General features: G+C 41.9%; 1 long non-coding RNA gene across 1 annotated transcript; it reads left to right on the forward strand.

Moving 5' to 3' along the window:
* Positions 1–40,169: 40,169 nt before the first annotated feature.
* LOC138112951 (uncharacterized) lies at positions 40,170–42,022 on the forward strand. Its single transcript, XR_011151935.1, has 3 exons — positions 40,170–40,263; positions 41,130–41,228; positions 41,746–42,022. It is a non-coding gene; the product is annotated as an uncharacterized lncRNA (long non-coding RNA).
* The last annotated feature ends 30,067 nt before the right edge of the window (positions 42,023–72,089 follow it).

A 72,089-nucleotide genomic window follows, 5' to 3' on the forward strand; every position in this document is an offset into this window, starting at 1 on the left:
ACCAGTCAGTTTTATTCAGCATAGTTTCTGGGAAGGAAAAAAAGAATGAAGGCGGGGGGGAAAGATCCACACACTTCTAATCATATTCAAGTAGGCACTGTACAAAACCTGCTGGAAGCCAGCAGTGGTGATGACTGGCTCATTACCATTATATAAATAGTATTTAAAGTGCAGCTGGGCCCTCACATGAGCAGAGACCTAATTGATGCCGAAATATGTTCATTTCAAGTCCTGTGACTTCATGTGGAAAATATTACACTGGCTAATTAATGGCAATGAGAAGAGATGATGCATTGCCTTATAAAACAAGCAACTGAAATGTTGAGCCTCCATTCAAAAGGAAGAAGGGGAGGGGGGAAGAACTCTGGAAGTTTAGAGCATAAAAAGCCCCAACAAAATAAAATGCATGCTCAGAGACTCGCAATGACACACACACATAATCAAGAATTAGAGACATTCAAGAGGAAATGACTTGCTATTTATCTAAGGGCTTTCAAGCCAAATCTGAGTTTATTGTATGTCCTTGACAGAAAGATAGCACCAAGCTCAGTGTTTATACAGAAGAGTTCATGAAAATATGAATGCCTTAATTCTGGCAGTCTACCTGATATCCTTTTCAGGCACTTAGCAACGTTACATCTACCTTGTCATTATTTAATACATACAAAGAAGAGTTGGCTCAAGCTGGGAATGCAGGCTTGAATTAATGGGAGAAATGAATTGAACACTGTTGTACAGCACAGCAGACAGATTATTAACACGGTCTCTCCCAGCCAGAAACTGTATAAATGTGTGAACTGAAACTTAAATGAAAGCTTTTAGTCCAATACGTGGTTCATCATACAAGGTGTGGTGACAAAAGTGTGGCCAAAATATTAGAAATGTGGACAAGTCATTTTTTAGATAAGACTAGCAGGACTAGATCTGTCACTGGTTAGTTAGATGAGTGTGAATACCAGGTTGTCCCTACCATGCCCCTATCACATCTTGATGCGGTCCTTCTTTACTCTAGAACACAACGAGAAGGAAGTATCTCCTGCAAGTTGTTCAAATGTTGAGATGGGGGATGCTCCATCAAATACGAAGTCACAAGAGTTGGAAAACCAGCACTGGATGTCTGGCAGATTTCTTGCCTTCAGAAGACTGTTTGGCACATAGGTATCATGCATGCTTTTTCTCAGGATGGGATCTGACAGCCCTAAATCCTGGGTTTCCCAAAGCACCCGTTGAAGATTTCATGATAGTGCCACAGGTCTCACCGTCAGGAAAAAAACTGGCTCCAAATTTCTACTTTGTTTATGTTTTCTTACATTATTCATAGCAAATCTCTTCCCACTTTCTGAAGTCTGGATGATTATCTCTCTTCCCTGCTTACTCAATGCCTGGTTTTCAGGTTTTTTCTTTTTTTTTTTCATCTTCAGATCTTTATCCTTTCTGCATATATCATGCTTTCCAGTTCTTTCATCATTTAAAGATGTTTTTTTGAATTTCATATTGTCATTGTCTTCCTTTCAAGAAGCAAATTAATTGTTCTGGGTTTTGATCTTTCTAGATTTTGTGGCTCAGAGACTTGATCCCTTCACACAATTCCCACTGACCCATCTTGTTGCCAGTTTATGCACCCAAAAATTGTGCCATAAATCCCCAGCTCTTTTTTCTTTATCTGCCTCCTATATCTTACTTTCCCATTAGTTCTTTGTGGAGTTTTCTTTTCTTATGGCACCAATGAATACAATTAGACTGCAACCTTCCTTTATGCTATTTACTCCCAAATTATGCTCCCCAAAGTGCCTTTCTTCTACTTTTCTGCTGGAGTTGTTTTCCAATCCTCCCAAATTATTGCTGTTTGTAAATTTCATCAAGCGCCTGATTATTTCCATTTCCAGAGATTAACGAAGATGTTAAATGAGACTCTTGCAGAATCCAAGTAGGCACATCTGTCTCCATGAAACAATGTTTACAGCTAAGCCAGCCACAATGATTTTTGGAGTAGAATCTCAGGAAATTATTTCGGAAAAGCCAAAAATGTATCATCCCCTCAGATTTATTTCTCAGTGATATTGTGGTACTAGCAAGTGCTGTTATTGTGGAGTGTCAAAGGCCACAGCTAGGACTGTTTCTCTTCCCCTGCTTCAGTTTTGTGCCACACAATTAGGTGTTACTTGGTTTGTGAATAGCTGAAGGAGCCACTTACAGCCGGGACATCTCAAAAGGAAATTTAGCCCCAAGGGTGGATTGCATTGACAATTAGGAACTTTCTTTGATTAAATTATCTGAGCTCTGTCTATCCACCCTTCCTTCAGGATGGCTACTTGTGACCTTCACTGTCCAAACAAGGAGGGTGAGAAGAGTTGGACAACCTTTCTACCACCTCCCCCCAAAAAACAAACCCAGAGCTAAACAGACCGACCCCAAACAAAGATTTTTTCTCTTTGTGCATCTCCCCTAGGGGAAAGGATAAGGCACAAAAAACACTAGGCAGATGGCAGCTGTGCTGTTTTCTGCCCTACTGGCAGGGGCTCAAAAACAATGGCATTGAAAATGCATAAGATTCAAGAAAGAAAAAAATCAAATGGTTTCTCATAATTTCCTTTCCAGCAGTTCAAAGCTTCATTTCAGCAAATGAAGATGTCATCATGATGGCCACAGTCATAAAAATTCATAGTTTCTCTTTCTGAAACAAGCTCTCCCAGAAAGACTTGCCTATAGCTATCTACGAGCATGAATATTGTGTGCCCATTTATCTTTACTCTTGGAGCAAGTGGGGCTAGTATGGGGCACCTGAGAGCTACAGGGGAAAGTGAACTTTATCCAGAACTCCCTTCATACAATCTTCAAGCCTCCCTTGTATTTGTTGTCATGCAGTTGTACTTCCCAAATTCGTGCCAGCAGTTCCTTTAATCACACCCACACATGTTTGTGTTTGTTTATTAAGCGCTGACTGCATGGCCTAGGGCGGGTAATGCAACTGAGACTTGCCACATTTCAGACTCACACCTGCATCTGGGGTGTAAGTGTGATCTTCCAAGTGTGGTGTGTCTTGGTTACTGACTGTTCAATAAGCAATAATGGAGGGGAGGGGGCTGGGTCTAGGCCACCTCATATAGGTATATATCTGAAACTCCACACTTGTCTGTGTCCAGTGACTTTGTCTGTCAGTCTTGGGGTCCCTTGTCCACTCCTCTGTTCAATGCATACACCGTTTGCAGCCACCTGATCTTGCCATAATCTCTGTGGTGTAGAGGCTGGATGGAGTCCAAAGTGTTCTGCCTGAGGTTGTGAGGAAGATCACCAAAGAAAGCTGTGATTTGAAGCATTATCTCCCAAATCCTAATTAATTTCCCTACTGGCAGGGACCTTTCTCTCTCCTCTTGTGGTTTAATTTGCACACCTGAAATAATGAATGAAAACAGAGCAGGAGTGAAGGAAGCGTTGGACGGGTGCAGGCTTTGAACAGGCCCTGGGAGGGAAGCTCGAGCATGGAGCCTGGCTTGCTCGCTCTGGGGAGGAGACCTTTTCCAAACTCAACTTCACCTAGGAGCCCAGATTAGAAATCTTCTCAGGCCTTAAAGGTCTGAGATCTCCTCAAGAGCTCATGCCCCCTTGCCCCCTGCCAAGCAAAAAGGATTCCATTGGGAGGTCTGTAGATGAGGAGCCCATGTTGCAGCTGCATGCACAGGCCGGCTACACGAGCATGCAAGGAACATGCACCCTTTGGGGACTCTGTAAAGACTGAGACAGAGGGATGACAGAGGACTTCAGGAATGGTCCTCTAACTTGAAAGTGTTTAATAACACAGGCGATTATGGAAAATTTGTGATGACCAAGGGACTAACAGTTTTCTTGCAGGACAGAGTCTGGCAAGAACTTCCTCCTGTCTCTTGTCTGTTGAAGCATTGACACAGATGCCCTTTATCTGTCACTGTTATGAAAACTGTTCTCCAACAATTTCTGGTTTCACATTGCCTTTTATTGTACTAACAAATATTAACTCAGCCAAAACAGCAGACTCTCATGCTCTACCATTTTGGTGAGCTGGGCATAAACCACCTATTTTAGCAAAAATATGGTAGACAAGGAGTAAAACACAATTCAGGAAGAGTTTTTACAGTCCCCTCTGTTGTTTTTATTCCTCCATTTTAAAAAAGATATTTGGATTAATAGTTTTTAAAATAACTGCTGGTCAGAGATGTTTCAGACCTGAACTGTATCCTGTAAAATGCTTTGAATGTGTGATCTCAGAGGAGAAGAGAAAAAGTGGCTGAAACCACCAACAATCTCCAGCTGCATCTATGGCTTTGGACAAGTTTGATCCGAACCCAAATGCTGACAGATCAGGGCCTGTGCTGTGCAGTTTTTCATTTGATACTCTCCAGCTTTGATTTCTGGGGAGGGGAAAGGAAAGGGTGGGTTGGGGATCAAAGGCGGCAGCTATATCCACACCCTCATGTTAAATCCAAACCCACTTGCTTTAGGATGTTAAAGAAGACATAGAGGAAAAATAGAAAGTATTATAGGAGAAAAAGTAGAAGAAAAAAATTTTGCAGAGAGAGAGAGGGAAAAGGGGATTTGAAGCTCATATTCCATTGAAAGTTCAGCTGTGCAAATGTAAACCTTACAGAAAAACATTCTTTTTTTTTTTTTTTTTTAAAGTTTTGACATATATGCCTCCTGTTGTGCTGCTGTCCAGAATGAAACAGGAACGTTGGTTTTGCCCAATCCCTCTTGCACCACTCTGGCAGAGTCATAGTGGATCATCTGTCAGCATGGTGCCTTCTCAGCTGGCAAAGAGCAGACACAAAATAGAGGAGGGTAGCAAGATGTGACTGGAAGAGGTGAAGTTGCATGAACACTTTCTTCAGGGAGACTAAGCCAAGGAGTGGGTTGAGTTCTGGTGCTCTCCTCTGATACATGTCTAGATATCCATCCTCTGGCTGATAGATAGCCTGTGACTGTAGAAGTGTAGTCTGGGCTTACCCAGCCCGCAAATCCCATCTGCCCCTGGGGCACATGATCTCAAGCCTCTTCTAAAGTGGATTCTGGGGTGGGCTTATTTGTCCAACACTGGTTGCCAAAAGAGCAGCTGGGAAATGCGGAGGCAGCTGGGCCGGGCATGGTGAATGTCCTTAAAGATTGATGTAGTAGAAGAGTGTAGCTCCAGACAGGAATCCAGACTGGAGGGATTTCAGGCCATTTGGTTGGCGTCAGGGTGGTTGTCTGACCTGGAGGGCATAGCTGGGAGAGGTGCCATGAGAATAGGCTTAAATAAGCCAGTACCCAAAAGTATGGGACTGGCTGAGGGAGAAGGGCTGGAGTACAGCCTGTGAACCCTGAGAAGCTCTATCTAGATCAGCAAGAAATATCTGCTGCATCAGAGTAGCTTTGTAAAACAAAATTAAGTTCCTTTGCGGCAGCCGCTCATAAGGGCATAAGGAACTTTTCATGAGGACAGAAAGCATTTATGGGATAAATGACAGTTTGGAATAATGGCATATATTTATATTTTTATATGTGTATACTAGGGATCACAGACCACTGTGCTATAATGTGGGTGAGTATGTCACTCTTGTAAAGGGCTCTGAGACACTTCTTGCCACTAAACTTGGATTTGTTTTGCCCAGACATTATTGCAACAGCTGTTACTGGGGACCATCCTGCTTTTAATGGAAGGGAGCCAGGAGATGGTCTGGCCAAGAAGGAGTCAGCTGGGGGTCTCCATCACTGTGTCAGGAGGAGTAGAAAATGAAGCAGGTGGTGTACCATGCTCCAAAGCTCTGAAAGAGCAACCAAAGCACTTTGGAAAGGACCTATAAGGGTGTTGAAGTTAACCTGGTAGTGATGAACTATCATGAAGAAACTTTGAGGACGTTCTTTAAGGGTCTGGTTTAATGGGCTGCACTATTGTCTCTTTGCTGTGTAGCTAGAAGTTCTGTCCACCAATGAACTACCAACAAAATAGTACCTGCCTTAGGAAGCCAAAACATTCTTCTTGAGTGAAGCCTTTTCATCAAAAGCTGGCCAACCCAGACTCCTTTTTAGAGAGGGCAACTTCTGTTGAGATAGAAAGAGTGCCAATTCCCTGAAAACTTTGGGTCCATGAGAGAAAAATATTAAGAGAAACTGGTGCTGGACGGGTTTCCTGCAAAGACAGGGGAAGTTCTGAAGATGTGATTCAAACTCTGCCCAAATGTTTCTCTCCTATTGCTGTACTCTCTGGTACTCTCTCCCTTAATCAGCCAGCTTACTTCACTGGATTGTCCTCCAGGAGGATCATGTTCACAGTGCCCCCAGCACAAGCCCTCCCTTTTGCAGCTGAAGATACAAAAGCAAAACTGGTCCAGACTCCTTCCCTGGAGTGCTATCAATAGTTACACTTCACATGAACTTAGTCTAGTAAGCCGCTTTCCTTCAACAATCATTGTCCAATGCTAAATTAGATAGGTTATGGAGAGTAATTCCTGGCAGAGCCTTCCTTAAGAAGTTCTCCCAGTAGGAAGATGGAACGATTGGTATTTTTTTATCTGTCTTAATATTTGATGTTGTCTTTGAGTTGATGCTGGTATGGGGCGTGGAGGGTGCTATTTGTCCTCATAGCTAGAACAGTAACCTAGTGAAACACACACACACACAGCCACTTACAAATGTACTTCTGCTCCAGCCTGGAGGAATCTGCCAGTTCATTCTGAATGGCATTGTTCATTCTTTGATCTCACTGATAGCACCAGCAAAGGAGGCCCCACTAGGGAAGCTACTGCAGAAGCCTTATCTGATAGCATTTATTAATAAACTAGGCTGGATTTGAATGATTCATCTAGGAGGGAATGCATCCCACCGAATAATCCACACACCAAAACATGCAACCCTTGCTTTCATGAGGTGAACTGTTCCAAAAGGTGTAGGAGAAACAGCGTGGAGAAGGGAGGATGGAGTTTGGAAACAATACACTAGCTGATGTTCAAGCATAACTGATAAGAGAGTAACAGCTGCTAAAATACCAGCAAGCACAGCAAAGGATGACCCATCTCGTACAGAGCCATGAGACGTTTTGCACAGAGGAAACCCGGCCTGGAACCCAGACATGACTGCCTGGCATTGAGGTACTGGCATAAAGCCATTGGGTGTTAAGACCATGTGGGTTTAAAAGAACTTGCCCAGATGGCTTCTGCCCTATAACCAGTACAGTCATAAACAACATGTGCTATTTCCTCATCATCTATCACAGAGGCTTCCCTTGGCCAGAGAGAGCACAAGACTGATTATTCTTGGCTCATCTTTTCTTACTGGACAGGAGCTCCCTGGTTCACTTTCATATTTAGTAGAATTGGTCTTGTCAGTCCCAGATTACTAGTTTAACTGCTCCATTAGGGGAACATCCAGGAACGGATGGGAAGAGGTTCCAAAACTTGAGACTGAAAATTCTGAGTGCAACCTTTTTTTTTTTTTTTTTTTTTTTTTTTGTCTCAGTAAAGGTTTGAACCATATTTAATACAATGTTAGCTTCATGAGGTCATTGGGTCTGAAGCCCAATTCCCAAACCAAAGTTTCCTTTGGTAATGTGAAGCATTGTGCATTGCCTCTCCCATTTGTTGTGCTGTTTGCATCTGTAACAAAAACCAGTAAGTTAAAGAAAAACACACAAGAAAAATGAAGCATGTTCAGTCAGGGAAAACACATGGCACAACTGTTCCCTTAGTTGTCAGCATTACGAGTATGTGAGACTTACAAAGCCAAAATCTTGCGTCGACCTTGATAATTACATCAACAGCAGGGAAGTACCTCCAGCAGTAAAGGAGATCACGTTCTTGATTGCTGGAATTCTAATCATTTGTTTTTAATTTTGTAGGTATTTAAGCAGATAAAAAGAAACAAAGATTCTTTGCTGGATCTTTGCCTTGGAACAACTATTCGTCTCACTCTGTTTACCTGAGGCTAAAAAGTTCCTTCCTTCGCCTCTGTCTAGGTGGTATCTCTAAAGACAGAGCTCCTTGAACTAATACAAGTGAGCAAAAGGACTTCATTCAAAATGCAGGCAAGCAGTATCTATTCATGGATTTCCAGATGCTGTCTGTTAGATCAAAGTGCTGCTTTACAGTTCCAGTACTGCAGCGCTGCTCATCTTTGCCTGCAAAAGCAGGGACCTAAAAAAGCCTCAAAGGTTTTTCCTCTCCAGAAAATGCAGTCTTAAATAGACACACATGTCCCCAAAGCCTCTTTATAATGTGACTGAAAAAATACATTCTACTGCACCAGTTTGTTATTTATTCTTTGAGATAGAAAGAGTGCTAATTCCCTGAAAATTTTGTCTCCATGAGAGAAAAATATTAAGAGAAACTGGTGCTGGATGGGTTTCCTGCAAGGACAGGGGACTCATTCTATGTCACAGCCACATTTGTTCAAAGACGTTTTTTTGAATAGTCAGAGCAAGAAATGGAACCTGATTTGGAATGACCATTTCAAACCTAACTTCAAGTACAAATAACAAAAATACAGCCACACTAAATTCAGGCTATCTCTATGATCAAAGAACACTTACAATTGCATAGGTTAGAAGTAGATGCAATGTTAGACATTTTAAATTAGGATAAATTTGTTATCATTTCATTGACAGATTTGAACCTGACAAAATTATCTACCTACATATTTTCCACTAGTGGCTACCTTCCAGAATAGATAATGGATAGGAAACATCAAGCCAGAAGTTGATGCTACGGTAAGCTGTAAGCAAAAGGGAGTTCTAATTGAAAGCATTTCCATACTGTGGGCACTGCTGAGTGGCTGCCATGTTAATTATATGATCCCTTCTTCTAAAGCAATCTTCCACTTGGATACCAAGTTTAACTCCTGCCGAGAGGTCTCTGAAATGCCATCAACAATTGTGTTTTCTGACAAAAAGATAAAGTTAACTAATTGTAAGCACCCTTTGCTGATGAACTTAAAAAAACCCCACTGGCTTCTCTTCCTGGAGACACGGCAAATAACGTGGGTCATGTGCATTAATATTTTTGCACTGACATAACTTTGGCACAGGCCTTGGGCTCTTGCCAAGGTGCCACCTGGAACCGACAGTATACATTTAACACAACACAGAGCAACAGTCATACAAAATTAAATCACAACCCAGCCCAGTGCCTTCCCTCTGGGAAAGGGACACAGGAGATATGTGGGTGAGAAGTATAGAAAACAAGGCAGATATAGCATGATCCTTCTCTTAGCAGTCCTGCCATGGCATCTGCGTGATTTAAGCTCACCCTGTACTAAACGTCCCATCCCCAAGTGCCTTGCTTTGCATTTATCAAAACTGTGTTATGGAATTGAAATCCCTGATCACTTGGTTTCATTAGTAACTTAGCAGAGAAGCAGCTTATCTGGTATCAGAGAGCCACTGTAACCATAGCCAGGATTGTTGTCACCCAAACAGATTAGTGGTTAATAATAGATCGATATAGCAATCTACAACTTCATTTTACAGGTATGACTAAGGTCATTTTTCACCTCTGCTTTCATTTGAATCAGGCATTTATTTTCCAGGCATGTGGTAGCATAACGTAGATGGTTTATGATTGAACCAAGGCAAATTTCACATCCAGATGGTAGCAGCAGAGCCTGGGCAATGTGGGCAGTCTCCTCAAAAAAAGCAAAGGATCAAAATTGCCAGGAGAATCTGTCTTCCATTCTTTTTCCCAGCAGCAGTGGACATCTCCAGACTTAGAAATTTGAGCAGGTCATTGCAGTTGCCAATACATCTTTAGTCTCGTCCCTTTTTTATGCCTGTTTTAAACATGCAGCCAACATTCATGGAATCACCAGTTCCTCTAAACCTTCTTCTGAAAATCTAGATCACTGACTGTGTGTCTGCAAAGCATTCCTCTGTAGGAATGGGTATTAAAACAAGTACAAACTGTTCTGATTGCCCTTTGTTGAGTTGCTTCCTCATACGGACATACTTTCTGCAGACATTGAAATTCTTCATAAGGGACTGCCCCATTTGGTGTTGGTTTGCACAGGCACTTGATTTTAAAATATGAGGAAAGGATGTTGTACAGGATAATGTTGCAGATGTCATGAAAAGAGCTAGCCTAGTGTATTTTAGGAGAAGGGATAAAAGAAAGAAGGGGCAGTTGCATTACTTTTCTGTGATAGCAATGCCCTTGCCATTATGCCTCTTATCAACTTTCAGCCTTTCCCCACAAACTGTTAAACCACTTATAGCTACAAGAATGCTTTTTTCCCACTAATCATGCCTCATTTTCAGTAATTTTCCTATAATCATTCAGGGCTAGAAATGACTAATGTGACACTGTGCCGTCCTGGCTAGCTCAGCCTTCAAAAGTTGTCATTTTATTCCTATCTCTGACAGCAGACTGGTGATATTGTGCCAAGCTGTTTCCTCCTCTGGAAAATAAATGAAATTGTTTTGGAATCTCCTTTGCAAGTCTGTTGTAAGGTCTGCTGACACAATGCACTGTATAGGAGCTGGACAATATTATGATTATTGTTATTATTCTTAACAATGTTTGAGAGCTGATTTGCAATCCCTCTACCTTTTCCTTTTCATGGAAGAGGGAGAAATCAGCAGGTGATGGGATCTGCAGGATTTATTTTTTATTATTGACCTTTTCCAAACATCGGCAATTTTTTATTTCTCTTTCTAAAATACATATGCATCTGTAAGGACAAATCAAAATCTTCGGCACTATTTTTGAAAGGGTTTCTACACTTATTTTTATTTTATTCCTTTTACTGTCTTTCTACCACCTCCTTAACAAAGACAGAAATGAATGGAATTCCATTTTGGAAAGGCATGAGAAACAGATGCAAACATGTGCGAATTAGGGAAGGCATTCTCTGAAAACTCTTCAATTGGAAGAGCAAATTTAGGAAGATATTTGATGCTGGTAGCCTGTTGAATTGCTACCAAAGGCACAGCAGAATCACTATCCATCTAGCTATACGAATGAACAAATAAGTATCACACACAAGTAAATATATGCATATAAAAGTATGTATATATGTTCCTTGGAGCAGAATTGCAAAGCTGGAATTAGAAAAAGCAGTTTCTTTATGTCCCCTTTTCAGCTGTATTTCCTGATTTAATAAGCTTGATGCTATTTACAGAGTTCATTTAGAACAGTTCTCTGTCTCAGCACCTCCTTTCTCTGCATTTTCATATGATCTCAGTCCAGACTTAGATGAGGATAATGTAGGACTTCAGTTAAGCCTGTAGAACTCACAGGATTGGTGAGATTCCTGGAGGGTTTTCCTGTTCTCTGGTTTCCAAATGTCAGCAAGAAATTCACAACATGCTGCCTACCCCTAGAGTTCCAGCATCTGAAAGAAGCTTACTTTGTACCTGGGGGATGTTTGTGCAGGGATTGCCCATGGAGGCAAAACATGCACAGAATAACAGTCCAGACCTCTGAGAACTCTTTTGTTGGGCACAGCATATCTGGTCTCTGGTGGATCCCAAATCCTGCAGATTTGGCTGATTTTATCTGCAGAACAAAACAATGGGAATTGTCTTAATGTTTTAGGCTAAAACCTAGAGGAATCATCTTTCTTAGCCTGACAGCCTAGGGGATGGCTGAGACGATGAATTTTTGTACTCTCAGAACCAGGCTGTGATTCCAGTTCATTTGTGTTTCAGTTGTGAGAAATTTGACTCACTCTGGCCCAGAAAGGAGCTGAACTGGTGTCCTAGCAATAAACAATACTTTCCAGAAAATCCAACCAGTGGAGCAGTCTCCACATGAAGGATTGTTAATGCAGCATGGTAGAGGGGCCCCTCTGGAGACCCTTCTGACTTCTCGTACTGAAGAGGAAGTGGTTGAGGTGATGGGTGCTATAAACTCTGCAGGATCTGATGTTTTACATGCAGCCCTGTTGGATCGTGGTCATCACAAGCAAAGAGGAGACATTTCTGGGGGCTCCTCTTGCTTGGCTGTTGTGTAGTTTACTGCAGTCACTAGTTTACTGTAATATGATAAGGCACCATGATGTTGCAGTTCAACTCCATGCCCACTTCTGTACATACAACTTGGTGAGGCCCAGTTTCCCAGGATGTTGCTCAGCTCATCCTTTCCTGGCAAAAAACATCCCTCCAACAGGATTTGGTGCACTGAGTGTTGGAGATTTAGTCCTCACAGGACTGATGACTCCTGCTTAGGCAGGTTGCACAAAATTCAGAGAAAAGTAAGATCAGGCAGTAAGATCAGACATGAACAGCTGAACCCTTTTCATTCTATTTGGACAGCTTATGGAGCTTCTTGACATGACACAAGTTTCAAGGCTGAGCAGGAAAAGGACCTTCCCTTGGGAACAACAGTAAAGGGCAGAGTTAGACAAGCAAAGAATGAAATTACAAAGATTAGAAGGATGAAAGCCCCTTGTCCCTCACAAGCTCAAGTCTGTCCTCTGGGAAGACATATATGTGGGACTCAAATATGTCTTCTTCATCTCTTCCACCACCAGCCCCCACAACAGGCTGAAATGTTCCTCACAGGGAGGTCAGAGAGCTGTTTTCTCCATGGTTTTCCCCAGCACTGTGATGCCTTGTCAATATCAACGTGAGGGCATCATGCTCTGTCTGCTTTGGAATGAGGAGAAAAGCTTTGAACAGCTCTCATCACCTGCTGCTCAGCTTCTACAAGTGCCTGTGCAAGCTGTGAGGAGCCGGACAATCAATCCTGTATTCTGCCTCAGTTTCCTCACCTCAAGACCTTGTACCTCTCCCAGACCTATTGTAATAAAATGATATAATTGTAATCGTTTTCTGTGATGTGACTGCCTCTATTTTTAGAATAGTTCTAATTTTCAGCTGGAGTCTATTTTCTAAGCTCCAAAGAGCAGTCATGGTGTGGCATATGTTTTCTTACCTTGTTTAAATGATCTTATACGAGAACACACCCTAAAAAGCATGATTCTGGTACAGAGGGACAGCACAGATTTTGCATTTAAATCTGATCTTGAGCCATATTGGGAAACACGTTATATGTTCCAATAGACAGCAGCATAACCTTTAGTCCCTTCCCTGGCGCCTCTTCCTGCCTGAACTTAACTTTAAATTATACTGGCTAGCAGTATCCACCAGGAGACGCTAAAGTAATCTGAGATCCTGGGGCACATCGAAGCCCTGATCACACCCTCCGTGTCCTAATCCTGCCCCTCGTTGTAGCTGCAGGCAGGCAGGGAGGTCGACAAGAGGCGACCCTGTACCACGGAGAGCTGGTGAGATCTTCCTGCCTCCAGAGATGCTGGTTCAATTTGTTGGTCCAGTGCAATGCAACCCCCCCCCCCCCCCCCCCCCCCCCCCCCCCCCGTGCCTTTCTGCCCCAGCACAGGATACGGGTGTAGGTGACAATGATGTTACTGTCACTCCTTTGCTTATGTGGACTTTATGGCCGGAGGGCTGTGACAAGGAGGAGTATGTGTGTCTGGCACGCTGAGAGAGGGAGGGAGATCCAGGCACAGGCGTGATGACAATAGATGGTGAAATCATTAGCCCAGAATTACAGTGAGATGGGGCCTGAGCCACAAGAGCAGAATCTGTATCCAAAGCTCAGGGGTGGTGGGGCTGGGCTTGGGCCCGTCTCATATTCAAACTTCAGTGCAGAATTCAGCAAAAAGACACACTAGGCCCAAGGGAGAAAAAACAACTTATTCACACACACAGATTAGCTGTGGAGGGGGATGCAGGGAAATACCTGCCAAGTACACTGTTGAAATATTAATGATCGCTTTTCCTATAATTTCAAATTTTTTTCTCCTTTTTTTTCTTTTTTCCGGTGGGAAAGCCCCTCCCCACTTTTATATCAGATCTGGTGCCTTTATTTCCTTCTCAATGAGATATTCCATCCCTCCCCAGCACATTGAGCAGCATGTGTCTGCCATGCAATAATCACAGTGACCTGGCTCTCCCATCCCTCCCTTGGAGAGCAAATGTCCAGCCTTGGAAAAGACAAACTGTCTGCCAAGGCAAAGGAAGCTGCAAGCTGATTCAGAGCCAGGGCACCCAAATTCAGCCCCCACTGGAGTAAAAGAAAAAAAAATGAAAATAAAGGTCACCTTTAGATTTCAATCAAGATTAGAATTTCCCAGGTTCAGGCTTGTTTTAATAAGGGGGCTGAATCAGATTGCTAAACTGAAACTTCCTGGCCCACTGGGGATATTGCAGCTTTGGAGTAAAATTTTGCTAAAAGCCCCACAGGTTTGAATTCTTTTCCACCTATAGCTCAATTTTTCTGTTGGAACAAACCAGCAGTGAAGGTAGTGGCTGGTTAATATTGTGACTGGTTCTGTGCTTTGTGACAGTATCTCTTGTAGTGTTTAGGGAAGAAGATTTAGAAGACCGGGTAGTCAGGGGTGAGGCTTGAACACTAGTGCAGCTCTGGCAAGACATGAAAAACAAGAACTGCTCTGTCTTGCCTCATTTGCTGAAGATTAATTTTAATTTCTTTTTTTTTTTTTTTTTTTTTTTTAATGCTTGTTAGCTAGGATGCTCCTTGTTTTATGCCTTTGCAGAGATTGTTTCAAGAAGGGTCATTTGAAGACAAGAAAGTTGATAGTAGACAGAATCTGCTGAAAACCATCTATGAGACATGCCCACTTGTAGTACTTCAATACCTTCAATCATTCTCCTGGACAGAAGTCCACTCTCCTGAGGACAATCTATGTGAAAAAAGGAACTTTTCTCCCAGGTCATTAAAATGAAGCTGGACTGCTACAAGGATGCTACAACCTTTTCCACTTTGGTCTTTACCTACTGGGTATAAACTGGTGGAGGATTTGTGCCTTGCAGGATTAGGATTGCTGTTGTTGATGTTCTGATCTCCCACTCAAGGGAATAACCTGTGAACAGAGGAACAATTATTGTCACAACTGTCCCCATCCATAGAAATTATACCTTCCCTGATACCAGGCACCAGTGCATGCCTGGAGAAGGGCATGACAGAACACAATCCTGTAGTAGTCTTTCCTCTGTTCTTGCAGTTTCCAGTCACAAGGATTACTTTTTATGTAATGTCTTTCCATTGACTTCTCCCTCACAGACTGATCCAATCACTTGTTGAATGTGCTGTCCTGAGCCAGGGCATAGCTGAGTACCTGTTATGAGAGAAGCCACCTTTTTTTGTTTTGTTTTGATCCTGCATCCTGCTAGTTTAACTTGATACCTGCCCAACCTCTCCTTCCCAGCATGAGTTGCACATCGACAAAAAAAAATCTTCCCTGGGATTGGGGTCAACTGTGGAGATAACCTCCTTTCATAAACTCCAATGGAAAATTTTCCTCAGGGTGCTTCTAAGCTGTGATGAGTTCACAGAGTCCCATAGGCTTGAACCAGAGACAGGGCTTGGATCACACAGGGGCTGACATGTGTGATAATGTACGGGCAGGGCTGGGCTGGCACAACAACTTGGACACTTACACTGTCTTCTAATAAATCACTTTTGAGCATCACCTCCAGGGCATTTCTATTCTCACAAGGAGGACATATTTGCTGTTGCTGTTTTTATTTTTTTCAGTAAATAAATTGATCCAGCCCAGATTTTGAACTTTTACAGAGTAAAATGTAAACCACCATCCAGAGAACCTAAAAAGGATGAAAGATACGGGAAGACGTCTCTACAAAAGACAAAGACATTTATTTTCTGACTAAGCAGCTAAGCTTTAAGGTTTTGTGGACTATATGACAACACTAATTGGCAAGCACTAATTGGCAAATTTAGAAACTAATCCTGCAACGCAGAAGTAAAATAGCCATTCAGTAATAATCCCTCTTGGAACAAAGACAGGAAATTCAATATCTTTGCAGAATCCAAAGTTAGACCGGGGCCATGGGTTTCATGAACAGCTTCTCCAGGGATTGCATTTGTAAACCATAAACAGATTAAGAAAACCCACTCCTGCAAAATAGCCTCATCACAATGAATTTTCCCCTTACTTAAATCCTATCTGCATTTGTGCTGTAAAATAGCCAAAAATTGTGGTAGAATTGGAATATTCTTGCAATGCAATGTTTTGCTTAATCAAGCAAAGAAGGGAGGAGAAAAAGAAAGGAGCTAAACAGAGATATGTCTTGCAAAACAAAGGAATGGCAATATTTGGTTTGGGTTTGGTTGGGTTTTTTTCTCACCAAAACCCTTTCTACATGTTTCTATGTCTCTTTAAGTCATGGATTGCTTGCATATTCTTCTGTGCTATCAGAAATTTCTCCCCAGCTACTTTATTAGAAAATAAAATGATACTCATAACAGACAAGGACTAACCAGTGATTAGAAACCTAGAGGAGGTAGAAGAAGGAAAAAGAAAGACCTGTGTTGCTCACCTGGGACTGGCCATGCTAGCCAGGTGAATGGCAGATAGAGCAAGGATGACCTGTAACAGACAAACTGCAGACTCACCAGTTGCATCTGTGTCCATATCTTTCAAACACATAAAGATCTGATCTTTGTGAATTTGCCTAATGAAGGTGAAAGATGTAGAACTGGGGAAAATTGCTGTACCCCTGCTATTGAAAACAATTTCTTTAAAGGGAGCCTACAACTGAAAGAAGAAAAAGAAAAGAAGGGAAAAGTAATAAAAGAAGAAAAAAACCAAAAAGAAAATAAGAGGAAAATAGAGAAAAAAGGGAAAAAAGAAGAAAAGTCAACAGACTTGAGGATAAGTGGTGAAGAGTCACAAATATATATGCAGGGTTAGGTAGAACATGATACATGTTATGGATGCAAGAAAAAAGATCTACTGTAAAACAGAACATAACCCTTATCCTGGTTCAGGAGGCTGTACAGAATGCTTCCAGCAGATCAACTTTGTGAATGCCCTTCTCTCCAAAGAGCTGCTTTGATCACCGAGAAGAAGACTAAAGGGAGACTTGTCAGGAATGTTTAAATACTGTTGGTTTTAACCACATGGAGAAAACACTGCTAAAAAACTACAGTCTTTCTATTTGTGATGGAGGGTGAGCAACTTGGAGCTATCTAAAATGTGAGAAAAATCATGGAAGGTCAGACTTGAACTTGCTGTGGGATTAGAGGTGAAAAATTTAAACCTGTTTTCACTATGAAAAAGGAAGGAAAAAAACCAGAAAAAAAAAAAAAGGAGAAAATTCCTTTTTCAGGTCACTTTCTAGCTGCCCTTAAGGTCGTTTTATCCTAATGGTGCTTCTTCTGATGTGGACACCTGCTCAGTGAGAACTGCGCTGAGCTCACTAATTCATTTCACAGCATCACTGGTAGGAAGTTATGTGTAACAAAGTCCAGGCCATGTGCATGCAGATGGGTTTTTTTTTAGTCATTGTTGTGAAAAGACTTTGGGGATGATAAGTTACAATCACATGGAACAGACTTTTTGGTTGGTTTTTTTTTGCTAAAAGCAGTTGTCTCAGCAAGAGTACCTGGTACAAAACCTGCCTGGTTTAGCAGGGGGATGCAGAAATCACACACATGATGACCCAGATTTTTGGAAATATATTTAGGCAGCCAAGCTGTATTAATTTCAGAGGGAGTGAGACATCCTGAACCCTCTAAGGACTGCAATTTTCCCATCATATCTTAGAGCACTATTCGTCATGTTCTTAGCTAAAATCTCTATAGTATCCTCCTTAGTTCCTTACTCCTAGGATTTACTCATTGTATCCTAACTCGGTTGTACCATGACTTTCACTTGAGTTTATTGCTTTTTTATATCCCTGTTCCATCATTCTGACACATTTACTACTTCATTCTGAGCCCAGTATCAAAAAATCCTCTTTAACTTTTCTGATGTGGTTCCATTAGCTGAATACAGACAAATTGTCTGACTTGTTTTTTTCTTTTAGAAAGAAGACTTCAGCCTTTTTTTTTGGCCTTTTTTGAGTGTCTGTATATCTGGCAACAAAGCAAGAAAAAGGCAAGAAAGTGTTATCATGCCCATTTTGGGAAACTGAGGCAGAGCAAGGGAAAGAATGAGATAGCAATTGTCTGTGTGAGTCGCATGAAGATGACAGAGCATCAAGCTCTGACCTGTTAAGTCACAGGATACCCTAAACCTAACCGCTGATATTTCCTTCTATTCAGCAAATCAGGAATGACATATGTCTGGTGCTCCCTTATGCTAAGGTAACTTTTGATGTGATGGTTGAAGACTCCATACCTTATTTTAGCCTTTTGTCTTCTGCAGATTTTTTCTCATGGTTTTAAAGGATTTTACCTATGTGCAATTTTTGAGGTGAAACATGGTGTAGAAAGACGTACATACAGAGATGTCTTTCATGGTCCTAGCTGAATTAATCAGAGTTCTGCTCCAAGTATCAAATCAGCCTTTTGCAAGTATCTGTAAAAAGGTTTTGATGGTGGTGTGACAGAGGAGACCTGAATATCCACCAAAACCAGAGTAATTGTCCTCTCCACAGATATGGGATGCTAGTGGTGAAATGAAGTCAGGGCCAGTGTTAAAGTCCTTGTGCCCTGTGACCCTCACTGCACCAGGAACTCTTTCCATTGTCACAAGCTCACCTAAAACATGAACTGATCTCATATGAAGCTGGCACCAGGTTACCTAGAGGGCATCTGGTTTCCTTTTATGTTTCCTTTTATTAGTCACCTGTGAGGCCACTACAGCTTCACAGTTCCTGCATGCAGGGAGCCAGGAGTTCAGATATTACTTACATTAAAAAGCAACGACACCTATAGAAGATAGAATAAATTCTTGTTCCCATCTCCCCCCTCTCCTCTCATCTACCTGCAGGTGCTTCTGAAATAGAAATCTTTTGGATGCATCCCATGGGAGTCAGTGGGGGTTAAACGTTGACTCCTGTGAGATTCAGGCGCCAGCTCTTTGGGGATGTTCAGATCGTATGTCTAGACAAGATAACATCCTTCTCTGAACCCAGAAGCTAACCCCTGGGGAACACATTATTCATGTATAAAACACCAAGAGAAATTTTCACTGCATGCAGCTTCCTTTTTCTTTCCCTCCTCCCCGTGGGAATTGGCTTAGTTTAACCCTTTCATCCCTATGAAACAGCTACTTCCCTGCTTAAAGCCATGACTGTTTATTCTTCCACCCTTTGGGGCTCAGCACTCTGCACCTGCAAAAACACTGTATCTGGCTGAACAATGCCAGGTGAGCCTTCAGCAGTGGCTTTAATCTGAAGTCCAAACCCAGAGAGACCGCCTCCTCTCCCTATGGAGAATAACAGTTCTTGGATTAAATCTCCAGCCCTGTCTGTAGGGCCCAGGTAGCACAAAACACCTGGCAGTTTGCCCTAAGTAAGCACCTGGAGTTGCTCCTGAGACAGAGGAATACCCTGAGCATACTAGAGTAATAGGGATATGCAAGGCACAGAAGGGATACGTGACACTTTATTCTGATCTACTTTCAGTAACACAAGGCCCCTAGAAAGTCTTATGATCTAGTGTATCTTTGTTAAGGTTGAGGAATGATTTGCATTCTGGGTGACAGTAACAGGGGGTAAAGCATCTCCCAAGAATAAAGAATGTGTAAAATCAGTGAATGCTGTCTGGACATGCAGTTTTCTCTTTATGGGCTGACCAAAGGTTTATATGCACCGTTTTTATGTTTGCTACGGACAGATGCTACTGATTTTATGTGAGCTAGTCTGACTGTGCAAATTCATCAGCAGATCACTTTTAATCTGGTTACATGACTGGGTTATTTTATCTAGTCTCCATCACTGTATTCTTATACCATCAGATTTTTCCAAGGTCCTCAACACATGGAGGCCAGCTTAGTGTCTCTACTTTTTGGTTTTCCTTAGCATATTGTCCTTTTTTCCTAAGGCTTTTGGTTTGGATTATAATGGTCAGAGAGGAAAACACAAATAAACATAGAGCAGTCTCTCTGAGAAGATTTGCTTTGATCTGTATCTTGCAACATGGCAAGAGACATCTGTCCACAAAAACATTTGTCCCAGCAGTTCAGTTGTTGAAAGATAGAAGGGAATTGCATGTCTTTATGAGGTCAAGTTGGCAGAAGAGAGAAGAAATTTGGTCCCTACAGTAACCGCTATATCCAGAAATTATCTGGATCTTGGATATGCCTGATCATGTGTATCTATTTATAAAAGGCACTTGCAGGCAGCAGTAGCACCATATTGCTCTCTGTTATTGCATCTTGGCTGAGTTGAAAAAGTCCCTTCTAGGCAGGTGGTGTGTTTACACTGTGTGGATCCAACAGCTCTCTCCATTTATGAAAGAACAAGTGGCAATGGCGATAAGAAAATGGAATCCAGTAGACATAAATTATGCTTATCGAACAAAACAGCAAACCTTTTTTTTTCTTCTTTTCTCGTGCATTGAGAACTGCAGAGATTTCACAACATCACATCTGATTCATCGCAGTGATAGAGGTCCATGGCTGGATTAGAGCAGTAAAATTCGTGCAATCAACAATGTGGAAAAATCAAACATTTTTTTATAAATGTTTCTACATTTAGAAAGAAGTAGGATGTTGCACTCTTATGACGTGAGAATAGTGAACTCAGATCCCAGTCTATTAGTAACTAAGTATGGTTTTAAACAACTTCAGTAAGGGATAAACATTTTGAAATTAGTAGGCCTGGATAACTTGCACCCAAGAGTCCTAAAAAGGTTCTCTGAAGATCTCTCTAGCCAACTTAATTTAGTTTTGAATAAATCTTGTCCTTCCCAGTAAATTCCAGTAGTTAATTTTGTGCCAATATGCAAAAGGCTAAGAAAGATGACCCAACTAATAGTAAGCTAGTTAGCTTGAGACCAGTCTTAGCAAAAACAAAAACCAAAAGGAAAAATCCAAAACCACAAAACCAGAAATCAAATAATTAAAAATTAGAGAATAATTGTACTTACTGTCAGTGGATATGGTTTAATAGAAGTAGGCCATGTAGAACAAAGACAGTTTCATTCTCTGATGAGGTTACTAACTTTGTTAGCAAATACCATGGGGAAAAGATAACAGACTTTAAAAGACTTTATCTTTCCCAATATCCTCATTTTAAAAGCAAGTTGCTCTGTCTCATTCCAATAAATTCTGCACTAAATTAAACTGCTGTATAAAAAAACTCATGAATTAGGGCACTTTTACAAATGAGGGTTTTCTGGAGAAGTTAGATGAGATGAGGAAATCAGACCTTTTCCCAGTGTTATCTAATAGCTCGATCAAATAAATCTGCAAAGAACTACCAAGAGTATTCACTTACATTTTTAGTTTTAGTTTTTAAAAGCTCAGAATGATCCTCCCACACACAAACATCCCTGCCATGCAAGGAAGCAAAGGAAAAGAGTTAAAAATTCTGAATCTTAGCTTAATGTTAACTTGATTGAGAACAAAACCAGTATTTCAGCCTCCCATGAGTTACTGTGACAACATTTTTCTCTCTTTAGAATGAAGAGAGACATTGATTAAAAAAATCAAGATGCTTGATAAACCAAGCCTATTTAAATGAAGTACATACATGGGAACAAATAATTTTGGAGATACCCTCAATAAAGAGGACTGTTTTCTGAAAAGTGGTGGCTCTGAAAGGGTCATAGTGGGCAAATGACTGAACATGTGGGAAAATTGTACTCAGAGAGTAGTTATCAATGGTGCACTGACAAAATGGAAGGATACTGGAATAAAGTTCTACACAGATATGTTCCTGTTTCCTGTGCTATTAAATATTTTCATTAATGACTGAATGATGGACTTTTGTTATTAAATTTGCAGATGACACCAACCTGGGAGTAACTGGAGATGCTAGAAGGCAGGAGAACTGTTTAGTATGATTATAGCAAATTGGAGAAATAGTCTGAAAAAAATAAGGTGATCTTCAGTGGGAATGATTATAAATACTCATTCCTTAAGCAGCAACTATCATTTTCCCAGATATGGGATGGATAATGCTCTCTGAGTAGTGAGGACCTAGGATTGCACTAGAGCATGAACTGAACATTAATCAACAGTGTTTTAATATTGCAAAAAAGACAAACAGTGTGGGGGATGTATAAACACAAGTGTCGTCTGCAAAATACATGCAGTAATCCTTTCCCGGAGTTCAACGTTGATAAAGCCCTAGCTGGAGGCTCTTTGAAAGTCCTGAGGGCAACTTTAGATCTCTGATGCCCAACAAGATTCAGACCAACTGGAGGAAACTGAGAGGTGAATGATAAGGTCAGAGGTCTAGGAAAGGAGACATTTTTTGTGCTGGACTGTAGATATGTAAAAGGATGCTGCAGAAAGGAAACGGATGCTGGGTTTCTTCATGCTTATGGCAAGCCAAAGTCATGGCTTAAATGACAGGAGAAGAGCCCAGACAGGAATGAGGGTAAAAAGCTTTCTAAGCAGAAGGCAGTGAATCACTCCAGTGCACTGCCTGGGGTGTTGCTCCCCTGGGACGTCTTTAAGAACAAATTAGAGAAATATCTGTAGGGATAAAACAGCTGGAATTGATCCTGAATTTGGGTAGGGAGGAAGGCTGGAAAGTAATCTTAAAGTCACTCTAATTTATGAACATTTTAGTGAAAGAAACAATTCAACACATGCTATAACAGTACAGGAAGGAGTATTAATTAGAAGTTGAGTTGTAACTCTTATACAGGAATGAGCTTTGCATTCAAATAGTGTCACTGCTCTTGCTTTTTTCAGCAGAATGATGTAAATTATGATGCAGAAAACATTTCATTGAGGCTTAAGGTTTGCGGGGACAATGTAAGATATATGTAAATTTGGTTTTCATTTAGGCAATAAATTCAGTCAAAGGAAGTAGAAATATTATTTATATTACCGAAAAAATTTGGTTTGATATTATCAAATAAATATATTTTATTTCTTTGCTTTGAAATTATATTTTATATTGAAGTCAGTATTTTAAAAGATAAGTTTCATAGAAGATTTAAAAGTGTTGAATTACTTCAAAATGAAGCCTAATAATTTTCTTTGAACCAGAATTCATTTTGTGATTTTTTTCTCAAAAACAATATCTCAGTACAAAATAAAGTGGGAGGTTTTCAGCAATATTTTGTTTGGTGATGAAACAGAAAAAGCTTGTTATTCCCTGGTTGTATTTGCAAGTCCTTTGAGACCTCCTTGCTACATAGGAGCTGTGCACCAGCCCATTTCAACTACTTCTCTCAGCAGAGTCTTGATTAAGAAGAATACTGGCTTTCCTTTGGACTTCAGACTTTCTCTCTCATTCAGTAATTTACAGCAGCCAGGGAGGAATCTAATATATTCCTCTATGTTTAATATCATATAGAGGCATAAAAAACAATGAAAAATTGGCAAAAAATGAAGACTAAGATATTGATGGCCCAACAAAAGAGATGGCAAATTAAATGTATCTTTGATACCTAGGAAGCATGCCAGTAATTTCTTTAAATCTCAAGATGACTGATCTATGATTTGCCAACGTGTTCTTTTCTTTCTTTCCTTCTCTTCTGTCATACACTTCTTGTGGATGTTATCTCCTATCAAGTGTACTTAATCTGGCTTGTGTTACTCTAACCTTTCAGTGAAGAGCAAAATAACCCTCAGCCTCACCCAGCTCCCTTCCACATCTTTCTCTTACTGGTGCAATCCACTGGCTCCACAGCCTGCTCTTTACACCTAAATCAGTGAGGCTCATGGAGTTTGTGTGGGAGGGGGTTGAGCCCTTTTCTCCTCTATCCCTCTACTCACCTGTTTACATCTTCCCAACCCCCCTTCTCAGTCAAACATGTCCATGAAGAGATAACAGACTTTTCCTCCCTCAGTAACTTGGGCTGCTGTTGTTCAGGCAAGAACTGCCTTTGAAGTGAGGGTATCAGAAATTGTCCAACAGCAGCAGAGACTCCTGAAGGCCACTTTCTGGTAAGAAACCCTGTGGGGTGTTTGCTTTGTACCTGGGGGCCTATTTTACTTCTACAGTAGCTCACTTTTCCTTTAAACGTGAGCCTTGAATAGGGCTCCTGCTTGAGGCAACTTCATAGCAGCTGATTTATTTATTTTTGGTTTTTTTGAAGTACAGGGTGCCTATATTCTCTCAGGCAACACATGTAAAATCAACAGTCTGAGTTAGGTCCTGCTTGCACCAGGTGTCATTGACATCAGCTGGGAAGCAGTAGGGGTATCAAACCAGTGTAAAGATGCTCAGAACAATACCCTGTGCTTTTCTAGTTATCTTACTGGGCTGAACAGAAAAAGGAGTATTAAAAAAATTCTCTGTACCTCCTTGTTAAGCAAATCTGTCAAGCCTATGTTCTTCCTCCAGTGCTTATTGGACATGTCTTCCCTTCTACAGACAATAGAAATGAAAATAATTATTTTTCTTTGAACTACTCTGCAGTTTTAATTTCATTCTTTGGCCTGTTAATTCAACTACCCCAACTCATTTTAGCCTCAGCAAGTTATGGAAAAGATACAGTTTTGAAGGCTTTTCCCAACAAGCCTACTTTGAGATCCAGCCCAGGGAGCTTTCAAGAGCTGAGTGATACCTCCAAGTTCAGGGCATGGAATTATCCTGTTTCAATGGCCAGTGGGGATGCAGATGACACTCCTCTCCAGATGTGTGCAAGGACCTGTAAACTCAGTGACACTTGTTGCCCTTCATCCCCTCTCCTGACTTCCTCTTGATGCATCTGTTTCCACAGAGTGAGTTTTGTTTCGACTCCCGATTAAGATATTGGTCCCTGAAGCTTCTCTCTATTCCAGACTGCAACTGTGAGCAAATACCTTTGTCTAGAGCAGGAGGGACAGGAGGGACTAGTATCAGATCATCAAGGTTATTTCCTGCTGTCAGCCCTGTCTTGTGTCCCACTCTCAACCACAGAGAATACGGACAATTTTGAATCACTGCAGGAGCACTTCAATCACCTGTCCTCCATCACCTTGTTGAATTGTCAAAGGACTTTACAGGAAAACTGACAATGAAGTAGAACTCTTCTTGAGTAAAGTGGGACATAAATTGTCCTTCAGAAGGTCCTCAAGAGAAAAGAACAAACTCACCCAGGCCAGCAAAAGGATTCCTGAGGATTAATCTGGCACTGTCCAGGGTGTATATATTTCAATATAAAGTCTATGTGAATACAGTAAGTGGCATGGAATATTTCTCCTCAATATAATGAATATCTTCTAAGATATTTTATTCTGTTCCATTTCCTTCTGAATTAAAAAAGCAAGTAATTCAACCCATCTGAGAGCAAAAGCAAGGTGCAAGGAGTCTGTCTTCAAACAGGATGAGTGAGTGCTAATGTGAGTGTGTTACAAAGAAAAACTTTGCCTCTGAAAAGGGTTTTATGTTTCCCTGAAGCAAGGAGTAGCTGCATTTGTACCAGCACCACAGCCTGTCTGATATTGATATGCCTCGAGCTGTCTTGGAAAGCCTGGTTCTTTCTTCTGATAGAAAAATATAACCCCAGATTATTTTCACCCATCTGCAAGAGAAATCATTATGAAATTAACCAGTGATCAACCAAACCACACAGGGAGCTCAGAAAGAGTTTTAAGGCTTTTTCAAATGGCTGGCTGTTCTCTCTCCATCTGGTTGTGTTTAGCTCTGAAATATAATTTTTGGTGCTGATCACTGCTGGGTAGACCATACAATTAAGGTATTTGAAAAACAAACATTTCTAAACCACTAATCATTTGGGAGATGGCTTAGAAACGACAGCCCATTTTCCAAGAAGATGGTTAGGAAAGGGAACCTGAAAGCTTAAGATAACATTGAAAAGGAAACAGAAGAAGTCCAGGGAGGGGAAAGAAAAAACAAAAGAAGAAAAAAGAAACCAACCAAATAAACCCACCCTCACAAGGATTTTAACTACTTCTTTAGTACTTTCAGACTTATATTACTTGAATGCTTCAAGGAATCCGGCCTAGTTTCTGTGGATTTCTGTGGCTTCATGCCTCTACGCTAGAGACGTGTACTGAAAAGAGGAACCTGCGACAGTTAGAAGACAGGAGATGTTTGCAGTGATAGGAGGAATTTCAGCTCTGTAGGTCTTCTTTGGACTTTACAATATCAATTTCAAGCACAAACGAGTGCAGGACTGAAGGCCCAGAGACAAATTTGGACGTGCCTCTCTTTACTGGTACCCTGCTGATTATTTCTTTTTCCCACCTAAACTCAGCTCACTTTGGCTCACCTCCCATTATCCTCGGGCAGCTGCATTTTTTTTCTTAAACAATTCCAAAACTGTTCTTTGCTGAAGATAAGTGCCTGGCTCATTCTCACATGAAAGATGATTTAAAGCCAGGAAGTTTTTTCCTGTTCCATTTTGACTATTTTATCAGTTAACTAAGAAGATAGAGACAGTAAAAAAATAAAGACTGTGTGATTCAGTGGCTGGTGCAGGAACACAAATGTTCAGAAGCGAGCCAGAAATTAACAGTTTTGAACTTTGCGGGATTCAGGTGTTAAGTGTGAATGTTGCTGAGGCACTGCTATGTAATCCATTTAAATCAAAAATCAGGATCTCCATCGGGGGAAGGCTCAACCCAGTCCTCAGATGCAGAAATAAAGCCCATCTCTAGCAATAGTACTGCTATTGCAGTCACCAGTGTTGTGAAGGTATTTGGTTAAGGATAGGACATTTCTGGATTTCCTCAAAGTCCATGGCTGCCTTTGACTGAGGAGAGTAAAGGTTTTGGATCCTGCACAGGAAGGTGATGCAGAGGCCAGTGCAGAAGCCTCCAGAATGTGAGATAAGGTTTGACTAAGCCTTTTAATACTTGGATGCTTAAGCAAAGATAACCTCCAAGCTTTTGGCAGCCTTGCCCACAACTAGCTGAAACACAGAAGGACCAGGTAATTACCTAATGTGGTAAGAGCAGTTATGGGAAGTGTGTAAAAGGTAAGACAAACTCTACCTGAGACCAAGGCTCACTCTCACATCTGGGATTTTCATACCCAAGACAAGTTCTTTCCCTTAATTTTGTTGAGATGCATCTACTGTTGAGGTGAGTCTTAGCACAGCTTTGCTTCCTTCCTAGTCAACACTCAAGAAATCTTGAATGTTGTGGGCTTGTGGAGAATAGGGAGTGGAGTCCTTCTTCCAGACTGTTACTGGGATGGAAAAGTTGTCAAAATTCTCAATTTTGCATTTTTTAAACAGTTGTTACTCAAAACAAGTAACAAGTAGTCAAATCTACAGAGTTAGACCTCCCTAGACTTTGGGAAGACTGCATCCCAGAAAGTCAGCAGTGTGCAGGAGTTGCTGAATCCCTGGAAAGCACCTAGGGAGCTTCCATAAACAACTTTTAAAATGATAATTATAGTTAATGACCTAATTTCCTAGCCAGCCAAAATACCTGCGGAATCAAAGTCCCATATCTGAATTAATCTAAACTCCTGGGAGGTTTTGTTCTGGACTTAATATTCACAATTACTCCTTTATGTCTGGCATTTTTTGGGCCAAATCAAGACCCCAGTTTAGATATCCAGTTTAGTTGGATATAATTATTTATTTTCTGCAAAATACCAGATTGCAGCATTGTGTAATAGAAAGAGGTCTCAAGGAAAATGCAATTTTACCACATTTCAATGAGGCAGATGTATGTGCAGAATGTACTACATTAACAGCAGTCAAGCCTCAAAAAGCTGTAGCAAAAAGAGAGTATATGTCCTTCTAAATTTCTTGATCCCATTATAGTTATGCTCCTTATTTCTAACCCAAATTTTCTTTGCTGTAAATTGGAAATTTTCCCCTTCATCCTTTATTCAATTGCTAGAGTAAAAGAGTCACCAACAACCCCTTTATAACTACTTGCCATATCCTGAAAGACAATTTATCAGTCTCTCTCCACCTTCATATTTTTTCCTTTCTTCTTTAAGCTGGCATGTAGTATGCAGCAAGTCCTGGATTCTGCCTATAACTTCTGCCTGTTCTAGAAAGACATCTTAGCTGCACTGCCATCAGTTCAGTGAGATCTGTCTATGTGGGACTCACTAGGCAAATCTATGCAAACTGAAAAATCAGCATATTCTGCCTGCTCTTGCAAGACAGCCTTGTGGTGAGTTCCTTATAATTATCAGTTAATTGTTGTGGATCCCATGTTGCCAAAAATTTGAAGATGTGAAGATTGGATGCGGGTACAATTTTCAGCTCGCAGGGTACTTAGCTGTTCCAAAAAATATTTCAGCACCTTTCTTCAACATATGCCCACAAGCCTGTGCTCTGGCATAAATGACAATAGGGTTTCTGACTTGTGATATCATCTCCCCTTCCCGGTAAGACCGGATAGAGTTGGTTGGTTTGACTTAACCTTCCTTTTCTTGGTTATCCTCCTTTGCAAAAGCATCTGTGTAGTTAAAAAGTCCCTAAAGTGCATGAAATATTCTTCAATAGCCTGAGACATGGAATGAAAGTCCTAATTCTAACCCACAAGATAAAGCATGGTTTCCTCTCCACTAGACTTCAGTTTTCTGCAGCCATCAGAAAAATAACCACCCTGCCATACATGACAGGTCTCCTTTGTGCAGATGCTTCTGGCTTTGCTGATCGGTTTTTCCCACCTAGCACTTAGATAACTCTTGTCTAGAAGACAAGGCTTTGGGACCAGCTCTGGGCAGTAACCATAGTAACCATGCTTACATGCCACGGCCATGTCCCAGAGGACAGGTCACCCATCTCCAAAATTGTGGCGGTGAGATTAGTGAATATGGCATGAAAATCCCCACACCTCACTCAGTGGATACATACCACATAGAGACTTGGGCAGCATCCCATTGTACATCCTTCATAGGAACAAATCCATTTCACTTGAGCCCTCACCAAAGTCTGTCTTTGCACCCAGAGAAGCACAGATTCATTGCACCCAGAAAAACAATAAGGAAACAAAGATGATCCATAGACTGTTAGTTTTTATGGGGAACAAAATAGATTGCTATAGCTATGTGGAGCTTATGAGCTCAAATATATCACACCATGGATTATTCTTCATGAAATTGTATTTACATTTATTTAGCAATATTAAAAACTACAGAGGGAGTCAATCATATTTCTAAACCATCTGGACTTCAGAAAAGAACCAGCTTGGACAACCAAGGCCAAGACTTGACTAGCTGTCTGCTTTGGTACATGTGAAATTGATTTTTCGCACTCACTCTACAATTGTACTTTCCCTTTTTTTCAGTACAGCTCTGTTTTCCTGGCCTTGATCACAGAGAATCCCTAGGAACTCAAACACTGGCATATATGCTACTTTATCTGCACTGCTTTAGGAGTTTGCATGTGCCAGAAAAGAGTTCAAAAGCTTCTTATCTTCAATTTCACAAATATATATAAATATATATATATATAAAGGAGGAGTGCTCCATAGCCCAATAGATTTACCATTTAGGATGAAGACTTTTAATTTATTTGCTTATACAAACTTTCTGACTCTTTCTAAAAAAATGGCAATTCAACCTGTATTCTGCATGAACCGCAGTAATATTATTAGTGATATTAAAATCATTTACTGTTAAGTCAGATTCTGAATTTCTTCCTTAAGCCAAATTATTATTGGCTGGTATGTGAGTTTTGTCTGAGTGAAGACATCAGATTTTAGCCCTTGTATAACTCCAGGTTTCATGTAACTCATTGCAAAAGATTTTAAGAACTAGTTACATCTAGCTAGTAGGCATACAATTACAGGTGAAATGCCATGATGAGTGGGATGAACTACAAGTCATTTCAAAGACTGCACAGCAACATTTCACTGTGAGATATGACAAGAAATTAATAACATTACACCTTCAATGAAAGTTTGGATAAAAGGAGTCAAGTTACCTTGTAGGAAAGAAAATTCAGTGAAGGTTTTAGTAACGTTTCACCATGACACTAAAGGCACACAGCTTTACAAAATACACCAAAGTTGCTCAGAGCATGCCACTGATGGAGAGAGAGAAGGTTCAGCATGAGGCTGGAAATAAGTTCATCACAGGAGAGACTTCAGCTTTGTAGCATTCTGTAGAGTTGGGATGGAAACTACAGTGACTCAGTATTGATCACTGCCCTGAACTGGTCAGGCAGTTAGCCACAGGATTGTTGTACATCTCTTCCAGCTGCAGTACTCTGTCCTCTTCTCTTCTATTACATTATATTATGTTACATGTAAGGACCTTAGAGAACCCATCCATACACTCTTTACAAGACTCTTTCTTGACACTCAACACTCACCCTAGTTTTCCCTTAGTATTCATCTTTGTTGCTGTGTGAGTGCAAGACATACCAAACAGGAAAAAACACACTGCACTAGCCAATTCAAATAGAGAACTTTGGCTAGGGCTGTAGGGTGGGATGTAGTTGTTATCTTGATATGCTGAGAATGGTTTCTCATATTCAGCTGTGTGCAACTGGCACAATGCACCCACTCTGTAGGAACATATCCCATTCTAGTATTTCCTGATTCACGGTGAAAAAAAGTGGCTTAATAAAGGTGCAAATAAATAAAGTATATAAAAAAACCTAAAATAAGTTTTGAGGAAGAAAAAAAGTGATGAGACAAACCCCTATTACTGCTGGCAAAAATTTTGGTGTAGATTTTAGGGAAAAACCAATCTTCTGGGTTGTGACTGGCTTGCTGAGCACCTCCCTTGTCATATAATTGCCCATGAAATTGCAGCCCATACGGTTAAAATATTAAACAGGATAACATTACAGTTTTAATCCACAGCTGAGACAAAGCAGAGATCAGGAATAATCCTGTTCAACAGCACCACGTTTACTGTCTGATGTAGGAGGTGTTGATTAGCTTTTAAGTAGAAACATATTTTTTAAAGTTACATAATCTGATGCTCAGATTTCCCCCTCCCCCTTGAAAAGAATTAAACTAAATATTATGAGAGATTAAAAAGTTCTCCAAGCCTTTGGTTTCGGGAGAAAGAGGGTGCACCTGCAGCTGGAGTTTTCCTTTCTTGAGCTCCCAAACCCATTACTCAGTGAAGAATATTTGTGCAGTGCATCATGTGTAAGATCACACATTCAGGTCATCAGAACCTGACTCAGCTGTTACTCAGTACTTCCTCGGGCAAAACCAATGGAAACTTGCCTGAAGGAAGACTAGGGACTGAGTGAAAATGGCAGGAGATACAAGGAACTGAGGCATAGAAATTGGAAGGACAAAGGACCCCTTTCCTTGTTCATGACCCACGATGACCTGTCCCAGCAGCTTTGCACCTTGGGACAGCCCTTGCAGGGCACCAGGTAAATTCCTGTTGTTTTTCTTATCTTGATGTGCCCCGTCTTCTGTAGAGCTGGTTTTGGACACAATTCTTAGACCTCCACTAAATGAATTTAGTTGCCTGTTGCTGTTCGTGCAGGTACTGGAAGACAGAGCATGAGCCCTCCTGTAAGGGGTTTCTGGTTCTGCTTGTTACCAGCTGTCCTGTATGCAGATTGTGCTGGGAATTCGGTACCCAAAGGAGGTAAGATTTGAGAGGACAAAGTTCCAGGTTCTTGGCCATATTTCTGCTGGAGCTCAATAAGGTCCTGGTGCAAAATGTTGCAGCTGTAGTCCTGAAGGTAACATGCAGAAAGCAACAGAGTAAATCGTTGAAAGAAAAAAAATTAGTAAAGTTCTTAATTTGGCATAGTTAGCCTAAGTTAGCCAACGTCATTTAGAGAACTGGTGGAGCCAAAACAATTCACAGTGCTCTGGGTTAGTCCAATAAAGAATCCTAAACTTAAATTTGAACCTCTGCTATAAGTCAACTAAAGTTAAGAACTGTGCTTATTTTCCACTTTCTTTCTCTCTCGATTTTTCCTTTCTTTGAAGTGTAGACATCCCTGCCAACAGCCACCTAAATAAAATTGGAGGGATTTTTCAGAAGTGCCGAGCACAAACAAATCTAATCAAAATCAGAAAAAGCTGTGGGTGTTCAGAAATTTTAGGTGCCCAAACAGGGATTTGGCTTCACAGAGTTAGACGCCCTTGTTTGAAAACTTTTGGCTCAAAAATATACTACCCAACCCATTGTATGAGTGTAATGCTCAGTGAAATGTCAAGCTCAGTTTAAACCTCTGGGAAACTAATAAAGTCCATGTACAGTATTCACCTGGGAAATTGGCCCTTTTTTTTCTTGCAATTACTTAGGAAACAAGACTCAGTGCAAGAATCATAATGTTGCTTTTTTGTCCATTTTTTTCTCTCTCTTTCTGCCTCTTTTTAAAAATTCTTTCTTTCTTTTTTTTTTTTTTTTTTTTATTTCTAACATATATAGATGTTTATTTCTTTTCCTTACTTTCATCATTTTGGAATTTCAAGCACATAAAAAATGCCAGAATAATAGCCCTGAAATCAATTTTCCAGGTTGAACTTGGAGGTGAGAGATTACATCACTCACCAAGCCTGGGCTCTGGGGCCAGCTCAATCAACATTATGAAGAGTCTTCTGAGGGACTGCATCAGCCTTTCTTCTAAAAGTGCTTTGTGTAGTGGGCACAACTGCTGCTGCAAGCTAGATAGATATGAGCATAAACCAGAAGACACAAAAATGACCCTCATTTTACAGTGATTTTAGGCATTCAACTCCTTAGAGTGCAGAAGCGTCAAGCTCAAGGTGCTCTGAATGAGAGTGGGTCCTTCTCAGTGCAGGGACAAATACTGTTCAGAACAGAGGGGTTTTGCTCCCATGTGCAAGACCTCAGTATATGAGGATCAAAGGCAAGAGGCTGTTGGGCTGTTGGTGGGTTTTGCTTGTGTCAAGAAGAAAGTAGACTGGAAATGGAGGGAAAGAAAGAAAGGCTGAATATCAGGCTCTGTCAAAACATCCAAGCAGCTGGAAACAGGGTTTGGCCAAAGGAAAAAGGACAAACATCAATCAATACAGATGTTATTTCCAAGCTTCCGAGAGGGTATTGCAATCCTGATTTCTGGCCCAGGAGTCAGACCCTTGCCCAGTAGCAGCTGTGTTTTATGTACCCGATCTCCCCTTAACATTTTCCATTTTAGCCAAGTCTCACCATACTTCCGCTCTCGCTTTCTGAAATCCAGATGAAACAGCTGCAGGATGCATCATGCCAGGCAACTCCTTATTTAATTTTCTCTCTCACAGCAATAATAAAAAATTAAACCAGTTGATGCTGCACGAATGAGAAGGTTAATCAAAACAAGACCTTGCTGGTGGCCCAGTTCCAGGTGAGCTCAGATGGGTGGCAGGGGCAGAGCCAGCTTCATGCAAAGGTTTGAATAAAGATGCAGATGGTTGGAGAGGGCCTGGTATATATGGGACTGTGCTGAGACATCCTTTGTATTATAAGCTTTGCCAAGGATGTTCTCTGATCTTGTTCATGCTCAGCCTTCTGCTTGGGACATCTCAGACATCCTGTCCTTTCCTTCCAGCCTGAAGAAATTGCTCATTTGAAAACCACACACTTTTTGCTGCATTTAAGTATGAACAAGCGTTCTGAGAAACGGCCATCACAGGCCATAGGGAACACATGTATCTATTTGTTTTCCATTAGTATTAATTACATTTTTAAAAGCCAGCTCTTTCATTCCCCTTTTCAGTTGGAACTAGCAGAGGCAGGTCCTTGTTCTGGGAAACACAGTTATTTCTGGTAGCATGAGCACTGACAGATGCATGTGTTCAGAGGAGAAAGTCCCTACGAACTGGAAAGCCTATGAAGTAGATGACCAAACATAACCAGGCTGTATCAATACGGTCTGAATTAAATTAAAATAATAGAACAATAAATATAATAAATATATTAAAATAATAAAAATTCCTTTTCCTTGCAGAAACTCACTGGAAGAAGCCATTAAGAATTTTGTTTTGAGAGGTGAGGGGCACCTACATACTCAAGTGTAGTCAACAAAAACTGCAGATACTTAAAGCACCCAACTCTCACACCCATAAGCCAGGGTTCAGTCACTAAACGTTAGGCATCAAACTGAAATGTGCAAATCAGATGTGTAATAACCGAAGGCTTCCTCAGTCAAATGTATTGGCACAGAAGAGTTCAGAGTTTTAATTGTCTAAATGCCTTTTTGGTTTGTATATGGATAGAACTTACTGCTTCTTAGCTGCAGTCAGGAATGTGATGTCCAAGGTATCAAGGTCTTGATTACTCTACTTGTACCTGCTCTAAATTCCTGTTTCCTATCCTTGAACTGGAAATGACTATATAAGGGTGCATCCTGGTGTGTCTCTGTAAGGATCCTAACACAGTAGTAAAAAATACTAAAAATTATAACTAATTAGAGCAGGAGAGAGTGGGACACTCTTTCCCTTTAATCTGAGGTCTTGCATGATGTCAGAGGGTTAAAGCAGTTCTAAAAAAAAATGCAACTTACACATTTCACTGCTGAATATGAAGGATGAGAGCTGAAACAATGGGAGTGATACATTCCAAAGGCTGATAATATGAGAAAAATCTATCAGCTCAGCTTTTGAGCCCCAGTGGAGACCACTTGGTCAAACCAAAAAAAACAAAACAAAACAAAAACCAAAACGATGTATTTATCTGGAATTCATTGAGGGTTACTCCATAACAAAGGATTACAAGGAAGGTGGACCTAATCAAATGCATATGATCCCGAAGTAAGGTGTCCTCCTGCAGAACCATTGAAAAGCTGCTCTATAGGCATGGTCCATGAGTAGTTAAGGAGAACCAAAATTTTTTTACAGATCCTTCTGTAAGCCTTCACTCAACGTATGTGCCCAGCAGCAGGCTCATCTGCTCAGTCAGGACCTTGGCAGCTGCTTTTGCTAGCTCAAGTCTCCTGTAAAGAGGTCTTGAACAATATTAATGTTTTCTGTACTTACCCTCTGTCAGCCTCTAGATTCATCATTAAATTGGTGCATTTCCCAGCTCCTCTGGCCAGGCTCTCTGGCAACAGCAAAATCTCCTGACCTAGTTATTCCTAATCCTCATACCTGGTACACTGGCAAAAAAGTAGCCCTGCTGTCCTGAAGGTATCTTCAAACTTTTCTGAAGCCTTTTACCCATCTAGTGCTTTCCTTCCTGCTGAGGCGGGAAAAAAGGAATTCCAACATATTTTGTGCAATTCGGAGTCTCTGAGGAGTTGTCCACATGTCACCATTTACTGAGGCAAAGGACATTTCATGTGGTTCTGGCAAGAGACTGGCAGTGGAAACCTCTGTAATACCTACTGCTACCCAGTGGATATGCTTGTTTTTCACTTGAAAACATTTTGTTGAGTAAAATCCTGGCTAGAAAAACTGCCTGTCTATCCCATTTATATTATTTTTCAGAGCAGACGGAAATGTTATGTTCCTGCAGCATGGCACAACTGCACAACCTGTCTTTGCCCATTTCCTCATTAATTCCCTTAACAACTGGGCAGATCACAACATTCCCATACTGAAGTCCTTCAGAAGGAATTTAACTAAGTGGGTATCCTTTTCTCAAGAGAACTCATCTTCAGGTTACTCAGAAGTCATTTGGTGATACATGGGTGACAGGCTCAGCTTCCTCTTCTGTGAGGATGATTTCTCTGTCCCTCCGGACTCCATTTACAGACTGGGAGTGAATAGGACTTTGTGGAGGATTTTTGAAGGGAAGTTCATGGAGACCGATGGAGGTACTGAGGGAGAGGAAATGCACACATGTAATTTATGTTATAATTAGTAGTATTAAAACGTGCCTAGAGAAAGAGCCATCTACAAATCCTTGGTTGTCACTCTGTATTTTCTCCTTCAAAAAAAATAGTTTGTATGTTTGGACATTGACATTAAAAGTCTATATTTTGGTGCCTACAAGTGTTCATGCCTACAGGTGTTTAGGGTACCCCTACTGATGAGGTTTCAATTTGCCAGATCATGTTAAGTTGTTAGAAGTTAACATGTGTAATTGAGGCAAAATTATCTGGCACTGATTTCCCAGCCTAGGACAATTCTCTGCTTGGTGTCTTTGTGGGATATTTCTAAAAGATAAATACTCCCTAAAAGTAGAACTACTCCTTGAATTCTACCAAAGTAAAAGCTGATAATATTGATTCTCCGCCTGTAATGTATCGTTCTTGTTGTTGATACTAATCCAGCATGGGTGAGTGAATATAAAATGGGATTGTTACTGGAACATGATTTTTAAGATAATTTCAAATTTGGAATTCAAAATAAAAAGAAAATCCCACAGCTTCATACTGGTTTAATACAGAAACAAAAGTTCAGATTTTCTTTTTCTCTCACTCTCCTTTTTCCTCTTCATAATTTATAGATTTTTAGATATTAGTTTGAAATTCTTGTTTTGAAAAGAAAATAAGGAAACATTTTCTTTCCATTTGGATTTCAGAAGTTGTAAAAGTTAATTCCAGACTGAAAATGTAGAGACTAGACTGTTAAAATTTCCCAGAAAAATGCTAGTTAAAAGAAAGTCAGTAAAATGTCAGTCATGACCCAGACTTGCTTTTTTACTTGGTCACAGAAAGAAGACCCTCGAAGAAAATTTCTTCCTTCTTCTCCCCTAAATCCCACACAGCCAGAGAGTCAGAGGAGTATGTCATGCTCTCTCCTTTTTTTCAGTCATAGGAGGTGGTAAAGGCATCCCATTTGACCCACTGCTTGCTGCAAGTGTCACCTTGTGCTGTTTGATCACAGAATAGAAAAGGAAGCTCGTGTTGTTTGGTGAGGCTTGTGTTAGTGCAATGAGGTAGAACGACTCACGTGCTCTGTGTGGTGCCCAGCACAGTGCAAATGCTTCACCTTAATTAGAAAGCAAAGCATACAAACAAGGCACACAGCAGAAATCCCAAGCCATAACCACAGTCAGTGTCAGCCTCGCACACGATTTCTTTCCCCTGTGAGTTACCTAGCACCCACCAGTTCCAGTGAAGCTATCTGGTTTTATCAGCTCTGATTTGGTGGAATTTCAAGCATTTCACATGAGCCATCTGTTCTGTAAAAGATTTTTGCTAAAAAACCTGTTTCCCAGAATGACAAAGCCATGGAGAGAAGTTTCTGAAATTTGTCTGGCTAAGTTCCTGCTGGAGTCTGACAACTAATGCTCCTGGAATTTGCGAACAATGAATGAATTAATTGTGCTGTACAGTTAATTAACAAATGTGAGACCTTTGGAAAGGTATATGCTGCAGATATACGTATTTATAGATACACAAATACATGTACATAAACACACATATATCTCTTTGTACGTCTAAGTAAACATCAGACTGTATTCCAGGGAAGTTCAGGGCTGAAGAAGCTGTTTATGCATTAGTGGCCTTGAAACTCGACCGCAGAATACTAGGGAGAGTGTTAAATCATGCCAGGGAAACCTGGAGCTGATTTATCACTGGTGAATGATACATTTTGTGAGTCAGAAGTGAGCTGCATCAGCAGAACTGGCTTCAGGAAGAAGCTCTCAGCACTCTGTTTGGCCTGTCCTTTAAAAATCTTCATGGTCTCTCATTTTCACAAGTGTCACTCAATAATTTTATCAATAATGATGATGTCCCAAGGCCAAATAATGAGAAGGATATCACCCTATGAAAAGGAGTGGAACAGAGGCTGAAATCTGATAGTAACTCCATTTTTGGTGTATCTCTGGGAAAAGGCTGAATGCGTTCCAACCCAAATGGAGCCACTTTCCTTTCTCTTCAGTACATTGCTATTGTATGTCATTTAGACTTTTGTGTTAAGTCTTGTGGAAGCACTCCTTTCTAAGCCTCCAAATTTATTCCAACACATGCCACCCAGCTTCCTGATAGTTAATATGTAATAATGCGTTCAGTACAGATACCAGTGCAAATATGAATATAAACGTGGCGTTTCTGTTCCACATGTTGTTGCTTTTTCCATTAAATAAAATAATCAGTCTTAACCCAATATTTTTATGCTCCCTTCACAGAGGCGCCAGTGGAGAAAGAAATAGATTTGTATTTGGTTCAAAGATGCAAAATTAATCAACTATCAGGCTTCATTTGTGTGTTTCTATGGTGTGTATTGGGTCCTCTTCTCCTTTGCACCTTCATCACTTTCCTAACAAATATTTGAGAGAGTCTAACTCCAAGAATGGTGGTGTTTTCCCATGTTTGCTTTCACAGGATGTAGAAGCAGACTACATGCTCACCATCATACTCCAGAACATAACTAAAATCTGTTTCTGGGCTGAGTTTTCTGTCCAAGCAGGACACAGAAAGTGCCACAAGGAGGTGGCTGCAGGTGATGGGAAGTCCAGGATAATTTTGCTCTCTGAAGAAGTAACAGAGGTCTGAGCAGGTTTGAGACAGTTATCTGCTAAGATGGCATTATTGTGGTTTTCAGATACAGGCACCAAGACTGGGCAAAGAGGGTGGCTGTTGGCAGGCATTGGTGTTATGGCATGATATGATGACACTTCTGCTGTGATTTTAGACCCTAAAACATGGAATGAGCCCAGCCTTGGACTTCCAGCTTCAGAAGATAGCTGCTTGCAGAAAACCACTGTAGAGAATCATGTCAGAACAGGGACTGAGCGTGAATACTGCACTTTCTCCGGGAGAAAAACAAAACAGAGGCCAGCACAGACAGGTGTGTGAACCTTGCTGGAATATGAAGTGCACTCCAGGGACAGAGTGCAATAGAAAGAAAGACTTGCCTTGCTTTAGACCTGGGCTCTGCATCGTGTCTGTCTCCTGCTACCAATTCAAGAAAGCTCCATCACGCCTGTGATCTGTGTATAGTCACTGGTGTTTGTGTAAGAACCAGTAGTAATAGATTTCCAAAACAGGCCTAAGCAATATTGGCCTCACAGCAGAGAGCTGTGATCAGATTTAGTGGGAGGGAGGGGAAGCCTAGAGCTGGGAAGGATTAGGGTTGCACCACTATATCTGGTCATCATCTCGCTGTTTCCCTTTGATGTGGTTCTCTAAAAAAGACTGCAAGAACAGGTTTTGCAGCTTTTGCTAGACGTGAACTTCTGAATTAGGAGTCAAAATGCGGAGGAAGGACTAAGAAAAATGCAACATTCAGTCTCTTAGAGCTCTTTTGTGCATCTGCCTCCTACCTAGATTTGTAAAATCCTGGTACTACAGCAGTGGGCACCATTCTCCTGAAAACAGACCTTGCAGGACATGTAAGGCAAAGCTTAGCAAAGGCAAAGCTTGAAACGCTCATCATCAGTCCAGTGATGGAGCTGGTGATGTGCCTCACCTGCAGAGTCAGGAGTGTTTTCGTGGCACTCTGTTGTATTGACATGCACATCTACGTGTCTGCATAAGAAATGTGTGTTAGGGGTGCTTGCATGTATGTAAAAGAAACAGTCTCTAGGGGTATGTCTAGATGGTTTTTTTTTGTAATTTGTACATTGTGAACTGTAGCTTGACACTCATCTGCAACAGAGGCTGGTGGAGAACATCCTCAGGAGCACACATTACAAGAAAAAGCCTAAGCAGGCTGTCTGCAGGCTCTGTGCAAGGCATCTGAGCAGCCAGAAAGCAAGACAGAGCATGCCATGCTCAGTCATTCATTAAAAATGCAGCAGGCATGGGCCCAGAGTGGACCAACCTATTCAAAGGTTTGGGCTAATTTCAAGACACCTACGTAGGCTGGTGGAATTGGCAGGATAGGGCAAGGTGCCCAAGGCCATCTGCTTGGGAGCAGGACACCTCCCTGTGGAAAGGAAGCATTTCTTTCCCCAACTGACCTACCACAGGGATGGCAGGATGTGCTGCAGAGGTACTGAGTCATGGAAGCAGGAGATGGGAGAGGCAGCACCTCTTTGCATCCCTTCTGGGGCTAATCCCCTGTCCCACAGTCCTGCATATAGATCACAGCTGTTGTGGACAGCTGTTGTGCTCCCTCTCTTGGTATGGTCAGGGCCCTCCTTGAAACACGATCTCCTGCCTCCTCTGCAGGATGAGCACCTGGGGAAGCACCTGGAGTCAGGTCATGACTAGCTGGACTGTGCTGACCACAGCCCAGGAGTTACCGTCCATCTAGATCAGGAGACAGATTGCATATTTCCTTCACCTTTCTAGAGAAAGGGAGCACAGCTATAGATTATCAAAGGCATTTAGGCACTAAAGTTCCAGGACTGGGACCAGCAGCACTTATCCAGGGACCCTGGAGCAGAAAACAAGTTTGAATCAGTTTACACTCTCTACCCTAGACCCACGTTGTCCTATAGGTGCTGCACAAACCTCAGTTCTCCCAGTTTTCAAAGTACCTGAAAAAGCAACAGCTGTTCTCAGTGCTGGGAGCATCCCTTTTTAATTCCCTTGTTACAGCTGTTAACTCATTTGCCCCCTGTGAGAAGGAAAATGAATCATGGCTGTCTTTTGTTTGCTAAATGTTAACAGCCCTGTGGAAAAACCCTCATAAAATATTCATCCTATCCTGCTCCTCTAAATTAGACAGTTACAGTTCTAACAAGCCCCAGAGAAGACTTCTTCATTCTCTCAGTCAAAGGTATAGTCAAACATTTCTGCAGGCTTTTCTGCACTCTGCATTACCCTCAGCCAAAATTTCTGCTCCCCCAAGCTCTTTGCTGCTTTTATTCTTTTATATCTTTGTGCATCTGGCATTACAATAGGAGAAGTAAAGCTTTCCAAATGCATTCATCCACGTTCCTGCTTTAATGGGAAAGAAAGGAATATATTTGCTATTGCAAATGCAAGGAATGATGGGGGTTGGTGTATGTGCATGTTTGCAGGTGTCACCAAGTGAGTACTTCCCACCTGGGTAGGGAGAGAGAGAGGCCTAAGATGTTTTCAGACCGGAAGGTAATGGCAAGACCTTGGACATTACACCATCCATTGCTTTCTTAGTTGAAGGGAAATGATTTTACTCTAGTGAGTGCTCACCTTCTCTCTTTCTTTTGTCAGAAAGGCAGAACAGAGATGCTTTCACAGTCCCTCTCTCCCCATGTGCCTTCAGGCTTTCCCTTCCCAGCTGGGTGCATGTTTCTACAAGGTTGAGGACGGGCACAGCTGAATGGGGCCAGCTCCCTGCCCTCTGTCTCCTGCCTGCCTTTCCTTGTGGATCCACCAGGCCTTGCTCCTGAGCAGATTTTTGATGACTCACAACAGGAGGGAAAATATCCTCAGATACTCTTGGTTGCTTGAAAGCACCATGGAGTGAAAGAAAAAGGGAGGGGAAAGATTTAGACTAGAGGAGGGGGAAAATGGTTTTGATGCCAGCTCCCTTTCTGAATAATCATTATGGGTAATGACTTGCAGATTTTCAGTGTGGCCTGTGTTACTTCAGGCTGATTTGTTCCATACCATGACCTGAGTGAGCCTGCGAGACACAAGACGTGCTTTCCTGTGTTTCAGGTTCTTCTTGGAGTCTGAAGCAAGAAGTTGCTCTGAGCAAGTGATGAGGACTCCCTGGCTGCACTGTGAGCTCCTGCCTGCAGATCAAAAGTTTTCTTGGTGAGCAAGGGTAAAACACCATGCATGAGGTCCTGTTCATAACATGGGGAACTATTTTCCCCCATGGTGTTCCTTTTCACCACTGTTCAGAAACAAACTTGGCTTTCCCAACCCTGGGCAGGTTGTCCTGCAGCCCTTACCCTCTCCATGGTCACAGCCAGGGAAGGAGAGAAAAGTTCAGGCTAGGTTGTGCAGGAGGAGAGGTTCCAGAGAGGTAATTCACTCAGGGAACTTCCTACTCCAGACTAATTATCAAATAGACATGTTTATAGGAGAAAGATTTTGGAGAGGATGGTGTTACCTCCTGGGGTAGGAGCAAGCACTTGGGTCTCTGCTGCAAACCACTGACAAGTGTCACAGTCCACTGGGAGAACCACAGAAGCAGAGAGGGTTTGCAGAAACAACAAGAAAGATTAGGGAGTCAGTTTTGGGGAACAGCTTGTTTCTGAGATGCCAAGGCAAACTTCTTGGTTCATAATTGGATAAAAGTCAGTCAATCTGTCATTTTTGCTGGCAGGATTTGCTCTGATTTGGGAAAACACACAAGCTGATGGAAAGGATGGAGTAAGCTGGATTTCAAAGAGAAGGAAACAAGGCTCTCCGCTTTGTGAGCCATTCATGCTGGTGTGTGCCTTTGTCAGCAAGCAACTTTCCAATCTGGCTGCAGAGCTGCACTGAAATTAGACAACAATCCCACTGAACTCTGCAGGAGTGGGTTGGACTTTCAGACATGCCAGAGCTTGAGAAACAAATACCCTTCATGCATACCCTTAAATCCTCTAGGAAAAAAATCTCACAACAACTCTGGTTTCACAGGGCATAAAGTGCTCTTGTTTTCCTAGCACATATTCTATATGTGGAAAGAAAAAAAGAAATAAATGAAATTACAGCTAATAAATTTGATAAGTGCAGAAAGGTTTCGTTTTTACATATAGCGGTGCTCAGTAGCACTACTAAAGTTAAAGATCTGTCAACATTTTTGTTAATAAACCCCCAATTTTCATGAGTTTATTACTCAGTCATAAAAGCCTGTCTCTGAGTTCAGCTTGCCATATGAGTCCTCAGGTTCTGTCCCCCTCCAGTCTGAAGCCTGGGGAGTACACACAGATGTGATTCAGACCTGTGCTCCACCCTGGTTTTGCAGCACTGAGCACCGTTAAAAAGACTTATTTGCCTCTCAAAGAAATAGAAAAGTGGAGGCACAAGTCTTTATGTTTATACCATAGAGGAACAATGTTAGATAATTTTTTAACAATACAATGGAATTGTTTTGGCTTTATTTAGAGCTGCAGGAATGTAAAATGGAACAGGAAGCACACTTCCAGGATAGCTTTTCCATTATGCAGTCTGACTTTATACAGGAGCTGTGGAAGAGAGAAAAGGGGAAAGGGATTCAGTCTGACATTTAGGTATCTAAAGCTCTGATACTGCCCCTGTCTGGAGTGGTATTAGCTGCACTTGAACCTCAAAGGCAAGGATTACTAAGGGACAGAACTGATCTTAAAAGAACCTTGAGAACCTTGAGACACTTCTGATAAAAAATAAAAACCAAAACAAACCAACAACTAAACCCCATGAAAATTTGTTCAGTCCTCCTAGTCCAGTGACCACAGGTATGTGAAGACAAGGCTTTTTCTCCAGCTGTCTTAAGGGATGAGGAGAGCAAGGATGTATATGGAAAATAAAAGTAATATCAGTTTTTCAAAGTCAAAACTATCAGTCTGAGTAGTCAGAGCACCAAGCCTGACAGAGTTCAAGAAGTGTTTGGACAACACCTTCAGGCATATGATGTGATTCTTGGGGCTGTCCTGTGCAGGGCCATGACTTTGATGATCCTTGCAGGTCCCTTCCAACCCAGAATATTCTGCAATTCAGTGAATAGGAATAGGATCTAATTTCCCTGCATCCCAACCCAGTGTTCTAACGACCAGTGTTGCTTTGTGATTAGAAGTCTTCCAACTTTTAAAAGATGCATCATTGCTTGCTGTCTACAAGAGAGAGCTAGAGACAAGACACCAGTGTCAGGTCAAAAGAGGCTTGATCTTGGAATCTTTTATGTATCCACTTCAGTAAGCCTGAATCAGGACTGCTGTGCATCCTATTCCAATTTTACTCTAGAAAAATTTACATTTGAAATATTTTATGCTGCCACTTGATCTCACCTGTTGTAGGAAATTTGGCATCTGACCAGGTGCAAAGAAAAATCTTGTCCTATTTGGGGAATGTAGTCATGAAAGGCTCTTTGTTCTAGGAGCCATGGTAGCTTATTTGCACAAAAACCAATAGTCTTTTCTCTAGGATACTCACTGAAAGAATCAAAAGTATTAATTCAACTACTACTTCTTAAAAAGTATCTTGGATCCACATGTCCTAGGAGACATTCCATATCATTAGATTTTAACTTGGTCTGCTTTGATTTTGTCAAGGTCTCCAGCTAAGGGTTGGGGTACCCTATTACTTCAGTGTTCTTACCTATTTTCTAGTCAGTTGTAGGGCAATCAGATATCCAGATATTCTTCAGAATTCGTATTCAAATTGTTCAGCATGATGGGAACAAAATTTTCAAGCCAATAATCGTTAGTCTGAATCCTAATGAGTATCAGAGATGTCTAGGAATGATAGATCAGCTTCCCTGTAGAGGACTGAGAAAGACATCCCATTAGGCAGCCAAGGTCCTGGTTCAGACCAGGACCCCAATTTTCTATTTCTAGAAAATATATATTTAGGTTTCTTTACGTGTCAGGAACCTGGGCATTTGCTCTCACCATGGATTTAGACAGGGGAAAATTCCTCTGTAGGCTTCTGGCCACATAGGATTACAGCTTGGAGACCATTTTGTAATTTAACCAAGTCAGAAGAAACTATGTGTGGGGCTGTGGAACCGGGAGGGACAAGTACCTTGTGTTGCTTTAGGGTTAAAGCTATCAGTAGGATTGCTTGGTGATAGTTTGTACCATTTACCTCTTCCAGGCTTACCCCTTCTTTTCTGCTCCCTTTCTTTGGCAACATGCTGCAGACACACAGAAAGGTGACTATTCATGGCCTGGCAGGTGGAAGATTAATTCTGACAGAGGAAGAATTTCTTGATGAAGTGACTTCAAAGGCAAAATGTTGTGGAGAGGGAGGGAGAAGCAGGCAACACTTGTGTGAGGGAAGAAGAGGGAGGCTGTGCCAATTGGCATCAAATGCTCTGAGGATAACCTTCGTCCTCAGGGCTGACACTGGCAGCTCAGCTTAGCACACTGGCAGCTTTGCTTGTGCTGCAGTTGCAGCTTCCCACAGCCCCTGGCTGATTTGCATCCAGGAACACAGAGGGCACCTGCCCCACAACCAGTGCCTGCACCAGGTAGAGCAAAGAAAGCTTTGAAAGAAATTATAGAGGTATGTAAAAAATCCTTCTGAGAAAACTGAGCTCTTTATCCCTCCTTCCTCCTCAGCCTGTTGTAGTAGAGCTGACTAAATCCCCAGTGGTCTCGAGGTCTTTGTGTAAAGTTTCTCTCACCTCTCTTGCCTTGTCACAGTCTGCAGTAGGCTGTGGATTTTTACAGGATTATTATTATTATTATTATTATTATTATTATTATTATTATTATTTAAATTCTGTCACATGGTCTTCCTCAGGGACATGACTGAGCTGAGCGCTGATCCACCCACCTTGGTGAGCATCACTGGAAAAGGTCTGACTGACTCCTTTCCTCCTTTCTGGATTACCATCAAGTGGAAATTTCTCTCATGAGGCAGGTGTCTTAAGCTGATAATGGTGGCATTTGAAATAGAGGGAAATACAGAAATGTCAGAAACAAAGCCCTGCACATACGGGCCACTATCTCACCTAAGACAAGCGCTTCTACAAACTCCACAACGAAATTAGGAGGCTGTGGGAGGGGAACAGGAATTAGCCATGATCCTTTGCAACTCTTCCACTGAAGCACTCTTACTGTCTTTCAAACCACACTGTTCTGTGTCCTGAACACGCACGAAGTTAGGCAGATACGAAGTTCTCTGGAGGTAGCTGCAACTTCATCCTGAAACATACTGTCTGTAAGGATCACGCAGTTATCCTCAGAGTGGGAAGCAATACCTCTTGTACAGCAGAAATAAGCACTCATCATACACCAGAGCAGGAAGTGAAGCAGAATGTTCTGTCAAGATCAATCTGTGTGGAAAATTGAAGGACGCAGAAGGTGCCACTTTAGCAAACTAGCCAGGGCTTTAAAGCATATCTCCAGCCCTTGTGGTAAGTGTGCTTTAGTTTCCTTATATACTTTAAAATGTACTACACAAACAAAAAGGTAGTTCAGAAACCTCAGCATAATTCTTTGTAGAAGTCTTTCATTATGCAAGCCAAGGTCAATGAAGACGCATCAGACAAAGAAATCTTGGTCTCAGGTGACTTTGTTAACATCACTTCACCTGACTTTTTTCCCTCCTCCTCTTGAAAGAAAGTGACTGACTGGTTTAGACAGTGGAAAGCCACACAATATACTTTGAAATAATGCAGCCTCACAAACTTCATGTGTAAGTTTTTCAATTTACTAAACTCAGAACTTGGGGTTGCTTCAGAAGAGAGGTTCCAGAGATAGAAAATTTCTCTGAGCTGGATTGAACTTGGGGAATGAGCAAAGAAAATGAACATCAAAGATTTTTATTGCAAACCAGCAAGGATTATGTACACAGTCACGGAGAGCCTTTTCATCAACTTCTACCACCAGGCCAGGAACAACATCATTTGGCCTTGTGGATTAGAAAGATATTTAACCAGATTGGTCTTTTGGTTAAAGGCAACAGAACAATCCCAAATGTTTTGTGTCTGATAATGTCCATGGCCATACAAATAGTTAAGAAAAGCTCTGATGGCTGTGAGGAAGACAATTATCCTGAAACAATAAATACAGGTTCGACATCTTGTTCCCAGCTTTTACAGCTGCCTTCAGTAGGATTTATTTAACTGCAAATGCAAGATGAAGTGGGAGGTAGAGGAAAAAATGGGGTTCGGAGGCTACCAGTGGCTAGGCCTCCAGTTTGATAAGAGAGATGGTATTGGGCACATCAGCTGTAAGAGCTTCTGTGGCACCACACAACCTCGGTGGCTCAACCCAACCTCTGAACCACAGCACATTGCTCCCACGTCTCATAAGCACTGCTGTTGAGGCCCATGCTCTGAGACCTTTGTGTTGCTGTTTAGGATGTACTTCGTTCCTATCATGGACAAGGACAAGGGGAACATCTGGGATTGAGGGGGTGGAGGACTCCCAGAGTTAGTGGAATGGTGCTTGGAAACAACTTTGAGGTGCAAAGCAGAAAATGTTGCTTCTAACTTCTTCCACCCTCCACAGATGTTAGCCATGGAATCTATCTACCACACCCTTTCTAATCTGCCTTGGTGGCAGATCTGAAGCAATTGTAGCTCAGAGGAATTTGCTGTACTCCTATAGCAACCTCTGTAAACACAATGTCACAGAAGTGGGACCAGCAGCCAAATTACCAGCTCGCTGTCAAGGAAGCAACAGCCAACACCTCTTGTCCTCCTATGAAAATGTCACAAAATCCCCACTGACTCCTGTTGCTTCCTTCAGCCTGCATGATTTCTTCCATTCTCCAAATCTAGCAGCAGCCCAAGCTGGGGTGGGACCGATCCTCAAATCTCAGCACAAATCCTTTTTTCTCCATGCAGACAGAAAATACCCCAACAGTACAAGATGTTCTACAGCCACATGTTCAGGCATAACCTGCATTCTAATATGGCTTTTCTCAAAGGCTAGAAACTTGCCTCTGGTTCATTATAGGTATGGAGGTTAATATCAACTTTCCCCCAAAATCAAGTATTTTAAGGACTGCATCTTAGTTGTCACTTCTAGCAATAGATGCCAGCAGGAGTTGCAGATGTCTAACGAATGATGGCTGCTCCTGGAAGTCCAGGATTCCTGTGTGTTTGCTCCTGCTTATCAAGAAGAAGGAGAAGGAGGAGGAGGAGGAGGAGGAGGAGAAGGAGAAGGAGAAGGAGAAGGAGAAGGAGAAGGAGAAGGAGAAGGAGAAGGAATCAGTTCCTACAGCAGTATTTAGCCATGATACATAGTAAAGGCAGACCTTTGCAGGATATGGAAAGAATGTGATCCTGATTCCAGGGAAGCTGAACAGATTGCCAGTTCCATAAAGTATCAGAGCATTGCTGTCAGAGAAAGGAAAGGCAAATATGTGTTTGAGACAAACAAACTAAATAATTCCTAAAACATTTGCAGGCTCTGATTATCAAAACTTAAGGAAAAAATATCATTTGCATGTGAACCACAGTTTAACACTGACAGAAACTGAGCGACAAGATGCCAAAACAGACAGGGATGCACCCTGGATGGGTAACTGGGGACTGCATTAGACCATCAATGAAAAGTTTCATTGTTTTGTGTGCAAAACAATGCAAAACTTTTCTTGTATGCTGTTAACACTCCCCATCTTCTGTTCCCCATACTCCATACTCTCATGCTCTGTTTTCCATCCTTATCTGCATATTTTGTCTCCAGTTTTGCCCAAGCTCAAACAGTAACCCAGAGGGAAAGGGGCTATCCTGAGACTCTAGCCCTTCTAAGGGGAAAACCCTCTCCTTAAATCCTCAGTGAATACAGAACCCATGCCTGCCTTTCTCCTCAAGACAGTCTCACTTCAGCTAAGCAAGAAACTAAATACCCATAACCAAACCAAAACAAACCTCTAAATTTTTGAAAGAGATGTAACAGTTTTAAAGGAACGGAGTAAATAGTTTACCCACAAGGACAAACAATATTTTTGTTTCTCTAAATAAGTTGTCCTGGGCATGTAGAATTTCTGACAACCCACAGGAATCTCATGTCTGAGCTGAGAGATCCTTTGAGACTGGACACCCAAAGGGCAATGCTTTCAGTCCATGACCCTCTGGAAGCCAGCTTACAGATGTAAATGTGCAAAGTCCTGGGCTTACAGTTCAACTTAGATCTGTAACCACAGGATATGTTGTAGTGTGCAGAAGAAGAAGAAGTAATACATTCATAGATGGAGGTTTTACAGTACAGATTTATGCTGCACCTGTCAGGACAGATTTAAACTTTTCTGATCCTACCATATGAGAGAAGATGCACTGGAGGACACCTCATGAGCCCTGCTGGTTGTGCTGGCACTGAGTGCTAGGTAGAATTGCAAGCTTGCCCTCAGAGTGTCTTGTCACCGCTGGGGCTTGAGAAGACATCCCTCCATTTTGTGACTCTGAGAGATGCACTGATGCCAGGATCAGCACAGATTTCTGTTTCTGTTCAAAGATTCCTAATGATTCTCCACAGTTTATACCACTTGAACCACCAGCTCAGGTGAGATTGACAAAGACTTGCTGAAGTCCAAGACTCCAGTAATGAGGAACTGAAGAGTTGCCTCAAATGACTATCTTCAGCATTGCTCTTCACTACACCCTCCCTTTTAATCTGCTGTGTTTTATTGCTTGTTTGCGGTACAGTTACAACATCCTTATTCTGTGATTCTCTTCCCTGAACATTTAAATTCCTTCTGTGAACTCAACCTGAGTTCCAGGTTAGCATATTTTTTCTATATACAAATATATATTTACTGAACATCTTTAAAAAGTGTTTGTGTGGGATTTAAGATAACATTGAAATTCCTTTTTCTGATGATTTATAAAGCTATTTTCCCCCTGTCTAGACGCTTTCAATATTTGCAATTAGCTGATGGAAAAATAAACGGTGGAGTATTCTTTCCAAACCTCCATTGGAGAGGAAAAAAGGTCTCCATCATGTAAAGTAAATATTCTTCTGTCAAGTCAGCCAGGAAGAAGCTTCTAAAAGGCAAAAGACATGGAGGATGAGCCTGGCTAATGCTGTATTAAGGTATAGAACTTGCATAAGGAAGGGGTACAGAGATTTTATAGCTCCAGGGAGAAGAAGGAGAAAACAAGATACTATGCCAGAGACATTTTTCTTGGGTTGATTGCAAAATTAGCTGGAGCTGAAGCTAATTGATTGTGTAGGCAGATGAAACAAATTTGAGATGACTATAAATAGCAACAGTCTTTCCGTGCAGCTGTAAATCTGAGCTGGAGAGCTGTCTTCAATTCGTTGTGAGCATTTGCAAACAGGGGAAGGAGAGTAGAGTAAAATAAAATAAAGTAGAACAAATCATGGTCACATAAAGAAAACATGCAGAGAGACCAGCACAGAGAGAAATTGTCAGGGTCAGCCTTTACAAGACAGATGAGAGCTAGAATTTAATCTCACAGATGTTGTGGCCTGATGCATTTTACCTGTCTCGCCCCCTCAACCACAGCCTGGGAGAGGCAGAATTCAGTTCTTTCTTTTGTCTTTACAGGATTTTACGTCAGATACTGTTGCTGCCTCTTCATGGAGGAAGAGGTTGAGTGAAGCACAGGGCTAGGTCTCTTTGTCTGGATACCAACAGAGAAAAATGCCACATCCCATCAGTCACTGGAGATGGGAAAGATATTGTGTGCTCTATGGAAACTGTGAATACATGTAGGCAGACCCTTGTCATGCTTTTTTCCCCACTCTTTAAGGTGGGGGAGTTGTGTTTTTTTCTTCAGGGTTAAGCTGCGTGTTTAAACTCCGCTCTACCAGCTGTGATGAGCAACAGCCATATGAGGGAAAGCTACGGCTGCAGCCTACGGCAAGCTACGGCATCAGCGGAGAGATGGCTGTCAGGGTTAGAGTCTCCTTTGCATGTGGCCAGGGGCAGCTTTCAGCATCTGTACCTGTACCCCCAGCCTGGGTGGTCTCCAGAGAAGATGATCTCTCTGTGGTGTGAAGACTACAGGCATGGATACAGTCTTTCTTGCACTGCTCTCTGGAGAGCTGCTGAGGGACCAAATTTTTGACCTTGGTCATTTGTCTGCCCATCTGCAGGAGGAGGTCACCCTCTGGGTACCAGGTCACAACCTAATTCTCACAGTTTAAGGCCAAAAGTGTAGAATTCCATTGTATGAAATTGCAGAGTAGTTTGAAGAATTGCATGACTGGAATACAATTAGGATGAAAGATGTGATATTTGGAATTTTTCAAAAGGGGTCATTGGGCTTTTACTACCAGCATTACTGTTCTAGAAATATCTACATTCTGCTCTGTTGTGTTGGGATCTGTGTTTAGCAGGAGAGACTTCCCACACTGAGGAATTATGGTTTACAGATACAAGCCAGACAAAAGGGTAGAAAGAGAAAAGACAAACTAAAAGGTTTACCCAGCCACTGGTTGGAGGCTGTCTGCTTCCCACATCTCTCACAAGAAGGTGAGTGGAGTGACTGTTTTACAAGTAAGGTGAGCAAGGAGTGTTCACATGGTCAAGCTGGGTGTGGAGGGTGAGCAGTAACTTTTACAACTTGAGTAACTCCCTCAGTTGACCATGCTTCTGCTGGGTGATGACAAGGCAGTTCAGGTGCCAGCAAAGGCTATGCAGAAAGGAAGGACAAGCTGGGACACTATATCAGGGCACTTTGTTCCACTGAGTGCTCTCCTAGCTGTGGTTCTTCCATTTGATGTGAGCCACCACCCTGGGGAGAAGGCTTCTCTGGCTTGGCTGAACCCAGTCAAGCTCAGCAAAGAGCTTCTGTAGTGTTCTCTTGCTAAATACAGTGTATTTATATGAATTTTAAAACTGTTCATCTCACAGCCATAAGGAATGAACCTCTCTGCCTACACTCAGACCAAGCCCACAAGGCTGTGATGTGACCATGATTCCTCTCTCTGACCCATTAAAACATATGCGAGGTCTGGGATCTCTCCAAGGCAGAAGGAGACTGGATGTTTCTAAAGTGAGTGTTGGATAAGCAGAATTAATTCTTTTGGGCTCATTCATGTGTTTGGGTTTGGCCCAGCCTGCCAGGCAAAATCTTGGTATGTTTCAAGGCCTGCTGTATCAAAAGCACCAGCTGTGGTGAGTAAACCAAGGCAGTGGTTTGACTCCTGAACCATCTAGGGGAAAACCCTCTTGGATTGTATTTCTCATGTCCTTTTTTTCTTTCTGATAAGAAAATGCCATTCCAAGACTAACACCTGCCCACTCCCAAAATCATGCATGCAATCTCCACCTGACCTGTCACCTCCCTCCTGACATTTGAAAGCATCTGTGTTTATCTTCTTTTTTACTGGGTTTCAAACGACAATGCTGTGCTCTCATGAAGGATTCTTTCATCAGCTTCAAGGCCAGGAACCTAAAAGGAGTTAACCTGGAGGTCACTTTCTAACAATTTCACTACTCAGTCTGAAGAATCACCTTGGAGATTTCATGTTTAATCAAGACATTTTTACAGCTTTTCTGCTAAAGAGAGAGGTGCACTTTGATTGAAGATAAAATCCATCAAATGATGCAATTCATTTCATCTGGCGTCACGGAGTCTCTGTCCATTTGAGAAAAAGACTCTCGGCATCATGGAGAGAAAGGCTTCTTTTTTGAGGGGTGGGGGAAGGATGATTGTTGGGCCTGTTCTTCAAGTCCAGTTTTAACACCACTTTCCTGCTGAACCCCACCGGACTGCTCTGAGAAGACAAACAAGGCAAATAGCTCCCACTGAATACTCTGCCCAGGTCTGTGTATCAGGTTTGGTCTTTGGTTTCACCAGCTTCTGTAAGTGTACCTTCCATTTAGAAGAGTCTTGCCCTTTGGTATGACACTGTCATTTCATGACATGTGGAAACCAATTATATAAATCCACATTTACTTCCCTATATATCTGCTATGTGCTATATAATTCATGTTCTACTTGCAAAAAGCCTGCTCACACTCATCCTGGTCACAGAGGTGAATAGAAAAATTTGGGTCTGCCAGACAGCCATGATCAGAGGCCCCTTCCTTCTGCAACAAGAAGTATTCTACCAAGTTTTGAGACAATCTAATTTCCATCGCACACCATATGGTTCCAGCTCCAATATGGGTTAACATACATATGTCTGAATGGGAATCAGGTGTATCCAAAACTCAGGGCCCCTACCAGGATAAGAGGAGAGTTGCAAAATCCCAGCAATACCTGTATTGACACATTTAAACCAGCTGTGTAGCAAGCAACGAGGAAAGGCTTGTTTCATGCCTCTTACCCACTCACACCTCTTTCATGTTTTGCCCAGTTGGACATCTGGCATGTTTTTTACTACACACCCAATGCTGAGCTTTCATTTCAGGCGACCCATTCTGATTCTATCTGAGCTGACTTCTGCCCTTATAAATGCATGAAACTCAAGGCTTGTCTTGAGGCAGAGCCAAACACTAGGAACGTTGCTCAGCAATGGGTCAACCTCAAAGGGTTTGAAGCATCTGCTCTTTTGTGCTCCCAGGGATTCACATGCTGATGCCCACAACTGTTGGTCTCTGAGTGAGGCAGATGGTATTGTCCTGGGTATCTGACCTCGCTGATTCCATCACTGTAGGATTCTTCTGCAGTTCATCTTAGATCTGTTTCCCACTGGAACCATGCAAGAAGAGACTTGTTACTGGCATTATGTTAATGGAAACTGAATGTGTGCACCTGGTACATCCTATTGTATTCAAAAGGCATCCCAGCTGAGATTGCACAGGGATCTAAAATAACCAAATGCTGAAAGGTCTTGCAGAAAGAAGTTGGAGGAGGATCTTATTTGGTCCAACAAAAGGGAGAACATTGTTTCAAGACGTAAAGAGAATGAGAAATTAGTCTGGGAGGAGGATACCAATATGCCAAAATAATGAGACAGTTAAGCCTCAAAAATGATAGTGATTCGAAGCAGGTCTCTCAGTCCCTTGGCCCAGGCTTCCCAAAGGAAGGGATTCTTTTAATTGTAGCCAAAACTGATAGAAATGGCTGATCTTCAAGTCATAGGTACTTTAACTCTCCGGCTGTGCCAGTCACAGTCCAGTGTGAACTTCAGGCGTGCTGTCTAGTTCTGTCTGTGACATCATTATACATGGTCAGCAATATCATATTCCCTACTGGGCATAAAAATATGGTCTTAAATAAGAATTCAACTTTGTTCATCTCACACCCTAATGCCTCATCTTTTTTAAGAACAAAACTTTGTAAGCTTCTAACATGTGAGTAAGAGAGAAGCCCAGAGATGTCAGTAGAATAAGCTGGGTCTCGGGACTGGAAAGAGAGAATCAGAGCTCTTCATTGAAGGCAGACACAAAGCCTCCTGAAGAAAGTATAGGGGTGTGTGGCAGCTGAAAGACAAGCCAGTATATTGGGTGGGGTAGAGGACAGCTGGGAAAGGGGTAAAAAAAGTAAAAATGGAAAAAGTTTCTGGGTGGATCAAAGTTGAAACCAGGATTTATGAGAGGCATACAAGAAATCTTCAGGGTAAATACCATGAACAGTGACATGATTTGACCATATTCTGAAGGTTTTGGAGTGGAGGAATAGACAGAATTCCCAAGAGAAGATTGTCTTCCCTGCTCCATTACCTCTGCACTTCTCAAGAGGTCTACATTTGTCCCTACACCAGAACCTCCATCTTCACTTTATTTTGCAGACTTTTGTCTATCAGTGCTTCTAGTTTTCTTGCCTTGCTGCATGCCCCTACCAATGCCAAGATGGCATAGCACTCATTTCTCAGTTCACCCTTGGCAGGTTCTCTCCCTCTTGTTCACTATTTGTTTGCTCAAAACTGTCTGGTTGAGGGCAAAATGCCCTGAATTCCAAGAGTTCAATTTTTTTGTGCTTCTTTTCTCTCCTTGGGGGACTAAATGATGTCGTGGGCTCTCCATCCTAGAACGTAACAATGTTGGAAGTGGAGAGGGATTTCTGTCATGTCTAAATCTCCATTATATTCACATGGTTCTTCTGCTACTGAACAGCAGCAGGTAGAATGACAAAGATAAGGAAAGCAAATCACCAAAAGCTTAGAAAATCTTGGGTACACTTTAGCCATCTCTGGTAAACACAAAGTTCCTGCAACTTCAAGGTGCAAGGAATTCCTTCTCCTAGTGCTTCTGAAATGAGATATCTCTTCACACCATCCATTGTCCTCAGCAGGCTTTGGAAGGCACAAGCTGTCTAATTGAAGTGAAAGCAATTAACGGAGACATTTTTACTACCCTTATTAAAGGGAGAAGGAGGCTTTGATATAGCACAATATCCACTAGATGATGCAATTAATTTATTTTGGCTGGCCAGTGCTCTTGCCTAGGTCTGTGTATTATTAGAGGGTGGTGCAATGGTTGTTCTTCCCACTGCTTGCAGGCCCTAGGGTCAGGTTCTGCTCCCCCAATAACATGACTCATCTCTGCATACAACAATTCCTCAAGTGATACCAAAGTGACCACAACATCAGTCAGCTTCCAATCATCTGAATCCAGTAATGATGGCTACTTCCCCAGAATCCTCTTTAGAGCAGCTCACACACTTGTTCCTAACCACAGAATGAAAGTCAGCAGGGAACATGTTGGTTTTCACAAAATAACATGTGAGAAAGGCCCTAGGGTGGATATCATTTACATTTCTGTCCTCATTAATATGCCTCTTCAATAATGAATTAAGTTGAATGCCCTTGTAGAAAAACACACTTGTCCTAATGTAAAGGATACCAGTGTGACAGTAGGCAACCCACCCAGCTTTGGCTACACAATATAATTAAGCATGCCTGAGTTTAAGGCAAGAGAAATGGTCATCTGACAACCCTGATTCCAGTTGCCCTTTGGGCAGCTCAGTTTGCACCTATCAGCTATAAAAAGAATCAAAGGCAGCAACCAGATAAAGAGATAGAAAAAAAAAAAATGATGTTAAAACCCTTCTGCTTCCCACTCTTCCGTTCTTTCTTTGCTAGTTTCTCTTAAATAAGTGTCTTCTAAGTCAAATGTGCAAGAGAGATAATTACAGAAGGTGGATAGGTTAAGACAACCACACTTCATCTTGGAACCCTGGAAGAATTAAAGCAACATTCTCTGTCAATTTTCCACAAAGTTATTAAGAAGTAAAGAGACCTTAACCAACCCCACCCCAGGTAACATGGTGCCGCTGTGGGGTCATCCCCACTGTGTTTCTCTTGGGTAATGGATGCTAGGGAAAAGAAGACAATGGGATGGAGAATTTGCATCCTCTGGGTTGAAGAAAGCTCTTTGGAGCAAGTAATGCAACTTGATTTTTTAATTAAATCCTTATGGTCTGCATAATTAGAACTACTAGTTATGCAGTAGCTCCAAAACTTGTTTAGGAAAGCCAGGTTCTTTATGACAAGGCAAATGGACCTTAAAATGAAGCTCTGTTGTCAGAGCATCATAAAGAAACACAGGGCTAAAGAAACAGGGGTTTATTTTATAATATATCCTGTATCCAGGTTATTTCTCTTCTCTGTGGTAATCTATAAGGGTCTATGACTACATCCTAACACCTTCCCTCCAGTTTGACACTTGTTACGAGCTTTCTCCTGTGTCAGGATATAACTGTATCACTTACAGGAACCAGGAGCAACACCCTCTTTCCCTTCAGGTAAAAAATCCTGGACGTGATTTGCTCATGAAGGCTGATGTGGTCCCTAGGGAGTAAAACCCCTGCCGTGATACTGGGAAGAGATCTTGACAGTTCTTAGAAATTATTCCTCTTTTCTGGAGGCTTGGAACAGGATTTCCTACTGATCAGAGTAACAGCTCAACTTGGAAGAGCACCTTTATGATTTCACTGATTTTGACATTATTTTACAGTGATGAATTTAGTTTCTGCCTGTCCTCCATAGAACAAGCAGTGAGAGCCAGTTAGGCAGATGAATGTGGTCTGACAATAGCATCTGTAGGATAGGGACATATTTTTGCCAGGAAACATTCAGTACTTTTAAATATTTGATATTTTTAGTTTTTTTCATTTTCAAGTAGTTAATATTTATTTGACATGGGTGACAGATCTGAAAACCCCACAAGATTCATGAAGATTCATTCATTTCATATGCTCTGGGCTTTTTAAGGTCTTGACCATGCTGCATTCAGGAGCAGTTCCCCTCTGCGGGCAATTATCATCTATTTATTTTACTGGGAACTGAACTGAAATCCTACCAAAATTACTGCATATTTGACCAAAAAAAGGGATGTCCAGGAATGTTTCCTGCTGAATAGGTACACATGAATCCCTTTGCAGTAGCAGGATATTATATTTTGTACTGTCTGGAAATCCGTGTCAAGTTCACTGTGAGCACACAAAATGTTTTGTACTACCCCTGTCGTGGTTCAGAAATGATGCCAGAGGAGAAAGGGGAGAAAAAAAGTGATCTCCTGCCCAAATTCTTCCTTATAATGCGTATGTGTGAAACTAACTATGATCTCATGGAAATCTCTATTTTGTGGTCATTAGGTATTATTTACATGTCATCAAACTGGCTGTGTTACCTGCTCTGTCCCCTACAACTCACCTCCAGCAAAATCGTTGCTGTATCAAAGAAAGAATCTGCTTGAAACTCCTCACACCACCAGTTGTACCTTAACCTCTTGTTTACTGGTGTTTAACTCATAAAAGATCAGCTGCAAATGACATGAAAGTTCAGACATGCAAACAACATCTTCCAAAATAGGGCCAATACTCACTTCACACAGATTCTGCAGTATTATGCTGCCAGAAAAGGATTAGTTATCTGCCCAGAACCCATGGGAATACAGGGTAGTGGGCATATGAGATCATTCCTACTGCTATTGTTACCGTGCTACTACATGGGGTATATTAGGTGATCTCCACATGTGTGAAAAGATACGACCCACTCATCACTTTGCTAAAAGCTCATATTTCATGGCTGGCAATATTCAAAGAGTGGGAAAGGTCAGAACAGTATTTGCCTGAATTACTACTGTGGATTTTCCCCCAGGTTTTGCCTCAGCAGATTATGATACATCTGTTAGCAGGGTCTGACTTGCACTCTGTGGCGAAAGAACCGACGTGTGTGGCCATAATTTGACAAATACAATGTGAACGAGTTTGATGCATATTTAGAGTTTGAACATACATGTAACACATTACTGACTTTTTAGCATGGGTTTTAGGATTGTATTGTACTGCTGAGACAATACACACCAGCTGTACTTCTATGCCTCTTGGCCAGCTGACTCCTATACACCCTGGGGAGTCTTGTGGAGGCACAAATGCTTCTGTTTCCTCCATCTATCTCCAGGCTCCTAACAAAGGTGCAAAATTAAGGAGAAAGTCAACTGAAACTCCCTCCATAATCAGCTGAGGAAGGTTCATCACAGCTAAGACCTTAAGCATTCTTTGAGGGACCTTGTCTTTATGGTGTGGCCAACAGGACTAGGGCAGTGATCCTTTGCCTGCACCCAGCACTGGTGAGGCCATACCTGAATCTGGTGTTCAGTATGGGGCCTCTCATTGTGAGAAAAACATCATGGGACTGGAGTGTGTCCAGAGAAGGGCAATGAAGCTGGTGAAAGATCTGAAGCACAAGTCCTGTGAGGAGCAGCTGAGAGAGCTGGGCGTGTTTAGCCTGGAGAAAAGGAGGCTCAGGGTGGACCTTATCACTCTCTACAACTACCTGAAAGGAGGCTATGGCCAGGTGGGCATGAGTCTTTTCTCACAAGATGTGACAGGACAGCAGAAAATGGCCTCAAATTGCACTAGGGGAGGTTTAGACTGGATATTGGGAAAAAATTCTCCATTAAAAGGGTTGTTGAGCACTGGAACAGGTTGCCCAAGGAAGTGGTGCAGCCACCCTCCCTGGAGGTATTTAAAAGATGTGTAGATGTGGCACCTGGGGACATGGTTTAGTGATGGACTTGGTAGTGTTTGGTTAATGATTGGACTTAAGGATCTTAAAGATCTTTTCAACCTAAACAATTCTGTTTCTATTTTTCTACTCATAGACTAGAGAAGCAGGGTTCTGGGTGCTTAAAATTAGATGGGATGAAGCTGGGTATTAAAGCAGAAGTCCAAAGCAGAGTGGAGACCTCTCACACAGGAGGATGACTTGAATTTTAAGATCTGTGACACAGCAGTAGCCCATTTAGGAGCCTTCCCCTGCGGTAAGGGCATCTTCTCCAGTGTATAATCCTTACTGGTTTGCACTGTTCTGCTTGATTCCCTGAAGGAATTATATCAGTCCATAGGGAGAAGACCTCACAGAGGTTGGCAGCTATCATTAGGCAATGCTCAGAGTGAAAGCACAGTGAGTGCTCCAAATTTCAAGGCAGTAATTTATGAACTCTGAGGAGAGATATTACCAAGACTACTTTGCTTTTGATACTTTTGTGTTACGGTAATCACATGTTGTCTTCTCGTTGAAGATCATGAAAACAAGGAAGGTGGATCTGAGCAGAAAAATTGGTGAGTGTCTGACTGGTGTCACAAAGAGAAAATGCACAAGCCCTAAGACTAGAACTTTCAAGCCCAGATTGTGAGTTCTTGTGTTACTGCAACCTTCAAATGTGATGGTGGGCAGCCTCCTTAAAAGTAGATCCACATATTTTTAGGTGTAGCAGCCACCAAGTAGGACTTACCTCAACCCAGGTTCCCCTTAGAATTAAGTAGGCTCAAGCAGAATAAAAAACTAGATTAACAAATTGCCTTAATTTCCTACTAGAAATGCCAAAACAAGGAGTGACCTAAAACTCTGCCTCCTGCTCTGCACATCAAGAAAATACCAGGATTAACAATTTTCCCTTCCTTTCTAGATGTAAGCAGATGTACCATTTTAAAATAAAAACTCAAGGGGAAACCAGTCTTTGCAGATATATTGCTATTTCGTTAAAATTCTAGGTGAATTGGAGGAAAATCCATATACACCAGGAAAAAAACCCCAAAAAAACACTGACCTGAGAATATTTAATTTCTGAATTGGCTCAAAATATTTTGAGTCAGATGAGTTCAATAACAAATTAGTTTCCAGTTACAGTGCTGGGTTACAGTTCAGGACGTTTTCTCAGTAGATGGGACACTCTTTGTTATCCTATAATGCAATGCAGATGTTTTTCTCTTTGCCTTGTGCAAGGACAATTATCTGTACAGGTTTTCAGGGTTTTCACACAATCCAGACATGGAGACTGCAAAGAGCAAACTTCCAAACTACATGTCCCAGAAGGCTGTAACACAAGGGAAAAGATCAGAAGTGACCTGAAATAGAGCATTTTGGGGTCAATTTGGCACACCGCAAGAAAACATTTTGATTTTAGGAATGGTGAAATATTTTGTTTTGCTTAAAAATGTCAGGCAAAATGGTGTGACTTTGCCAGAAAAAGAAAAAAGTTTTTTGGGGTTTTTTTAGGTTTTTTTCCCAAATTTCCACCCAGAGAAAAAGTCTTGACATTTTAGCTCTTTGTTCCAATGTGGGATGAAAACAAACATTGAAATGTCAGGATTTTCTGCAGGATTAATTTTGCCAAATTTTTGGTGTAATGCCTTGGCCCCAGAATTTACATCTTACTTTGAAGTATGGGTGGATGCTCAGAGGGTGGGAGGGATTCTGTAAAAGAGTATCATATGTTCATAAGAATCTAGATACCTATGTGTTCCAGTTCCTGTGATGTTTTAGACCATTTAAAGATTGCAGTTAACAGGTAGTGGATGCAGATAAACTGGAAGATAGCACAAATCAACATAGAAATTCTTGTCTCTTTACTTAGTTTTCATTCGTTCTGTAAGTGGGGAAACGGCCTCAGATCTGTGTCTGATTTTAGCTTGATTAATGAAAATCAGAAACAATGGGAGCTCTTGTCTTGAAGTCATTGGGAGTGATGCCTGAGTGAGGTCTGATGGAACAAGAAAATAAAAACCAAGTCAACCTTGGACAGCTTGGACCAATGCAAGCTTTGGAGATATCTCAGCAAGTATGGCAAATGTAGTCACATGCCCTATTGGCTGTAAGTAATTAAGGAGTATAAATCTGAATTACTGTCACAATTCACTCTGTACAAATATCCTTAGAGGGATTTGGTTCTGCCAGCATTGAAGAATACACTGGTGGGAATCATCTACAAGAGGATTATGTGTGGATATTGCTTTATGGGGAACAGGCACATTGACAGAAGGATTTATACTTTTACTGCCTTCATGGATTTCTTAGAACACCACCCTTTACATTGCCAAACACAAACTGCAAATTAAAAAGATAAAGAAATACAGAAGAGCTGGACAAGGCTTTCTGTTATCTCTGGATAATCCAATCATTCCAGCAGCAGAACATCAATACCCGCTTTGGAATGCCACATATGAACACCTAGAGGTGGTAGTATATGTCACAGCTCCAAAGGCCAGGCTGTGTTTAGGTGCAGAAAAGCACAAGGTTGGGGTACAAAAGAGCATCTTTCTCAGGCAGCCCAGAACCTTACCTACAAGAGGCCTAAGGTAAATATTAGTTCAGGGCTCCAGGAAATGTAGCATGTATAGAGAAACTCTTCCCTGTTTCCTTTGGACATCCAGTCATCAGCAGTGGGAAGCTCTGATCAGATTATCACACTTGGAAGCCACCAGTGGACCTTCTGTTCTTCAGGAGTTATCCTCATCCTTTTGGCCACAGGGGCTGTTGGACTTTGCACACTTTCAGGCGTCCACTGTCCATCCTGCCCCATGCAAAGGTGGGACACTGCATATAGTCATCTCTACAATCTGGAACTGGCCAAGAGACACCCACTTGAACCTCCCTAAATTAAAAAATCCCTTTGTACCATCTTATAAATAAAGTTGCTTCACCTTTCCATTTTACAGGATTCTTTGGATCAGCAGGTTCATGGCCCCGAGCCTTGGAGAGATATTGAACTTCTGTTGAACAAGAAGGGGTAACTCTCACCTCCTATTCTAAATGTACAATGTTGCTGGGTTAACACATCTGAAAAGATCTGAACAACCTAATCTAGGAGTTCCATCGTATGACCAAAAATGGTCAGAGGGGTACAGACATTGCAGACAGACCAGAGAGATGGAACGAGGTACTTTCAAAATCCCAGGTGGAATTTTTTTTTACAAATTCTCAAACAGTGAACTGCCAGAGGAGATCACTTTGAGTGCACAGGGAACATGCAGTTATTTGAGTAATTTGTGAAGGGTATATTTCACAGTGCAATGAAGATGATAGGCAAGGTATGAGTGCTAAAAATCATGTCAAGGCTGCTAAAATTGCACCCTTGTTTATTTCACAATATCTCTGAAATATGGGATGAACTGGGTTAAATGTAGTATATTTGCATTAAGAAAAGCATTCTTTTTTCCACAAAAAGATTTTTGTCTTCATGTAATGCACAAAATTTTGCAACAAGACACTGGTTTCTTCAAGGAATAGGTGATTTATCTCAACTGGGCATGGAAAAAGGCCAACATTCCTTCACCTCCACAGTACTGTTCTTTCTCCCCAAAAGATACCAGCAATTTAGACCAAAAGGTTGTTCTGGCTTCAGGTGTCTTGTAAAGAAAGAAATGAGGAGAGTTTTCCAGCTAAAAGATCACGAGCCCACCTGCACCCAAGGAAAAAGATGAAGGTGAGTGGGACTTTCAGAAACAGAGGAACCTGCCTTTTCCTCCCCCTTGAGTTCATTGGAAGGCTGACATTTTAAAGATGGTCCCTCAACTACATCAATTTAACAGTCTGTGGTCTGGACCACTATTTTATATAAGCTATCACGTTTCTCAGGAATGGCCTGACAAGCAAACTCTCTGTCAAGAGACATTCTACAAGTGTTTATTACTTTGCATTAATGCCACTCTCACTCTGGGGCAAAATCACCACTTCTTCAGGCCTTTCAGCCCCTGAAGAGAGAAAATGGTCACTCTGCTTACTCTGCTCTGAGTCCCACCCATGCCCTGAGCCCTGGGCTGCCTCACAGATGCCTCCAGCCTGCCTGCAGACCGCCTCCACAGGCAGGCCGAGTCCTGTTCTATCCAGCTGGCAGAGCCAAATCTACCTGGAAGGATGCTCTCCAGCTATGCAAGAGGCCATGTCCAAAGCCTTAGCATGTGGGCAGGAGGCAAGCACAGTCTTGAGGCCACTGTTAGATAATGAAGACACATCCAGAAAATCAAGTAAAAAACGTAAGGGATGACAGCTCTGAAGACATTGACCCAAGGCAGGAGGCCATCCCATCATGAAAGCCAGAAATAACATGCTACTGAGCCTGAACGGTCCCTTCCCAGTAGCCTAAGGGAAATTCTCAATGAAACATGGCTGAGCCACTTCCTTGCATATGAAGAGAACCTGTCTTATATCCAAGATGTCAGTCCTTTGCCTAATAATAAAATTTTACATTCCCCTTTCCCTTCTGGAAAACAAATGACTTCCAAGGATGCAAAATCGTTTTCAATGATTTTCATATCTCATTACTAAAGCAACAATTCCAAGTCTGGATTAAACTTTACCCTTCTTTTTTCCTAAGAGCTGTTGAACCTGACTCTGAAGGAGTTTGCTCTTCTGGACATCTTCTAACACTTGCTGCTTTGATTTGGCACAATGCTGCCTAACACCCATCGTGATATTTTGCATCTCCCAAGGAGCCTTGTGTAGCTCCAGTGCCAGACTGAAATGCAAGGTGTAAGCATCATCAGAACAAACCTGCTGCTGTGACGGCTGAGGATCCATGGCATCGAGAGTGATGGATTCCAAACTGATGCTGATGAAGACCAGACAACCAATTTTCCACTAAAAAAATAAACACTGGACAATTCGACGTCAGCAGAACTAACCAGCCTGAGGGGAAAGAAAACAACAAAAGGAAGAAAAAGAAAAAAATCTATGCAGTTCCCACCGCTTTTTTTTTTTTTTTTTTTTTTTTTTTTTTTTTTTTTTTTTTTTTTTTTTTTTTTTTTTAGCTAGAATAACTGAATGTTCCCAGCTTCCTCACAAGGGAAACGATTTTATGTGCTAATGTTAGAGAAGAGGTTTGGAGGTTGCCTCAGTGAATGGAGTCATGCAAGGTAGCATGGAAAAAATAAAGGAAAACAGTGGTGGAAGAACAGTGATAATAAAACATATCTTAAAAATAAAACCAGAGAACTAACAAAAGGTGTTGGGAGCTGAAATGTAACATGACTTACCAGAAAGGTTTTCAAAGGGGAACTGTTGCCCCTTTTTGCCTTAAGTCAGCCACAAGGCTGTTCTGATGGAGCAGAGAGGAACAGTGGACAAGGTGCTGCATTCGGACTCAGCTGGGGAAGGTCCTACTCCTGACTTTAACCCCAATGCACTGTGAATGCCTAGGCAAGTTCCTCCCCTTTCTTGGGACTCATCTTTCCTCCTACAGTTTGCTTGTCTTCTCCAGTGTACCTGTGACCTCTGGGGCAGGGAAGAAGACAGTGTTCCTCAGCTGAGAACATTCTGGGAGTGTCTTACTTGAACACAAGTCTTCTGAGCAGCCAGAAGCCTTGCTGGTGAAAACACTCCTGTCTCCCTGGCCTCAGCAACATTTTGCCAGGAAGCAGCTGAGCTCTTGGCAGCTCTGATGCTCCAGGCATCCTCAGTGGCACCAGGAAGCGGCTCTGAAGTGGGGGATTTTCCTGAATGGCAGGGATTCCCCATATTTTCCCATCCAAGATCCAAGACAGTAGCCCTGTAATTCCCAGAATTCAGAGCAGTTGGCTGATTTTTTTTTCTCCTTTTTCTTGGTCTTTTTTTGTTTTGCTTCAGAAAACAGACAAGTCTTTTCATTCCTCCTGTCCTACCCTCTAAAAAAAAAAGAAAATCAAAGAGTAGACTCTACTACATGTGAAATTATGTCTGTCCTTTTCCTACAAAATTAGAAAAGAAACCCATTTTTTAGTATGTTGGAATTGATCAGGAAGTTGTTCCTGCTAAGAGCCATGGGACAGGACCCTTATGCCCCTCCTTAAGTTTCCAGATATGAGTAAAGGAACACCAGTGTCTGTGTCAGGCCACAAGTTCAGCTGTGCTGGTATCCACAACCAGCAGATTTCAAGGGACATTAAGGACACTGCAAACATGTTTTGAACGTTCCACAGAGCACCCTTCCTGCCTCAACTCCTCTGTGGCTCTTGCTGAGTCAGAGGTGGTGTTTCAGAAAAAGTATTTTCTTCGTAAAATCTTTCTATTAAGGGTTTGGACCCAGGTAAGCAACCTGTGGCAGTGATGCTTGCTTAGCTATGCATGGTGAATACCTATTTTCATTAGTACTGAACAATCTGGCTTCACTGGCACTGCCTTTGAAGGCTGAGTGTAGGATTCTAGACTGCATTTATTGTCTGTAGAGATAGATATGTGCCCTCAGGGAGCAATTCATCTCATCTGGGGCTACACGTCTCAGACACAGGCAAAAGGCTGAAGACACCCATTTCTGTCTCCACCTTTCACCTCCACCCTCCTCCCTGTAAAGGCAGTCTAGGGTGTCTAGCTCAGCTTTAGAAAAATAAATTTTAGGAAGTCAGGCTGAAGTGAATTTCCCCTACAAGTACCAAGTATCTGTGACAGCTTTACCAGACATCACAGGATCACAGATAACAACACAGACCAAGAAAGTACCATGTTTTTACAACTGTGCTCTTACTCCCCTGGCTGATGGAAGAGATATCTGTGGAAAACAAGAGGTGTAGTCAACAACCTCAAGATGCAGCCCAGGAAATCCCTGAACTACCAGCTGTGGTATCTGAGAGGAGATCCCAAGGAACAGATCACTCAGATAGACTTTCTCACTCTCTTCCACTCCCTGAGACAGGATGCAGGATCAGGGATTGAAGGTCTGACTCTGTAATAGTTACCTTTCTATTTCTTCTCGTAATAGCTCACCTAGAAGCTAATGGGATATAAATATGTATTAATAATGATAGGCATGGAGAAGCAGAAATATTCACCCATGTGGGAAATGTCCCATTGGAGTCCTGACCACTCTCAGACACTGATGATAGAGAATTGCATAGAAGCAAGAGTTTCAATCACCACTTCAGCATTTAAATCACTTCATCATCCTACTTTCCCCACAGGGGAGGAAACAGAGACTTTTTGGCTTCTCTACTCTCAGCCACCATGGGTCCTACATCTCTCAGGTCAATAAAGGTTGCACCATGCTAGGAGTACAGCATATGGGACTCTTCACAGTGCAGGCATGTCCAGCAGCAGTTGATACGTGGATTTACATCTTAATAACATCTTGAATAACCAGCTCTTGGTTCAAAAAGTTTCAGCCATACATACAACATAATACACTGCTTTTCTCCCTCTCTCCTGTTTTACTCTATCTAAATGCTATTTTCTCTTAGGAGTACAGTTTTTGGAAGCCAGCTGCTCACTGACACAGGAGAAAAGCTCTGAACATTTAATAAATTTAAAAGACTTAATGAAATAGAAATATTCATGACAAAGAACACCTACTTTCTGCATTAAAATCCTCCCAAATAATGAGCTTTTTACAGCACTCTAGAGGTAGGGTTTGGAATTTTCACAACCAGCAGCAACAAGAGGATTGTGTACCAGGGTCCAAAATCAATTGGAGGCTTTATCTCAGAATGATCTCCTTTCCTTTCTCCTCAGCAGCTGCTTAAACTACCACTGCACTGCTTTAGAAAGACTCAGTCCTTGAGATGGCCCTAAAATTCACCCTTTTGGACCCTCCCCCCTCTCCATTGCTAACCAAGCCTTCATAAGCACACAGCCCTTAATTTGATTTCCACCCCTCGGGATTTACATCTTTGAGGTAATTCTGTTCACGTCAAAGGCATTATGGCAAGGACTCATCCGGGATCTTGTGTACAGCTGTTGTGTTCCAGGCTGGAGGAGTTCACATTCCTCCACCACACCCAAATCTGCCCTGGGTTATCAATACTCTGATAAGCAACTCAACTGCCTTTAGACTGGTTAAGGAATTTATCTGCTCATATTTTCTTCCTTCATTTTCTCTGAGCTCCCTCCCCTTTGATTTTTCACTTTTCAGGCCATGACATTTCTGCTGATTCCTAGATCTCTGGATTCCTACCTCCTCCTCCTGTTGTTGCTAACACACAACTCTGTCTGGAGCCAGATTTAATTAGACCACAAGAAAAATGAACCACAATGAAGTTACATCAAGGGTGCGATTTCAAGACACAAGAGCCAGGAAACACAGAAGACTTAAAAAAAAAAAAAAAGGAAAACAGAAAAGAAGAGGAAAAATTTACAGCAAACTTTGTCCTAACCCTGTAATGTCCCACCTCTACCAGAGCTATTATGTTCAAACACAGTTTACACAATAAGAAGTTGATGAGGAAAAGCCCTGGAAGGAGAAGGAAAGGCCTGGGGAGGATCTGCCGGAGCACTGTTGCCCTATAGCTTTATTGTGTGTGGGTTTGATGCTGGGCCAAGCTTTATGACACTTACATCAAGGTTGCTCTCTGCAGTGATGCACCATTGAAGCTAAATCACCTACCCATCATGGAATTTACAATGATTTCACTGCGCTTTGGTTGAGAACATGTTATCATTACCTTCCCTTTTTTATTACCCCAAATGCCTTTCCAGATCACAGCATTCAGTGCTCCAGGAACTTCTTTGCTGCCATGACTGTATGTCATTGTGTAAATTCAGCAATGAGTACAATAAAGACCTCGTCTATCCCAAGGCCTCCAGGCACTGATGTAATAGGAATAATAAAGCATAATCATAAGGAAGAAAATGGCATGTAGCTCTGCCGTGTGGAGTATGGAAATGGATATGGGTGACTGACGCTGACGTAATTCACTCCTACCAAATGGAGGCAAACGGCCCAGAAAAAGGCTCCTCCTGCACAGCACCAGCAGAGTTATGCCAGTTTCAATAAAACCCTTCTTTGGTGGAAGGAACCATCCTAGCTATGGTAACATGGTGAGTTAGAGGCTGTGCCTTCTTAGGTTTGGGGTTTAGTTTTTCCCTTTCATTGATTGCTCGCAAAAAATATTTTATTTTACCTAAAGGAAAACAAATAGAGGAAAGAACATTGTCTGATAACTTATATGCTGGGTAACACATTAGCAGTGATCTGTTCCTAGATCTATTTCTTCCCTCTTCGTCCCTCAGCTTCCCCCTTCATGAATTAAAATAGGGTAGAAAAGTTTACAAGCTCTGCACCTCTGCTGGGAATTCTAAGCTTAAAAGGATGTAGTTGGTTTGGAATAGTAAATACTCTAGTGTTCAGTTAGAAATTGTGCTGTGCAAAATGCAGAGCACTAGTTAACTTTCTATTGATTTATAATGGAGCTTTTCACTTTGGTTCTCAGATTGAATTGGATCTCTGTGCCTGTGAATTACTCCACTGAGAGTTGGAACACGTAGTCATTGATCATGTCTCATTTCATCTAGGACAGAAGGTTTCTCCCACTTGGGAAAGTGCTGTTAACCCAAACCTCAGGCTCACAGTTTCCCAGGACAAGCAGTTCTGTAGCTGGAAGGACATTTTGGTTGGAGGTTTAGTATTGTGATCGGGTAAGATGAAAACTGGAGATAGGGAACTTCTCTCTGTAATGAACTTTTTAGTGGACTTTCCTGGTTAATTGCATCCCAGGTGATTTAAATGGCAGGCTGATTAAAACCAGAGGGGAACAGGGAGGTGAGGGAGGTGAGGCTAGGCAACTGGGGAATCTATAAAAGTAGGCAAAGGTAGAAAGCAAGCCTTCCTTTCAGCAGGGCTCATCTGGCAGCTGGCTGGAGTTAGCAGGAGATGAGAGAGGCTTTGTTAGTGGTGTATACCACCTACTTTTAGATACAGCTCAGTGGGGAACTTTCTTTGTTGGGTATGGGAGGGGTTTGGCTTCAGCTAGTCCTCTCCTCACAGATGGAGTCAGGCTCTTCAAAGAACAAATTTAGTCTCCATATTATCTACCCTTCGGCGTTTCTGAATGACTCACCGGTGTACTTAGTTGAATAGAGAACAGTTATCAACTCAACCACAGGATTTTGCAAACCACCTTAGCATCGTTGTAGGTATCTCAGTTGAACACGCCTACTCTTTCTGCAGGTATAAGGGAGGAAAATGCTAAAAACAAATAAGTGAACTCCTGTGGCTCTACTTGCTGTCCTGTGCAGTGAATCAAGGAAAAACCATTGAACCACATAATGGTTTGGGTTGGAAGGGACCTTAAAGATCATCTAGTTCCAGCCCCCCTGCCACTGAAGCTGAGCAATATGCTACTAATATGCCTCCTCTCATGTTTTGAAAGACAGAGACTGGAAAAAGATGGCAATATGATCTGATCTGGAAGATCTGTTTGTGAGGAGAAACTGAAAAAAAAAGTGGGAAATTGAATGTGCTGCTTGTTCCTTGACTCTGTTGACAGATGTACACACACAAGCAGCTTTTACAGCAATCAGGAGTAAGTGATGAGTTTTCTGCCATTAGATATTTTTTGCCAAGCACAACAAGCTTTTGAGAAAGCATGAATCTTTCAGCAAGTAACAGAAACATTTACAGTTAGGAATATGCATTGGGGAAAAATGAGATATTATGGAAGAGATGACCTTTGAGATAAATCACACTGAGAATCAAGGAAGCAAGTTGCTTTTTCTGCTTCTTTCACTGACCTCCTGGAGGGCTCTGCATAAGAATTTTTCCTTCTGAACTTGTTTCCCGTTTGGTTCTAAGTTAGAGTGGAAGGACCTTCTCTGTGTGTCCAGCGCTCACAACAAGTGACCTTTTGATTTTCACTGATATAATCTCTGAAGGCCCCCCAAAATAAAAGACAACCTTTGAATTCTCCCTTTTCCTTGGGACTGGAAATAAATTTCTCTCCAAGATAAGTTGTAGGTGTCTTCCTCTAAAGGATCTATTCTGGCTACTTCTGTCTCCTTCACTACAAACAAGACTAAGCCTATCCTCAGAGAAAGCAAAAGGGCTGCAGATCTGGGAAAACCACATAATTTCAGGGGCAGAAAAAAATCTGAGGAGGAAGGGTCCCTGAAAGACCACCCCTTACACTGCTCCAGGAGAGTGCCCAACAAACAGTGTGAGCTGCCTGCTGTGCTCCAGCTGGAAGCTGGCAGAAGAGGAGGCAGGAAGCAGATCACTGGGAACATCCACTCCTTGAGCCTCCTGGTGCCACTACTCATGGACCTCTCTCCCTGTACACCTTGCATCTATCAGGAGAGCCAGCTTGTCAGATCCAAATCTTGATCTGCTAGCCACTTAGATACCCTGGTTCCTGTGCACCCCTGTGAGACACCAGATTATTACCTGCTAGGGGAAGTGCTATCTTTTTCTGTCCTGCTGTCCTAAGCTGTTGTCTTCATGCAGAGCAGATTTGTCTGTGCTGAGGAGAAATTCCAGAAGCAACACTGGACAGAAAAAAACCCCAAGATTTCAAGAGTGGTGGTGCCAAAGCCTGGGCTCTAAAGACATATCAGCAACAGGGATTAAGGGCAAAACTGAGCCTGTGGACTTGATGACCATGCACAGCAAAAAGGCGAGGAAGAGAAAGCTCAAACTCAGGCTTATTGGCCTAATGTGTGTCCTTGTGCCCCTATCATGAGTAGTCCAAGCAAAGTGCGCTACTGCTCTGTGTGGCAGGAGATGGGCAGAGCCCTCGGTACAGCCTGCAAGGGGCACAGAGCAGCCAAGTCAAGCACTGTGACAATAACCCTGCAGTGGCAGAACAGGCCTGCATTTTCAGGCTGAATCTCGTGTTGCTTCTGGAAACGGTGCCTCAGCAGAAGCAACTGGGAGAGGTTCTGTAAATGAGGGATTGGGCTGGTTTCCGTTCCCCATACTGCACATTTTTGGTGGCCTTAAAATACCTTTTGAAAGTGCAGGATATGGGTATGCAGTCAGAACATTTTTCTACTTCTGGAAATGTTGTTCCTGCACTGAGCTGCCCTCATTCTCCACTTTCTTCTCCCCTCTGAGATGGAAATGCACGAGTAAGCGTATGTATTATTTGCAGACTTGTATACAGGCCAGATCTTCTCATGGTTGAATTACTAGCCAGCCACTCATCCTGCCTCAAAGAAATGCTTTCTCTCGTGAAACTTTCCAAGCTGGTTTAATCCACCTTGGGTGGCAAACTCCATGAGCTCTTCCCCTGTTGGAACACACTTTGCATTCACCAGAGCTTAAATTAGCTCTGGGTAATTCCAGCAATGTCTCAGTCTGTGGAAAGGATTCTCCAGCTGAATGCATCATGCTGCATGCTCCCCTCCCTCTACCTGGATAGTCTCTTAAGTTCAAGGGCTGGGAAGCAAAGGGCCAAGAAGGAAAGAGGGAATGAGCCAGTTATTTGGAAATATTAGCATATCCTCTCTCTCCAAGGCAGGAGACTGAGCAGTTTGAATAGGAGATGCCTCAACAGCTGTTTCACAGGAGGCCATCACAGCTGGGGATTCTTGGCAGGATGAAACAGATCTGCACTCTTTCCTTCTAGACAGGGGTGTCTCCATTTTTCTATGTTCCCCCTTATCTCCAAAGTGTCACCTACACTTATGGCCTTGTTCTGGGATGGTTTGCAGGAATATCCTATTTTCCATCTATGGGGACAGGGATACTCTTGTGACAGGATTCACCAGAGGGTGCTGTTACACATAGCCTTTTACATTTTTTCTTAGCCTGGAATGATAATGTAGCCTTTTAAGGGGACATTGAAATGTTGCCAGTTTTAATATGTCAGCTCCTTTTCTGAGTGGGAAGCTGCAAAAAGTAACAGGTTTTTCCTCTTCTTCCTCTCTGTTTCTTTGAGGGGTTTAATTTTGGGGGGTTTATTTGGTTTTGGCTTTTTTTAATTTTTATTTTCTCCAACTGTCAACAGGAAATTATTCTTGTTGCAGTTTTCCTCCTGGCAAGAAAGAGTTCACTGACTCCTTCTTCTCTGCTGTGAAAGCATAATTAATTGGTTTTACACTCCTAACCTGCCTGCCATGGGCGGGGTTTCTCCCATGGTAGAAAGCATCTGCATTTGCTATGGCTCCACAGAAAGAAGGATTCCCCAGTTTCCCTTCACCACCACGGTGAAGACCTCTGAAGTCTTACTTGAGCAGAGAGGACCACCTTTATTCTTATCTGGAAGGGAGGGAGTTAGGGACAGGCTGCAAGAACTGTTCTTTCTTCAATATAGGGACAAGCAGTCCAAAGCAGGACACATTTTTCAGTTCTGCCTTCCCTGAGAAGAAGAGGGTGGCAAGGATCAGGCCAAGGGACTGCTGTTCCAGGGCAATTTGACAGGCACAGAACATGTTGCAAACAGCTTTCAGGCTTGCAACAGAGACCTGTTTGTTTCCCCTGTTTAATTTGGGAACCATGCATCCAAGCACACTTTGTATGTCTCCATGTGTAAGCCTATACTGCAGCCTATTGATTTCCTTCACCCTTGGCAAGAATATCACAGTGGATTTTGGCTTTCCCTGTAATCTCTTGAGTGGATGAGACTAGAAATTTAAACAAGAGCTTAACTTGCTAACTGTCTGCTCTGCCCACATGATGGCTGCTCCTTTGGCTCTGGTCTGGAGCTGTCTGTTTGGATGAGAAAACTTGGGTACAGGGCAGGAAGGGCTGGTTCCCATCTGGGCTCTGCCCCTACAGACACTGCACATGAAACTGGTTCCAGGGAATTGGCTCTGCAAACCGGATACAGAACATGAGCTTGTCCCTGAGAGGCTGAACAGGTACAGGCTCTGTTATTTTTGACATATGTCTGGTTTTAATCTTGAAGCACGGCCCTGGATGCAGTCTCCTGGCTCACCAACAGCGTGCTGTGTGTTGCCTTGTGGTCTGAGCACAAGATACTGGATCCATTTCTTCCTCTCCCTGTGCAAGAAGCATCCAGAGAAAATACGAATTTATGGTGAGGAACTAACATCTTATTTCTGGGGTGGTCTTTTTATCACTGTATGGCTTTAGTGGGAGCAGTGACTACCCATGCAGTAGAAGGTTTGGTTATCCAGGCTACAGCTTCTGCAGAGAGCGATTTTTTGATCACACAACTTTGCTCACAATGTGGTTTCCTCTAAGATTTTCAAGTCAGAAGTTCTGTGAGTCATCTTGGATTTTCCTGCCCTGACTAAAGCT

The sequence above is a fragment of the Aphelocoma coerulescens genome, chromosome 7 (assembly GCF_041296385.1).
Source record: "Aphelocoma coerulescens isolate FSJ_1873_10779 chromosome 7, UR_Acoe_1.0, whole genome shotgun sequence".
In the NCBI taxonomy this organism is placed as follows: Eukaryota; Metazoa; Chordata; class Aves; order Passeriformes; family Corvidae; genus Aphelocoma; species Aphelocoma coerulescens.